Source organism: Bidens hawaiensis, unplaced genomic scaffold, assembly GCF_021521415.1.
Source record: "Bidens hawaiensis isolate Kalapana, Puna unplaced genomic scaffold, B.hawaiensis_p1.1 tig00008566_1, whole genome shotgun sequence".
Classification (NCBI taxonomy): domain Eukaryota; kingdom Viridiplantae; phylum Streptophyta; class Magnoliopsida; order Asterales; family Asteraceae; genus Bidens; species Bidens hawaiensis.
In genome coordinates this window covers 500735-557817 of record NW_027491617.1, presented here as the reverse complement: position 1 = coordinate 557817, position 57083 = coordinate 500735, and the positions used below count along the sequence as shown (strand labels likewise).

General features: G+C 35.7%; 4 protein-coding genes and 1 pseudogene across 6 annotated transcripts; 3 read left to right on the top strand and 2 right to left on the bottom strand.

The window, feature by feature from the left end:
- Positions 1-13847: 13847 nt before the first annotated feature.
- Positions 13848-17843, bottom strand: LOC143529518 (casein kinase II subunit beta-1-like). Its single transcript, XM_077025296.1, has 5 exons — positions 17577-17843; positions 16073-16309; positions 15004-15113; positions 14765-14918; positions 13848-14252 (listed from the first exon to the last, which is right to left on the bottom strand). The coding sequence occupies exons 1-5, from the start codon at positions 17770-17772 to the stop codon at positions 14122-14124; spliced, it is 828 nt and encodes a 275-aa protein (XP_076881411.1). The 5' UTR covers positions 17773-17843; the 3' UTR covers positions 13848-14121.
- Positions 17844-19819: 1976 nt separating this feature from the next.
- Positions 19820-25781, top strand: LOC143529517 (phospholipid-transporting ATPase 6-like). The gene is made up of 3 exons (XM_077025295.1): positions 19820-20506; positions 21546-22488; positions 23473-25781. The coding sequence occupies exons 1-3, from the start codon at positions 20087-20089 to the stop codon at positions 25779-25781; spliced, it is 3672 nt and encodes a 1223-aa protein (XP_076881410.1). The 5' UTR covers positions 19820-20086.
- Positions 25782-27366: 1585 nt separating this feature from the next.
- LOC143529515 (calcineurin B-like protein 9) lies at positions 27367-31685 on the bottom strand (annotated as a pseudogene). Its single transcript, XR_013134675.1, has 8 exons — positions 31545-31685; positions 29949-30105; positions 29614-29696; positions 29458-29517; positions 28839-28947; positions 28552-28760; positions 28338-28450; positions 27367-27643 (listed from the first exon to the last, which is right to left on the bottom strand). The product of XR_013134675.1 is annotated as a calcineurin B-like protein 9 (transcript).
- A 3548-nt stretch (positions 31686-35233) lies between these two features.
- Positions 35234-39631, top strand: LOC143529546 (aminodeoxychorismate synthase, chloroplastic-like). The gene is made up of 12 exons (XM_077025319.1): positions 35234-35639; positions 35714-35845; positions 35993-36125; positions 36249-36315; positions 36406-36585; positions 36678-36804; positions 36930-37189; positions 37270-37349; positions 37440-37530; positions 37604-37686; positions 37765-38376; positions 39120-39631. The coding sequence occupies exons 1-12, from the start codon at positions 35309-35311 to the stop codon at positions 39616-39618; spliced, it is 2595 nt and encodes an 864-aa protein (XP_076881434.1). The 5' UTR covers positions 35234-35308; the 3' UTR covers positions 39619-39631.
- A 6426-nt stretch (positions 39632-46057) lies between these two features.
- LOC143529514 (serine/threonine-protein kinase SAPK3-like) lies at positions 46058-49783 on the top strand. Of its 2 annotated transcripts, none has more exons than XM_077025293.1 (9): positions 46058-46365; positions 47726-47800; positions 47920-48021; positions 48109-48162; positions 48247-48339; positions 48416-48508; positions 48610-48714; positions 49172-49270; positions 49342-49779. In XM_077025293.1, exons 1-9 carry the CDS (start codon positions 46243-46245, stop codon positions 49633-49635), a joined length of 1038 nt encoding a protein of 345 aa, XP_076881408.1. In that variant the 5' UTR covers positions 46058-46242; the 3' UTR covers positions 49636-49779. The 2 variants fall into 2 exon arrangements, with proteins under 2 accessions (XP_076881408.1, XP_076881409.1); XM_077025294.1 differs by lacking the exon at positions 46058-46365 and adding an exon at positions 46789-46823 and having other exon boundaries at positions 49342-49783.
- The last annotated feature ends 7300 nt before the right edge of the window (positions 49784-57083 follow it).

The following is a 57083-nucleotide window of genomic DNA, read 5'->3' as shown; positions in this document are numbered from 1 at the left end:
CATGATAATTAATGAGGCTGTGTTTGTAATTATTAATAATATTTTGGGACCACTGATATTGTTTTGTTTAAATGTTTAATAGTTAACATTTAACAGTTAACACCCTTGTATTTTGTTATATTTACTAATCTTGATGGCTCCTTCAAGGCTTTTTGTTACTTTACTTCTAACTTTTAATCTTTTTGGTGAGAAATTAGTAATATGGATGGTAGGAAAACATGATATTTGAGAATTGAGACATGTAATGTACATGAAATGCTAGATAGTAATTAGATGATATACGTTTGGTTACTTGAAACTCGTATCATACTAGTGTATCTGAATCAAAGTAGATTATGAGAGACATGTAATGTACATGAAATGCTAGATAGTAATTAGATGATATGCGTTTGGTTATTTGAAACTCGTATCATACTTGTGTATCTGAATCAAACTAGATTATGGATATATTATATAATATTTGAAATTTATTGAATTGTTAGAAATATAAACTTGTTAAAATATGAAATTGTTAGAGTTGTATTTGAGGATTTGATATTTCAAGTTGGTTATTGAGACAAATTTGAGACCGGGTTTCAAGGAGTCGGAATTTCAATAGGTATTTTGTGGCTATCTAAGATTGTAAAAAAAGATCTACATGCCTTCTGGGAAACCGACAACATAATGTGTATTTAGTTGTTGGGTGGCCGGTAATTATGTTACAGGCAATTAGACAACTTTGTAGTTATGAGAATAAGAATAGTATAATGCAAATCATTGAAAATTTGGAATATATATATTTTTTTATAATATGTTCTTGTATCTACACCTGGTAAAATAAATAATTTTGATTTAGGTCGATAACAAAAGTACTTTTAACCTTATCACTATCGCGATGTGATCATGTATGATGCAACAGGGGTGAGTATTTGTCAGTTCAGTTATAAGTTTAAAGCGAGCCTAAAATTAATGTTTTAGTGTTCAGATTCATACTAACATCAGTTTTGGTTACAAACATTTTGGTTATTGGGATATACAATTCGGCTTTGATACGAATCAAAGTGTGGACCAATCCAAACACAATTTAATTAATAGGTCCAGTTGGGTTCACTAAAAGCAATAAACTTCTTCATAACAAAAGGGACGAATGGACAAGTAGTACATTACTTGTAACTGACTCAAATATCATGTTTGTGTTAATGAACAATTAACAAATCCAATTGGGTTCAATGAAACTAGTCGGATTATTTATACTCTTATAACCGTAAATGTATCATGAAACTCATTTTCGAATGAATTGTAATTGAATAACCGTGTCATAACTTCTCACTAGTTCGATTATTTTATGCGTAACTTCGTTATTCGGTATTTTTTTTAGAACATAAGTTTACAATCGTGTACAAAAAGGCTTGACCCTACTCAGAAGTTAGAAGATAGTATCGACTTTTACATATACTAAGAAGGTGCACCCAACATCTAAGCACAAGTCACAACTCCCTCTAGGGCCACCTTCCATGTGCCTATGCTTTCCTACCCTCACCTTTTTGCCCTGAAATTAAAATCACTTTTGTAAATTTACATTTTTTTAAAAAGAGAGTTGACAATCCCACCCTAGAGTTTTATTATCATATTAAGTTTGAAAAAAAAATGTATCATTTATAAAGTTGATTTAATAAGTTATAACTACACCCGATAGAGTCTGATTGAAATCTCATCTATGACAAAGCTATTAATTTAATAGATTACATATTATTACTACATATATAAAAGTTTACAAGTTTTATAACAAACTATTTAGTTTATTTTTAATTCTAAACGTGTTTCAAAATGTTTATAGAAGTTAACAATTTAAAAAAAAAATTATAAACTTTACAATATCTTAAACTTTAAATATCATTATAAATGTAGAAACACTGCTTAGAAATTGTTAAGAAAAAAAATACAAACTAATGAGCGGCGTTTTGCACCACACGTGACCATGACGGCGCAATGAACTCAGGTGTCCATGGAAAATTTTCGCCTCATGCATCCTTAGCGTTTATAACACCTACTTCAAAAATAGTCTAAGACGTATAATACTACTATCCAATCTATTTTCTTGGGTGATAATCATTAAGGCATTTTAAATCAACTATTTTATAATTCATTGATTCCTTTAAAGATAATATTAATTAACACAATTATTATGAATTTTCTAATATTTGAACCAAAGAAAATGAATAAGTTTTATCTAGTATAAACATATACAATATTATATATTATAATTTTTTAAACTTGTCATATAAGTTCATAAGTCATGCATCAAATTAAATATTAGATTTAATAAAAATGTTAATTCAAGATTAAGTGAAAAAGTTTAAAAGATCTTGAGAAAATATTTTGTACAGTCTGTATTATTATTTAAATACTTTGTTATAAAATAAATGAACTTAAAAAATAAGGTTATCTTGCTCTGACTAAATCTCACACGAGTTCCAAGGTTGAATGTTACAAAATTCATCGTTAATTATAAGGTTTTATTCGAATCCGACAAGGAAACATTATTTTTTTAATTGTACAAAAATATTGTAATCATCAATAAGAAATTTACATATTCTCTCGTTTTAATTTAATAATATTTTAATCCCATTGTCTTTTGTTTCTTGGCTGATACTCTTTGAAGTTTGATAGCAACAATCAAATGAAGAGATCTACATCAAGCACATTGCTACACATTCATGAACTTAAAGTTCCTAATTGCACACCTAAAAATAATTTAAGGAATATAAACATTAGATATATCATAAATAAATAGATCCTGAGAAGTTGATCCAGTGGTAAGAGATCTGTCATCTTTTAGTGGAGACGCATGTCATTTGGCAAAGTTTGAAGGATATATGGGTGAATGGATGAATCAGGGAGTTAATCTTGTGCTCAAACCGACAGGGGTGAGGGTTTACGGATTCTATCCAGTTCCGACGCATCATGGGGGTACGGTCTCATGGCAGTTGAGGAGTAGACCTTGAATATAACCACGAAAGGATACGTTTACACGCGAGATTCTTTGTTGTTCAAAAAAGAAAAGAAAAGAAAGAAGGAACAAGAAATAGAACTAGGGTAGGATGTTTTAATTAAACAATCTTTTGTAGCGTACACTAAACAAGCTGGTGAAGTGGGTGAAACCGAATTGTGAACACCCATAAGCCTGAATTGCTAGGTATGATACCAAAGTAGTGTAGTTCCTGATACCGAGGTTATGCATTGTCGAACTTCTCCCAGGGGTGTTTTGCATATCACATAGGCACCATAACGAGCACACCATGTCGGGGCTTTAAAAGGGGGCAGGGTGCGCATGCCACCATGTTAACACTACTTTGATAAATTTAGGCTGGGTCCACCCACTGACAACCAATCAAACCTCTTTTTCGTTTCTTTATTTTCTAAACTTCATAACTAACTTGTTACTCCACAACGCTCAAGTTAATAATTGGGCTAGTTAAAACCACGATGTCCTACGTGGCAGTGAGGTGTCGTTTTAACTAGCATATGTTCGTTAGCCCACAAGACATAGCATAAATGCAACTGGTATAATTTATGTTTCACCACAACCTTTGTGTCGGTACAACACTTGTGTAAAGAATTTCCATGGTCTAATTTCATATATCGAATTCATACTTCAAACTTCACATAATAGAACCTCTCGTTCTTTGAAAATTACTTTATATTTTATCTGATTATTAATTTTGTCTGGCGTTAAATACTTGTACTTGCATGTCAAGTTTCCAAAATATTGCTTTAGGCCTTTAATGTTGGAGGATTAAAATGTAATTCCAAGTTAGTTAGACAGTTAGAGGGTTAATACTGATTGTTCTAGAAGTAGAGGACTGATATTGTAAATTTTCTAATTTTCTTGTTTGTATAAACAGACTGAGTCAGTCTGTTAATTCAGTTCATACTTCTTGTTAATACAAACCCTAAAATCCTTTCTGTATCTTCATCTTGTTCATCTCAATTTCTTGTTTCAATTCCTGGTACCTACATCAAATTGGTATCAGAGCGAAGGTGTAATCGCTCAATTTCCTTCAATTAATCCAAACGTTTGGACCTGGATAATCGATTTCAATAGAAATACACACGAAGATCTTCAATGGGAACCCCTCAACCACCACCTCCGAGAGATAACTACACTTCGATCCCACTTCAATGCCCTGTTCTTACTGCCACGAATTACACAATTTGGGCAGTAAGAATGAAAGCCATATTCAATCTACACGGATTGTGGGATGTAATCGAACCCACAGATCCGGCTCTGGTGAATCCTGATGTGAAAAAGAACAACGCAGCGATTGCGTATTTGTTCCAATCATTACCCGAGGATATGGTTCTGCAAGTGGCTAATTTCACAACAGCAAGAGAAATTTGGGCGGCAATTAAAATCAGATTCATAGGTGCAGATAGGGTTAAGAAAGCCCGTTTGGCAACCTTAAAGAATGAATTTGACTCTATAAGAATGAATGATGGTGATAGTATTGATGATTTCGCTTCAAAGATGACGGTGATCGCAGCGAAGGCTAGTGATTTGGGAGAGCCATTTGAAGAGAAGAAAATGGTTCACAAATTGCTAAATGCTGTACCAGAGAAATTCATTCAGATAGTTGCAGGTATTGAACAATTCTTGGATCTTGACACAATGTTATTTCAAGAGGCAATTGGAAGGTTGAAAACCTTTGAAGAGAGAACAAATTTGAAGAATAAGCAAGCAGTTGTTAAAGATGATCAGCTACTGCTTACTTACTCCCAATGGCAGTCCAAACAGAAGGTGGGAGGTTTTAAGAACAAGAGATGGGGGAAAAATAATGAGGGTGAATCCAGTAATCGGTCAAATCAGAAGGGTAAAGATGGTGATCGAGATCAGTCCAAGAAACAAAAAGAGATACCCAAGAAAGATAAGTCCAAGGTTAAATGCTTCAAATGTGATCTTTTAGGCCATTATGCTATTGAGTGTTCTGGTGTGAAGGTTAAGAACCAAGAGGCAAATTTGTCACAAACTGAAGAAGATGAGGATCCTGCTTTAATGATGATTCAATCAAAAGTACAAAAGGAGAAGGTATTTCTGAATGAACTTAAAGTTGTGCCTTCAAATTATGAATCAGGAGTTTTGTCATGCCAAGTGTGGTATCTTGACAATGGGGCTTCAAACCATATGACAGGTAATCAATCTATGTTCTCAAAGTTAGATAAGAATGTAACTGGTAGAGTTAGGTTTGGAGATGGTTCTTGTGTCACAATTGAAGGAAGAGGTTCTATAGTCTTGGAAAGTAAGAGTAAAGACCAAAGATTACTTTCAGATGTGTATTATATACCACATTTGAAAAGTAATATTTTGAGTCTTGGGCAGGCTACTGAAGGTGGTTGTGAATTAGTAATGAGAAATGAGTTTCTTTGGTTGTATGATAGAAGTGGTAAACTTCTGTTGAAAGTGCACATAACACCAAATAGGTTGTATAAAGAAACTTTAAAAATTGGTTCACCAATGTGTATGTTGGCTAAGATTGATAGTGAACCATGGCTATGGCATGGAAGGCTTGGTCATGTGAACTTTGAGTCACTTAGAGAGATGACAAGTAAAGGAATGGTGAAGGGAGTACCATTGATAAGTCATCCAACACAAGTTTGTGAAGCTTGTCTGGCTAGTAAGCATTCAAGAAACTCTTTTCCAGTACAGTCATTCTATAGGGGCTGAGGTACCTTTGAAACTTGTATCAGTTGATTTGTGTGGACCCATACTTCCCACAACTCAAGCTGGTAATAGGTATTTCATGCTTTTGGTTGATGATTGTACCAAATACATGTGGTGTTATATGCTTAAGAGCAAAAGTCAAGCATTTGAATATTTTAAAAGGTTTAAATGTAAGGTTGAAAATGTGTATGGAGAGAAGTTAAGAACTCTAAGGTCTGATAGAGGAGGAGAGTTTACTTCTTTTGAGTTTAATAATTTTTGTGAAAAAGAAGGTATCACAAGATTGTTGACTGCACCCTATTCTCCCCAGCAAAATGGCACTGTTGAAAGAAGGAATAGGTCTATCTTGAACATGACCAGAAGTATATTGAAGGCTATGCCGATACCTCAAGACTTTTGGGCAGAAGGGGTAAGACATTCTGTCTATCTCCTCAATAGAGTTCAAACTAAGGCCTTGAAAGAAATAACTCCATATGAAGCAATTAAAGGTAAGAGACCTGATTTGAAACATGTAAGAGTTTTTGGGTGTGTTGGACATGTAAAAGTAACAAAGCCTGGTTTAAAGAAACTTGACGATAGAAGTATGCAAATGGTGTATCTTGGAGTGGAAGAAGGTACTAAGGCACATCGGATGTATGATGCTATTAATAAGAAAATTGTTGTTAGTAGGGATGTAAAGTTTGAAGAGGCTAGGAACTGGGATTGGTCAAACTATTTGAATGAGGTGAATGATGGGACTCCTAGTTGGGTTGAGTTCTTTGTCACAGATGATAGTTTTCAATATGTGGAAGAGGAACCTCATGTTCATAATGAAAATGAAGATGGGCCAGTGCCAGAGCTTGAACCAGTTCAAGCTGATCAAGCATCTACAAGCCAAAGTGTAGGTGGTTCTGGTCAAGTTGAATTAAGAAGTTCTAGTAGAACTTCTGTTTTATCTTCTAGACTAAGTGATTTTGTGCTAGATGGTAATGTTAGATATGGTACTAGTCGACAAGATGATGTTAATCTTGTTGAACTTCTTCTTGTTGAAGAAGGGGAACCCATGTCTTATCTTGAAGCAGTGAAAGAGAAGGTCTGGATACGTGCAATGGATGAAGAAATTGAGGCCATTGAGAAGAATAAGACCTGGATACTCACTGATCCTCCTTTGAAATGTAACCCAATAGGGTTAAAGTTGGTTTACAAACTGAAGAATGCTACAGGAAAGATTACAAAGCACAAAGCAAGGTTAGTTGCCAAGGGTTATGTACAACAATTAGGGATTGACTTTGAGGAAGCTTTTGCTCCTGTTGCAAGGATAGAGACTATAAGGCTGTTGTTAGCTATGGCAGCCAAAATGGGTTGGAAAGTTTACCATATGGATGTAAAAGTTGCTTTTTTGCATGGTGAGTTAAATGAAAGTGTCTTTGTTAAACAATCTGAAGGGTATGAAAAGAAAGGGGCTGAGATGAAAGTGTATAAGTTGTCAAAGGCTCTTTATGGCTTAAGACAAGCTCCTAGAGCATGGAATTTAAGGTTGGATGGAGTCTTGAAAGAGTTTGGTTTCAAAAGATGCCAACATGAACAAGCTGTTTATGTGAGGATAAGTCCGGGTCAACCTTGATTATTGGGGTATATGTAGATGATCTACTTGTGACAGGAAGTAATCAAGTGGAAATTAATGAATTTAAGCAACAAATGAGGTCAAAGTTTGAAATAACAGATTTGGGCTTGTTATGCTATTATTTGGGAATAGAGGTTTCACAAAGTGAAGATGGAATCATGATTAAGCAGTCTGCGTATGCTGAAAAGATAGTCAAGATGGTTTGGTTGGAAGGTTGCAATGAAACAAAAACTCCTATGGAACATGGGTTGAAGTTATTCAAGACTGAGGGTGGAGAGGAAGTGGATCCAACTGAGTACAGGAAACTGATAGGTTCCTTGAGGTATTTGACTCAAACTAGACTAGACTTATGTTTTGCTGTTGGTTATTTGAGTAGATTTATGCAAAATCCAATAGATGCTCATTTGAAGGCTATAAAGCATCTGGTCAGATATGTTAAAGGTACAATGCAGTTTGGCATTAAGTATGGGAGGCATGATGGTGGAGGTTTGGTGGGATATAGTGATAGTAATCATTTAACTGATAGTGATGATGGGAAGAGCACTTCAGGGAGTGTGTTCTATTACAATAGTTTTCCAGTTTCTTGGCATTCTCAGAAGCAACAAACTGTTGCATTGTCTTCTTATGAGGCAGAATTCATGGTTGCAACCTCTGCAGCATGTCAATCTCTGTGGTTACAAGGGCTGTTAGAAGAAGTGACAGGCAAGAAGCAAGAAATGGTAACAATCTTTGTGGATAATAAGTCAGCTATTGCTTTAATGAGAAATCCGGTTTTTCATGGCAGAAGTAAACATATTAATACAAAGTATCATTTTATAAGAGATTGTATAGAGAAAGAACAAATTCGGGTGGAATTTGTTAGTGGTAGTATGCAAAAGGCTGATGCTTTGACTAAAGCATTGCCAAGGGTAAAGTTCACTGAAATGAGGTTCTTGCTTGGTGTAGAAGACGTACAAGATGCTTGGAATTAGAGGGGAGTATGTTGGAGTATTAAAATGTAATTCCAAGTTAGTTAGACAGTTAGAGGGTTAATACTGATTGTTCTAGAAGTAGAGGACTGATATTGTAACTTTTCTATTTTTCTTGTTTGTATAAACAGACTGAGTCAGTCTGTTAATTCAGTTCATACTTCTTGTTAATACAAACCCTAAAATCCTTTATGTATCTTCATCTTAGTCATCTCAATTTCTTGTTTCAATTCCTGGTACCTATATCATTTCAAACATAGGTAGAATCAAGATATTCTAAGTTTTAATCTTAATTGCATCTTACTTTTGATTAATATAACTAATTAATGTAATTAACAAAAGTGACATGTTAACAAAAGCCGGCAAAAAGTAAACATAGCTTTATATAAAATGTTTACTTGTAAGAAAACAAATGTGATACTATACGTCTTGTAAGTGTATATATTTGGAAAACTGATAATAGAGAGAATATGATGTTTAAGGTAGACGACAATATGTTGTAACTTTGTAAGCTAATAATGATGAGAATATGCAAATTGCAAACCAACTTTCGGCAGCTTTAATATATGGTATGCCTGTTTTAACTAATTATACATAAATTAGTGTTATGTTTTTTTTAAGTATTTTATATTAATGTAATATCAAAATATAAAGGAGGTAAAACAGAAAATTTTACTTGCCTTTATTTAGTTATTAAGTCCGAGCTTGAGCCTTAAATAGAAAGCTCGTTTAGGATGTAGTTTTGAGTTTCTATGTAGTGTACTAGTTTTACATTGCATAACTTAGATTTAGCTCGTTTAAGGCACTAAACAACCTTGAGCCGAGCTTAGACTATGTGTAGTCATTTCAAGTTAGAGGACATGTTAATGTGTCACATTATCGCCACATAGACAGTGAGACTTTAATTAACCCTTCGTTTAATTTTGGTTTAGTGGTTTTAACTAACTTTTAAATTAAAGAAACAAAATAAAAATAAAATAAAATAAAAAGTGTGATTGATTGATTTGGGATGGATCCCACCTCTCGCTTTCCATTTTCCGTTAAACGCTTGGTGAAAATGGCTTTGGCGCCCCATGGCGCTTTCTTTGGCTATTGTGTAATGGGTTTGACGCTTGGAAGTTGCTGGCATGACTGGGTTTGGCATCCCAGCTATCAACCACTATAGTTAGCCTTAGGTTCGTTTAACCTCAAAATATATGAAAATAATTAAAAATGTATATAAATTAATTAATAATTAATAAACTAGCCAAGCTTTAAGAAACAGTTCCCGAGCCAAACCGATCTCAAGCTTTAGAAAAGCAGCAGGATACGAGCCGAGCTAGAGCTCTCGTGAGTCAAAACGAGTTGGGCATGGCTCGGCCTATTTACATGGTTACACCCCTACTAGAGATCAGCCATAGATAAAACTAGTTAAATACGAGTTGTGTACAATCGAGGTAGTTGACAATAAGATAAGTCAATTATGTAAACTCAAACGATCACCTATATGGAAAAATTTAATGAACCAATGTAACCCGTAACCCGTTTCGAACTGTATTTTTTTTAAGAATAAAGTCTAGCTATAGACAACTAAATGGCAAAATGTGACCCGTACGTCTGAGATAACAAACAACGCTGGGTAGCCTAAACTCATAATCTCCTGTCTCTCTGGGAAAACCTGTCACCCGAAGACTCACTACGCATATTTCATATTCTTTGATAATTCATAATAATTGTTTAAAGAAAATATAGGATAAGGATAAAACCATGTAGGCATGAAAAAAGATGGAGCCATATCATTTGGTCTAATCCATCCAAACATGGCCTACATGAAGCTTGCATTTGAAGTATACACGACACAATAAAATGGACTAGATTCACGTGTCTAATCATCTTTAAATTCTTTGCATCGATATATATTGTTTTGAATCTAAACAACGTTTGGTTCGTAAAATGTTTTGAAAGGAATCGTGTTTAGTTTGTAAAATTTCAAATAAAATTAATATTATTAAAACATTCATATACAAAGTGGCCACCATCGAGGCTCTCCTTGCAAAGACCTTTTGCTTAGGGGTGTTTGTCTGATTGGATAAGAGATTATTCGGTTCAGATTTGAAATTTTAGAACCTTATCCGAAATCTGATCTGAACCGAATTAGAGGTGTTCCTATCCGATCCGAATTGATTTAGGATGGATACGGATCGGATACGGTAATCCGAATAACCCGTAATAAACCGTATAACAAACATTCAACAAAAATCTAATTAAATAAAAATACAAAGGCGGAAAATTAAAATATAATGTACACAAACAAAAGTCAAAATTCAAACAAAAGTCTAATTTAATTCATTATCGATTATAATTCTAAAAATTAAATCAGTGCACGAATAAAGCCAAACTTCAAAGAATTAAAACACACGACAGTTATTCGGATTATTCGGATATCCGAATAACCACAACTTTTTGAAAACCCTATTCGAATTCGAATGAGTTATTCATATACTGGAATCGATATGACTAGAATATCCGAATAAAAATTCGGATCCGATTATTCGGGTTTCGGATCTGAACACCCCTACTTTTGCTGATGATTTTAGTGTGATCCAACCATTCTAGTATAACTAGATTTAGTTAAAACAAAATAGAAAGTTGGAATTAGGAATTACATTGATGTGAGTTAGGAGGTGCAGGGTCCACACTAGATCAACTGAGGTACTTAGAAACCTATAAGGTTGTTACGGGCGAAGCTCTTATATTCTAGCGTCTAAACAGTGATTGTCAGTTAGCGCAAAGAAATTATAATATTCATGATTATTTGGTATTCCCGATTTTTAAATTTCTAGTGCTATGATAATAGATTGAGAACTTTTCATGTTTAGGTCATCTTGAAATGTCCTATTGTGAGAAAGAGAAGAAAAAGTGTTAGATATTAGTCCTATCACCTTTAATAAAAATATATCAAAAGTTGTTAATAGTTACACTACCTTTATTGTATCAAACCTATTATTTGGATCACCTTGCTTTAGAAGGAATGTTTTCTTTGAAAACCTTTTTGAGAAAATAGGTGAAGGGTAACTATTTTTTAACTAACTTTGGTAACCAATTAAGAAAATGTGTCCAACTAAGTTTCCAAGAGTAGTATTTCATGGAAAACAAAACTTGTTATAGTTTTTTTTTTCATGGAACTTAAAAACTCATTTTTAATATCACAAACTTAAAAGACAAATGGAATAATCGAGAATCTCGAGTAACAGGCCATGGAACCATACCACACAGCTTCGGCAGCAACAAAAGCTGCAAAAAAGACAACGATACTACTTATGGTGTAGATTATTATTTTACCATTTGATGTTGAAAAATATAATCAAAATGTACTCAAAATATGTTCAAAGTACGTGTGAGTATGTATAACAAAGATTATATCAGTTATAGATAAAATAAACATATCACAACAATGTATTTTAATTATAAAATATTATGTATTAAGAAAATCATAACTACATTAAATCTATCTATTGGGGCGGGACAAAATTTAGGTTGGACCAAGTAACCCAGGTATTTGAATCTAAAACATACCAATTAGCCGAATACATACACTTGATTCGGTTCTTGGTCTTATAGGTCATGGCGTCTTTAGTATGATATAATCTCAATCTTATATTATTAAAATTATAAAAAAAAAAGTGTATAAATTTTTAACTCTCATATCACAATCAAATAGGCTGGTGACCCTCCCCACACATGGACCATGACCCCTTCATTTGCAAAAGGCCTGAGAATGGGACCCTTCATTAGACTGGTTGTATTGGTCATTTCGGGTTGATTTGATACCGAGTTGGGTCAGATAGTTTATAAAGATTTGTATAAATATTTGTAAGACCATTCCTGAGAATAGAAAAAATGCAGGGCCTGGGACATGTAAAAGAACATGCCCGAGAATACAAATAAAATCCTTATGGCTTCTAAGAGTGTCGGTCTCTAGCCCGATAGTTTTGCGAGCATACAACGTACGTAAGTAGTAAATGACCGATTTTTTTTTTTTTGGTTAAGTGTTGATGGGTATTTGGCTAAATCATTTAATGAGTATAATTTAATCAAAGACTCAAAGCCTGCTTAATTTTTTAAATGAGACTAAATAGTTGATTTTTGAAGACCTCGACCCCCATGGGAGATCGGGCATTTAACAGTCGCCCTCCCCGCCCTCTCCATGGGTCGAACATGTTGAGATGAAGCCGAGTGGTTTGGGCTGGAAACCCAACTCGGGTTCAAGGTACCCGGGATGAAGCTGAGCTCCAACCTGAATACCTTATGCTTTGATGTTTTATATTTCGGGTTTTACTTGAACCAGATAACCAGGATTCACCCAAAGAGGCGAAATGATTGGACCTCAAAAACATTTGTTTTAAATTTTTGATATAAACGAGACTCGAACCGATGACATTCCCTAGAAAAAATAACTAAGGTATTGCTATAGCATTGCTCCTTTGGTAAGTTGTGGTTAAGCTAAGTCGACTTATTTAAAACTTTGGGATGAATCACACTTTTATGTGTATAAATGTTCATCTACAAATTTAGTATAATAATTATTATTAAATAACCTTAATTAATATAACTAGTACAAGTGGTAACTAAACACAACTAGTCCGTGTTCGTTTTAGTTAATATTATAAATAAACGTAATTTGAAGAAAATAACGAAGCATATAGGAATGAACTTAAAGTAGGTAAATGAACAAAAACGAGTTGACATAAACAAACATTAAACGAACATAACTAAACATAAATGAAGAAAACATCTATTTTCTAAAACTTTATCAAGCTTATATTATATATTCATGCAAGATGGGCCAGTTAGTATTACCAATAACTTACAAATAAACTCATGTAATTAATTAACGTTCACAAAAATAAATCAACGAGCGAGATATATATTCACTTTTGTTCATTTAACTGAACAGAGTTTTTACTCGCGTTTGTTCGTTAAACAAACAACTATAAATAAACTTTCTATCAAACAGTTCACGAACAGTTTACTGGACGTTTTGGTCAATTACAAAACACATTATAGCAATACAAAAGGTTGTCACCTAGGACTTGGAATATATTTTAATATATTCAAATTTGAATTGAGTGAATTATTTTTTATTCAAGAAATACAAAGTTAATATTCTTGCAAGGCATATTCTAATCATCCAGAAAGTGACAGAATTATTCTCCAACTGAATTATATGCATTGACTTGTACTGCTAAATAAGCATTATGACATTCTTCTCCAAAAGAATCAAAATGATAAAACCAAAGGCCAGATAAACATAAACCAATTATAAACCTAAAATGGCGTTTTCGAGTTCAAGAAAACCTGTTTCCGAAATCCAAATTAGTCGGAACAGAACAGCTAAAAAATAACCGTTTTCGTTTCCTAAGACCGAATCTTTAAATACAATATAATTAATAACTTGATCAGCCGAAAACGAAAGCTGGAAAACAGTTACATAACTAATGACTACTGTTTGAACCGGTATCATAAACTGCAGATACATACATATACAAAGTCCAATGCAATCTAGAATCAAAAAAGCAATCCTGACTTATAAAATAAGTACTTAACAAAGTAGATGATAAAAACAAGTAGCAAAACACACTTAAAACAACAAATTTTTTTTAACATTTTCAGTTTTTTAATCTTCTAATTAGGTGATTTTTAACTTTTAACATAATCATATAGAATGGATCCTAAGGTTGTGATGTGATTTCTTATCAGGGCTTCTAACTTTAAGTTATATTTCCTGATTAATTTCCTTATCTTGAGAATGTTACTAGCGAAATGGGCTGAAGATGTAGCCCAAAAGCCCGTCTTGGGTCTGGGCCTTGAAGTCACGGCTTGTGGACCTTGAAGCCGAAGACCCTAGGAATGTAATCTTGTGATGGCTTTTGCGGTTTGAGGTGTCCGTAGGTCATCAAGAACAAGTGAGGAAATGTTGACCCGAAATAGGCTCCGTCTAGGTCTAGAAACTGTTAAAGAAATGTGCAGACTCCGCATACAGAAAAATATATAAAAAAGATGAGCTTTGTATTTCAAGAAAGATGCTCACTTCAGATTTTGGAAGTTATTTTCAAATTCAACAAAAAATAAATAAAAAATCTTGATTTTAAAGCATCAATTTATTATAAATTTTAATGTTTTCTCCAAAAAATGTAAAAAACTTACCACCCAAAAATACAAAAAACTATCAAGAAATGATCTTTCTGTTTTAACAAAAAAAAAATCATGATTTTAAAGCTCCAATCTTTAAATTTTGATATTTTTTTCAAAAAAAGTAAATAACTAACCACCCACAAGTCAAATAATAAAGAAATGATCTTTCTGTTTCAAGAAAAATGCCCACTTCAGTTTTTGGAAGCTATTTTCATTTCAATATAAATAATAAAAAATCTTTTAAATTTTGATAATTTCTCCAAAAAAGCCCAAAAGGATTATTTGACCAACCGGAAGACAAGGATGACCACAACAGTAAACTTGATTGAGGAGTATAGATGTCTTCGCATTTTGGACAGTAAATTTTTACATTGCTTTGTCGGGACACGTCTGATTGACCAACCGGAAGACAAGGATGACCACAACAGTAAACTCTTGGGCATCTGCCAAATTCTGCATTCTTGTATTTATCGAGCTGTTGAAAAGGATTATTTGCTCCAATTGTTAATTTTTAGAAAAGTCTTAAAAAACTAATTTGAGATTGAAGAATGGATTCTTACCATGGCATTCAATCCTTTGGTTGTTAAAATATATCCTACGTGAATAAGGCCGTAAAGCATCTCGGCTGCTGATTCAATTATTTCATTTTGTTCTTCGGAAAACATATCACCTGCGTATATTAAACCAAGTCAAGTTGCACATTGACTCTTGATTTTAGCATATTACATTGCATGAAAACACAATATAGGATCCAAACAAATAGAAGAGAATCGCATTTTGTAGGCAGCATTAAAACATCATATGCGTGTACTTCGATTCAGAAAAAATAATATCCCCTTCACACCTGCTTACTAACCACATTATAAAGATCCATTTATACCCTTCACAAATAAACCTATAAACTTCATAATCAAACGTTTTGACATGCAAGTACTCTAAATACATGATTATATCATAGCCACCTACTATGCAATATCATTTCTATGTCTCAACATATATGTTGTTTAATGAAAATCATTGCTTTTATTGTTAGTCTAATAATGCAATAGTTGACTTGATGCATACTTAATAGGACAAAAACTGAGAAAACCTAAAAAATCAACCTCATTAATATTTGTTATTAATAGTTGCAATTAGTTTGGTCTAGGATATCAATAACATAAATGATGCAATCTCTTTGGAAAATCCCATAAATCAAAAGTATCGAAAAAACACAGTCTGCGTATCGACTTAACTTTAGCTTTACGTGATTCAACCAATTAAATAGATTACTTAAATGTAGTCTAGTCACAAGTGCATGTTTGTGTATTGTTTATCTTCTCTTAAATCAATTAGATTAGTGCACTTTCCAAAGTTGTTCGGTGTTGATATCTCCTTATTGTACTATTAAAAATCTTACGCAGCTCATATAATTATTCATTTCAAAGTACTGATTCTTTATTCATACAAACGAGAAGAATCACCTAAATGAGCTTACGTATGTCGTATCATAAAGACATATGCAATAAAACACGATAGAACTAGTAGATGCAATAAATGCATACCACAGATGAAAACTAACACGGTATGCATTTGTATCATGAAATATAGAGACAAGTTTCCGCCTGAATTAAGATAGAGAAGCATTACCGTGAGAGGACTCAGCGTCCAGGATCAAATCAAGAGCATAATCATAATACGGAACTTGACTGCTCAAACCACAGAGATTAAAGTCATCTTGTATGTAATTCTCATCAACTTCACAGAAAAACTCATTCCCGCGCAGATTGCAAAACCATGATATCCAAGACGTGTCTTCGCCATCAGATCCACTAACATCCGACTCCTCACTATCAGTTTCAGATTCCTCTACTACGTTCTCCTCCCCTATAGTTAAAAAATAATAATAATAATAATAATAATAATAATAATAATAATAATAATAATAATAATAATAATGATTTAAGCAAATGGTAAGCGTGACCGATGAAGAAAATAAAACAGAATGTTTTCAACAAAGATTCTCTCCTACCAACTTTTTATCTTATACACCATTGTGTGGCCATAAAAAGCAGAAGTATAACCATATATACACAAAAAGACAATCCCACTTCATATCCCAAACAAGATTAAAACTTTTTAAAAAATTAACCGACACCGTATGTGTTAACTTCTTCCAAATGTTCTTTTCTCCTCAATTCACCTGAAGCCCATTTAACTATTTATCTGTTAACCTAAAAATGTGATACAATTTCAACTTCTGCTTCATTACTGCTACATAAGAAAACAATCCCTCCTCACATGTCAGTCAAGATTACAACTTTTTAAAAATTAACTGACATCACATGTACTAACTTCTTCCTGATGCTCCTTTCTATTCAATTTAAAAATTTTCTACGGTTCAACTTCTACTACATTATTGGTACATTATTGCCTTGTCCATCCTAAAAAATCTCATCAGTTTCAAAAAACATGAATCAAGCTACGGATGAGATCGGAACTGTACCAAAAACAAGTAAAACCATATACCATATACCGTTCCGCCTTTTTCGTTTCGGTGCCATTTAACAATGAAAATACTGAAACCAAATGGTACCAATGCCGGAAAAATGAAAACAAAAACGAATACCGGTACGAATTGTGCTCGGTACTGAATCAGTGCCGTACCTAAACAATCTACAAAAACACTTGTAACCTAAAATTCACAAATAATAATAATAATAATAATAATAATAGTAATTAATAAATAAAAATGATCAATTTAATACAAGTTTTCAACTTTTGATTGACTAATACCACAGACAAGCTAAAAAAACAAATACGGGTACGAATTGTGTTCGATTGATACCTGTTCGGTACTGAATCAGTACAGTACCTAAACAATCTACAAAAAACACCTGTAACCTAAAATTCACAAATAATAATGATAATAATAATGATAATAATAATAATAATAAAATAAAAAATGATGAATTTAATACAAGTTTTCAACTTTTGATTGACTAATGCCACACACAAGCTAAATTAACCTCTATTTATTCACACCATATCTAATCCACCCTAAAAAATATCATAAATCAGTGAAAAACAAACATGCCCACCAGGTGTTCGACAAAATGCCAACAACAAATTGATCAAATTGAATACAAATTACCTTTGGATAGCTTCTTATTAGGGTAAGAAGACCTGGATAACGAAGAAAGCTTGGAACTTGAAGGCGACAAACGATCTTTATTATTAATATTATTATTATTAGCAATATCTTTGGCGTTGAAATTGAATCCGGGTCTGGAGCTAGTGGCCGTTGAAGATCGGGTCTTGGATCCTGATCCACCTCTGTCTCTGTACATGGTTTTGATTTGTCAAATTGAAACAAACCCTAAGATTAGGGTTTTGTGTATAATAATAATAATAATAATAATAATAATAATAATAATAATAATAAAATGATTTGGTTAAATTGGTGGTTTTGGGAGAAATGTATGCTGGGAAAAAGAGATGGACGGGTGAAGTTTGGGGGAATAATAATATTATAATCACCACCAATCTCCTACAAAACAAACGTACGTAGATATTTTAGTGTAAGTGGATTGATTTGTTCGATTGATGTAATCATAATATATATTAAACAAGTCAGGATGTACAAGGTGCATTTTTGTTTGAGTTTATTATGTTGTTAATGGGAAGCCTCTAAACAATGGGGTTTCGAGTAGGGTCAGCACTTGTGCATTAAAAGATTGATTGGTTTAAGTTTATCGATAAAAATAAAAAAAGATTTTTCTAAGCCACTTAGTTTCTTTTTGTCCAAGGTGCTTCTCTTTTTCTTTTTTGCATAACTCGATTCCTTTTTTGTTTGTCAAATTCAAGAATGTCCCTATTCATAGGTCCGAGATCACCATCTATGAATTGAAAGGTCTGAACGATCCACGATTTTTAGTATCAATAGGTCTTCAAATTGTTTATTTGAAAAAATTAAAACCCTTCTTATTGGATGATCGTGAGTCTACGTGGATCAGCGGGCCATCTAACACGTGAAACACTCTGCATGGGGAGTAAGGTAGCAAGACCGATAATTGATGTGGGTGTGTGTGGGGGGGGGGGAGTTGTACAAGCAGTGGAGCATATGATTTAATTCGATACAACGCGCAAAACCTTGCCAGTCCTTGACATATGAATAAGAAAATATGTCCTTAACGGGATGGTACTTACTTTCATACATGTGCTACATGGTTGTCATCCACTCGTGTTGTGAGATGCTTAGTCAAGTCATATAACGAGCGAAACCCCTGGGTTAAACTATGGTTGACTGTTATTGTCATATAACGAGCGAACCCCCCCGAGTTGAGCTTTGGCATTTACCGAATCTTAATCAGCATATTGATCATCTTGTTTCATATGACTCTCATGTTATCCAGTTGATTAAATTCAAAATAACACAGTTGTTCTTCAGGTCAAATTACATGAAACCATGGAGGTGATTATTAAGACTTGAGATCTTTATGATCTCAAGTTTGAAACCTAACTCAAATGAGTTTTCTCTAGTAGATTTTCTTCGGGCTCTAATCAAGTTTTACATTATTTTCTTTATTAATATTATTATGAGTTTATTTCTAAATTAATTGTTTTACTCGAATATGTTTATACCAATTCACCACCATAAAATTTAACAAATATAACATTTATCATACATTGTTAAGTGTGATTCTTTTTGTAGTAACACATTAATCTAAGTTTGGAACTGATTTATAATTTTCACCATCAAAACCGGTTAACCGAACAAAAACCGGCCAAAACCAGCCAAAAACTGGTCAAAATCTGAACCTAAACCGATGATAACCTAGTCAAAAACTGGTTTCAACCCGAACCTAAACCGATCATAATCTGGTTTTGACTTTTATTGACCAAACCAAACCGGTTTCAACCCAAACCAGATTTCAGTTTAAAACCGATTATGTAGAAACAAGCTTGGAACTGCACCATTAAAACCGGTTAACCGAACCGAAACCGGCCAAAAACCGGTCAATCCCGAACCTAAACCGATGATAACCTAGTCAAAAACCGGTTTCAACACGAACCGAAACCAATCATAAACCGGTTTTGACTTTTATTGACCAAACCGAACCGGTTTCAACCCAAACCGATTTTGAGTTTTAAACCGGTTTAAAACCGATTATGTAGAAACAAGCTTGGAACCGGTTTATAATTTTCACCACCAAAACCGGTTAACCGAACCAAAACCCGAACCTAAACCGATGGTAACCTAGTAAAAAACCGGTTTTAACCCGAACCAAAACCGATCATAAACCAGTTTTGACTTATTATTGACTAAACCAAACCGGTTTCAATCCAAACCATATTTGAGTTTTAAACCGGTCTATGCACCTCTAACTCTTAGTATGATTCTTTTTATAGTAACATAATAATAACATAATCATATTCACCGATCACCAAAATTCATATGCTAAATATTTTCTCAATCAACCAACCAACCAACCAATTCATTTCACACAAAATCCTCATAACCACCAAACTCCACAATTCTTTGAACCTTCAATCTTCATCTCATCCATCATTCTTGTGAACCTTCATCCCAATCATACTAAAAAACACAAAAATGCATGCTACAAACCATAATAATAATAATATTAATCCAAACTCATATTAATGGCAAAAGGTGGTGGCACAAAAGCAGCCAAGCTCATCAGGAGCAGCCTCTACACACTAGCCAACATCCGTGTCAAACCATCATACAAAAAATCCGAAGCACGCATCGAAGAAATCTCCGGTTACCCACGTGTAATCCTCGTTAACCAACCCGCCACCCTCCCTGACCAGGACTCGTCGCCTCCGCTTTTTTGTACAAACTATGTTTCCACCACCAAATACACATTGTTTAACTTCCTACCCATTGCATTGTTTGAACAGTTTAACCGTGTTGCGAATTTTTACTTCCTTGTTGCCGCGGGCTTGACGTTTACTGATTATGCACCGTTCGACTGGCCTAGCCAAGTCGTCCCGTTGGCGTTGGTCGTTGGGTTTAGCCTTGCCAAGGAGCTTTATGAGGATCTTCAAAGACATTGGCAGGTAGGGTGTGCATGGTTTGGGTTGGGTCGGTTTTGGGCTAGACAGAACCAAAAACCAAAAACCGAAATTTTAGTTTTTATATTCAAAAACTTGTTCGGTTTTGGTTTTTTACATTTCGGTTTAGGTTCAGTTTTGCCATGAAATTTTGGGTACGAAAAAATATTAATTGGACAAAATAATGAATTTGAACGTAAATCATTTTGTTAGTTAATAATCTTTTTTGGTGTTTAGACAGTCTTGTTTGTTTCGTTGGTTTTGTCTTCGGGTTTTTTTGTTAGTTTCCTCGCTAGCCTTTTTTATAAAATTTGACGTTCAAAAAAATAAATAAATTATATACGTGGGCTACAATATATTAGTTACTTATTTATTTAATTATTTTAAATTACCTAAAATAAGAATCTATAAATTCGGTTCCGTTCTGTTTTTTCAGTTTTCATTTTATGCAAAAAACCGAAACCGAACATCAAGTTCGGTTTTTTAAAAAAGCTAAAACCAAACCGACGCTTTTGCTTCGTTTTGTATTAGATTAGATTCAATTTTAAGTTTTGACATTTGAACTTGAAATTTTTTGGTAAAAAAATAAGTTATATTGGCCGAAATAACGGATTTAGGCGTAAATCATATAGTTAATTAAAAACTAATTGATTATTAAATTCTTATAAATTACTTAAAATAAGAATCTATAAATTCGGTTCGGTTCTGTGTTTTCAGTTTTTATTTTATGCAAAACCGAAACCGAACATCAAGTTTGGTTTTTTAAAAAAGATAAAACCAAACCGACGCTTTTGCTTCGTTTTGTATTCATTTTTTAGTTTGACATTTTTTTGTCAAAAAATAAATTACATTGGCCAAATAATGAATTTGGGCGTAAATCATATAGTTAACTAAAAGCTAACTGATTATTATATATTTGAGCGAAAATGTTTTGTTTGGTTCGGTTTTTCTTGTTTTTATTTTATGTAAAACCAAAACCAAAACCAAACCATTAAATTTGTTTTTTACAAAAACATAAGACCAAACTGTCGGTTTTGCATGACAGGACATGACAGCCAACTGCCAGAAAGCCGCAGTGCACAGTCCGAGCGGCGATTTCGAACAAAAACAGTGGAGGGAAGTTTGTGTTGGTGATATTGTCAAAGTTAAAAAAGATGAATTCTTCCCAGCTGATTTACTATTACTACAGTCAAGTTATGAAGATGGTATATCATATGTTGAAACCATGAATTTAGATGGTGAGACAAATTTAAAAGTTAAAAGAGCACTTCAAGACCTCAACTTTTCAGTCCCAGTAGATGATGATAAAGCCACACATTTCCAAGATTTTCGGCCCACGATTCGTTGCGAAAACCCAAACTCGAATCTTTACACATTTACTGGTAATTTGGAGTATGATGGCAACATTTATCCGCTAGATCCGGCTCAGCTTTTGTTAAGGGATTCAAAGCTTAGAAACACTGAATATGTTTATGGTGTCGTGGTTTTCACTGGGAATGATACTAAAGTCATGCAAAACACGACACAGTCGCCTTCTAAACGAAGTAAAATCGAGCTGCAGATGGATAAGATCATTTATTTATTATTCGGGTTGTTGATATTTATATCGATTGTTAGTGCTTCGGGGTTCGCTTATTTTGTTAGGAACTTGGTTCCCTTGTGGTGGTACTTGATCCCCGAGGTGCCCGGGGAAGATTTCGATATTAATAATTTCCTCATTTCGGGTTTGAGACATCTTGTGACCGCGCTTATGTTGTATGGTTACTTGGTCCCTATATCGTTATATGTTTCGATAGAAGCAGTGAAGATACTGCAAGCAAGGTTTATTAATAATGACTTGCAGTTGTATGATGATGTGACGGGAGTACCTGCGAATGCTAGAACGTCGAATTTGAACGAGCAGTTGGGGCAGGTTGATACCATTCTTTCGGATAAAACCGGGACTTTGACATGTAACCAAATGGACTTCCTTAAGTGCTCGATCGCAGGTAGGGGTGTTCTTCTGGTTTGTTTTATGGGTTTTGGGTTTTTGGGGTCGGGTTCTTCTGGTTTCAAAGTTTTAAATCTTGACCCGAAACCCAACCCAAATCTCTCACGGGTTTTTCGGGTTCGGGTTTTTTCGGGTTGGGTTAATCGGGTTTTGGGTATCCTGGAAAAAAAAAGTTAGAAACTAAAATGATAAAATTAAAAGAGCAGAGTCTGTGGTTTGTCCAAATCTGCTGTTTTAGTCCAATAGTTTCAAATTTTCGATTTTCGTTCCTATGGTTTCATTTCACTTGCAATTAAACCCGAATTCATTAACACCGTTAAGTCTGGTCGTTAAACCCATCAGCGTGCCCCTCACATGAGGGGCAGCTTTGTCCTTTTTTCCCAAATACACCTCAGCCCCTCACGTGAGGGGGCTTGCGAATTAGGACTGGTATTTATTTAAGGAGAAAAAGGACAAAACGCACGCTGATGGGTTTAACGACCAGACTTAACGGTGTTAAAAAAATTCGGGTTTAATTGCAAGTGAAATGAAACCACAGGAACGAAAATCGCAAATTTGAAACTATTCGACTTAAATCGCAGATTTGGACAAACCACAGAGACGAAAACCACAGTTTACTCAAATAAACATATTCTTTTTTGCTCGTAAAGTAAAATAACTAAATAATAACCAACATAACCAGATAAAATAATTCAAAAGAAGAGTAAAGCAAACTCCAACCATATTCGCTTTCAATCAGGCGTGATTTGGTTGTTCGATTACAGTTACTACTAGTCATAAAAAAAACATTTTTTTAACAATAAAAAGTCGATCCATAATAAGTAGAAGGAAAACAATAAATTATACCTGAAAATATATTTGGTTTTAAAACTAAAAGTTTATTCTGGTTGACCCGAAACCCATAAATCAGACTCAATAACCAACTCGAATTACTTCGGTTCGGGTTTTGAGTTTCGAGTAAAAATGACAGTCCTAATCGCAGGGTGTCCGTATGGGAAACGGCTTAGTGAAGTTGAACTTGCAGCTGCTAAACAAATCAATGCACAACTTGAATCCGAAGCCGAGTCTGCAGATGGTAGTTTAACTGATACTGCATCTTTGGAAGCCATAACTATCACAGATGATGGTAATAGTAATAATAATAAAAAAGGCGCGATCAAAGGTTTTAGCTTTCAAGACGATCGGTTACAGAAAGGGAACTGGACGAAAGAACCGAATGCAGATGTAATATTATTATTCTTTCGGATACTCGCAGTTTGTCACACTGCAATACCTGAAGTTAGTGAGAAAACCGGAGAGTTGACTTACGAAGCCGAGAGTCCAGACGAAGGGGCGTTTCTAGTTGCAGCTAGGGAATTCGGGTTCCAGTTTATTAAACGGACGCAAAACAGTGTCGTTGTGCTCGAACGCCTTTCGAAGGATCAAGAACCGGTTGAAAAGGAATATACAATTTTAACTTTGTTAGACTTTACTAGCAAAAGAAAACGAATGTCGGTTATTTTACGCGATGAAACGGGTCAACTTCTTATGTTTTGTAAAGGTGCGGATACGATCATTTTTGATCGGTTAGCAAGTGATGGAAAAATGTATTTAGAATCCACGACGAAAAACTTAAACGATTATGGAGAAGCCGGGCTGCGTACATTGGCCCTCGCGTATAAAAAACTTAGCGAGAGCGAGTACTCGGAGTGGCATGAAAAGTTTCATAATGCCAAGATTTCTAGTGGGTCAAATAGGGAAGAACTTATGGAAGACTTATCTGATGTAATGGAAAGAGGTTTGACTTTAGTCGGTGCAACCGCGGTAGAGGATAAGTTGCAAAGCGGTGTGCCCGAATGCATAGATAGATTAGCGTTAGCCGGTTTGAAAATTTGGGTTTTAACGGGTGATAAAATGGAAACCGCGATCAATATCGGGTTTTCGTGTAGTTTGCTTAGACAAGGTATGAAGCAAATATGCATAGTGGTAAGTGCAGAAATGTTAGCTGAGGCTGCAAAAGATGTTATAAAGGAAAACATATTATCTCAAATCACGACCGGTTTAGACTCGATAAAAAACAAAAAAGAACCACACGCAGCGTTCGCTCTGATCATAGACGGTAAAACTTTAACGTACGCGTTAGAAGACGACATGAAGTTTAAGTTTTTGAATTTAGCAGTGAACTGTGCTTCGGTCATATGTTGTCGAGTGTCACCGAAACAAAAGGCGTTGGTGGTCCGGTTAGTTAAAGAAGGGACCAGGAGAACAACTTTAGGGATTGGTGACGGTGCGAACGATGTTGGTATGATTAAAGAAGCAGATATCGGGATTGGTATCAGCGGTGTGGAAGGTATGCAAGCGGTCATGGCTAGTGACTTCTCGATCGCGCAGTTTCGGTTTTTGGAAAGGTTATTAATAGTACATGGACATTGGTGTTACAAAAGAATATCCAAAATGATATGTTACTTCTTTTACAAAAACATCACTTTAGCCCTTACATTATTCTACTTCGAAGCGGAAACCGGGTTTTCGGGTCAAATGCATTACGACGACTGGTACATGTTGCTTTACAACGTGTTCCTCACTTCGTGTCCGGTTCTCGCGTTAGGCGTATTGGAAAAAGATATATGTGCAGAGTTTTGCCTGCAGTTTCCTGCGTTATATCAACAAGGCCCGAAAAACTTGTTTTTCGACTGGTATAGAATAATCGGATGGTTAGCAAATGGCGTGTACGCGTCCTTCGTGATATATCTCGTGAATCTTCGCATATTCAGCCCCGAGTCATTTCGTAAAGAAGGTCAAACAGCGGATATGTATGTCATAGGAACCGCTATGTTCACGAGCATAATATGGGTTGTTAACGTTCAAATATTTCTCGTGTCACATTACTTGACACGAGTGCAACTACACACGATATGGGGTAGTATCGTCGTGTGGTATTTAATCGTTTACATATACGGAATGATGCCGGTTCAATGGTCAGCTGGGAACATATATCACCAGCTGCCTGAAGTGTTGGGACCGGCTTATAAATTCTATTTATCGACGGTTTTCGTGACGATATTATGCAACATGCCGTACTTGATCCACATATCGTATCAACGGTGTTATAATCCGGAGGATCATCATATTCTGCAGGAGATGAAAAATATGAAGAAGGATGTGACAGATAGGAAAATGTGGAAGAGAGAACAGGTTAAGGCGACTCAAGAAACCGAGATAGGTTTATCTGCACGAGTGGATGCGAAGATGAGACTAATGAAAGGGAGAACGACGAGAAAGTATTCATCGCTTGCGCCTAATTCTTCGTGAAACGTATTCGGATCAGTTTGAGATCTTCTATCTGCTAAATGCTAATATTAACAAGTTGCAGGCAATGTATATCTAATATGATATTCACAATTCTAGAATGTATGAAATCGAGTTTTACGTTTAGAATGTATAAACCTTAATGAAGCCATATTTGTACAGATCAAATTGATGTACTTAGAACAATGTATATGAGATTGTGGCTCGAATTACCTGAATATGTTTCGATTTTTGGTAGCATCAAATGAACACCGTCAAGGGACCGAATCCATATACATTTTATTATTTCAAGAGATTACTGACTCACAAACTCGTTACAATAATTCTTTTTCATTTAACAAACTAAACCAACTTGACCGATTTGTCAAATATGGGAATATGTTCCATATTTTCACCAACTTGTGAATACAGTCTGGAATTACCAACATATCGTACATGTATAATCCGTTACAACCTTACAAATTCATAAGTGTGGTCCACGATCACTAGGCCGAACATTAACATTTCATTATTCTTGAAGTAACATACATTTATGGAATTAACGATGAACGGATATTTCGTCAAACAAAATGTAAGATTACAAAAAAAAAACCAAACAAAAAAAAAACTGCATGACATCTTAGGCTTTTAACTCTAAATAGGCGCCACATCACCCATTTCACGGTTTTCACCGCTGGAAATACGTTCACCACACCCCTCTTTTTAAAATTAATATTAATAATTGTGTGTAGAGGGACCCACACCATCAGCCTTTCTCCCCCTTTAACCCGTTAACGCATGGCCATTTTAACGCCCTTTAACCACCCGTGGGGTTAGGGTATACTGCATGGCCTTATAGTAATGAAACATCGGCATGTATGATGTGATTATATACCTTTAAAAGGGTGGTGTATCTATAGCATCACCTGCTAAATAATATTATAAGTAAGCAAGTTTTTCGAAACGAATCTAACTAAAATTGTATGTAACAATATATGCAGTATTTTAAGCGAACCGAGTTAGATAATAGAAACCAAATATATTATAAGGTTAAGACTTTTAAGTTGGCTTTTGGAACCGAGTTTTGGGTGATTCGATTGTTAGATAACCAAGTACCCGATAACCAGTGTTGTAGAAATCACTAGTCGTAGTTGGGCGGTGGGGTGGGGATTAGCGATTAATCAGGATTAATCGGATCAGACTTTAATGAATAATTTTCAGTTTATATATACACACACTTTTATATGTAATTTCTAGTATCATATGTACACAAACACATTTGTGCCGAAAATTGGCTGGAATCTCGCTAGAAACCGCTGATTTTGGGTCGGAATCTCACTAGAAACCGCCAGCTTTGGTCATAAGTCCATAACCTTGTTTGAAAAAAGCCAACTAAGTTCAATTAATCCTGATTTTGGTCGGATTTGATCATTGGCCGACTAGACCAAAATTAATCAGTGGGGTGGGACTAGCAATTAATCAGGGTTCAGTCGACGCCTAGTCGTGATTTTTGCAACACTATCGATAACTAATAAGCAATCATTTACCCAATACTATAGTTATCTAGCAATATTGCATTTATTAACATAACCATAATGTAACTAGGAAGTAAAACATTGAGGAGGCAAATGTCAATCAACAACTTTATAAATCAAGGTAGCCATTGACTGTTTATCACAAAATGATGTAGGTTTTTTTTTTTTTTTTTTTGCATTTTTTTTTTTATTTTGTTGGGGTTTAAACATGCCATAAACCTCCTCTATCAACACATTTACTAGTTATAATGACAATAACAGAACTAGCTAGAACTTTTGTATTCATGATGCAATCTCTCTTCCTCAAGTTGACTATTGAAAACAAAGCTCGGAAACGTGGTTGTGATATCCCTGCATTTTACAAAACAATATGTTACCCGAACATCCTAGGGATGGCTTCGGTTAAAGGATAAGCTTAATCATAAGATTTATAACTGATTGTCGGTTATGGTTATTCGGTTATTGTTTAAGTTAATGGTCAGTTTCGGCTAACATTCGGTTATATGGGCGTATAAGTATATGTGTATGCTTTTCTACCTTCTTTGATTAGTTAATAATGATGTTTTTATGTTTTTTTTCCTAGTGAATTGCAGTTTTCGTCCCTGCGGTTTGTTCAAATTTGTCATTTTAGTCCAAAAGGTGAAAATTTGATATTTTCGTCCATAAAGTTTCATTTTCATTGCAATTTTCGTCCTTTTCGTTAACATATTTTGGACTAAAATAACAGATTTAAATAAACCACAGGGATGAAAATCGCATTGAAAACGAAAACTTATGGACGAAAATTGCAACGTAAATGAAACCTTAAGGACGAAAATATCAAATTTTAAACTTTGGACTGAAATAGCAAATCTAAACAAATCACAGGGACGATATCCGCAGTTCACTCAAGAAATCCAACAAAGGTATTTTCGTCATTTTTTAAATATATTTATGTTGATGTATATCCTAAATATTCTTCGTTAATCGCGGTTACTGATTAATTACAATTAACCCCTTATAGTTTCAACATTTACATTTTAACCCGAATAGTTTCGTGACATACCTTAAATAAGGAAGTGTCATAATCTTCAACAAGGAAGGGTTTTTGGTAACAAAAGCCTGCCATTCTGCTTTGTCTATCTTTCCATCCCGGTCTCCATCCGCCTCTAAAAATGTCTGCGCAACGTATACCATAACACATTTCCATCAACATACTTACATAAGGTACTCCTAATATCATATTATCATGTCATATTATTATGTCACAACACACTCACATTGTCCAATATAATCTCAATGGCGTCGTCAGCTAGTTTCAGTTCAGACTCGTGTAAAAGTGCTATTAGCATTTCTTTAACCTGCAAATATTGTAAATGATACAAGTAAGATACTACATTAAAAAAAATATTAAGAGACATAAATTAAAGGCATACCCCTCGGCGCTCAATGAATCCAGTTCCGTCCAAATCATAAAGCTTGAACGAAACTAAAACAAGTCATAAAGTAATAAGATCATTATGCTGCTTTGAAACTCTAGTCTAGAATAAAAATTAGTTTAACTTACAATTAATTTTATCTTGCAGAGGAGCTTTGGGATGGAACACGTTGAGTGATCTAACAAAGTCGCCAAAATCGATTACTCCTTTTTGTTTAACGTCAAAAAGAGCAAAGATCTGCACATAACAATTTGAAAAAAAAATACGTTGAGCATCATGAAAATTTAATATGGGACGGTTCATGTACATTTTAATCTGAAGATGAGAATGTAGGAAATAATACTAATTTATAAAAAAAATGAGAACGTAAGAAACAATACCAACTACAATACCAATTAACATAAACAATGATTTATAATAACAAAGAAAAAAACCTAAAAATTACAACAAAAGAATAAAAATCAAGAACAAAATAATAACATCAAATACTTATAACAACAAAAGAAAAAAATCTAATAATAAAACAAAATATGAATCAGCAAATACTTATAACGTCTCATAATTGAAAATTAGCAAATACAAACAAAAAATAACAGCAAACACCTATAAAAATAAACCTAATGATAACAGCAAATTGGTTCTCAATGTTTTCATGCTAAGAATAAAATGTATTTGATCCTGTTTCTTAATAATATATCTTTTATCTTGACTATATAATATGGAAAGTAATTATAAGGAACATCATACCCTGTTTGCAAACATATTATGTTTCTTTTTTTTCTTGAACATAGCTAGTTGGAATTCATCCTGCATATGTAAAGAACATGCAAAATTTAGACAACGATACGTCGTGATGAACTACTTAAACAATGTAAAAGCGACGGTGATAAACTGATAAAATACCTTGCTAATTAGTCCATCATCAACTACAGAACTACTTATGCTCTTGAATAACTCAAAAAGTGCTTCAACTTCACTGACACTGACTGCATGATGAAAGTTAACCATGAATGAAAATAAACAGTCTAAGAGCACGTTCGGGACTGAGTTTGAAAACAACTTATTGGCTTATTGGATTTTTCAAAAAGCAATAAGTTTTTTAAAAATATTTTTTCTATACGCCACAAATCCTGGCTTTTCAAAATGGCTGTTTGAAAAAGTCAATAAGTCAGTAAGTTGTTTTGTAACTCGATCCCATTCATAGCTTGAGTTAATGATTATGTAAAAGAACAACTGACAAGCTGTTTGAGAAGCAAGTTTCCTCGGGTCTTCACACACGGGCAACGGATATCCCATGGAAGAATAACCCATGGAGGAATGGAAACATCCCATTGAGACAAGCAAGGTTGTGCAGAATTACAAGCCACTGCTATTTGCTATCAAAATCATCTCAACCTTTACAAAATCAAAATATAAATCAGTCAGACAATTATTTGAATATATGTCCGTTTATGTTTGTTTGTTTAATAAATGAAGGAACATGAACAACGAATTTCGTTTGATTAACTATATGAACAAACACAAACAGAGGCCATGTTTGTTCAGTTGTGCCCGTGAACGTTCGTGTGATATGTTTATGGCTTTTTAATGGTTGTTTATTAAAGATTTTTAATACTTTTCCATGACTTCTATAATCTTATCATATTGATTTAAGCAAAATTATTAACTATAAAATACAAATATATGTTTGTTTTATGTGATTAGTTTATATGTAAAATAACATATGAATATGAACGTTAAAAAAAACACCAACATAAGCTTGATAGCTAAACTGAACCGTTGACACTGACCATTTTCGGTTAGCCAAATCTTATAAAACATTGTTTGTGTTCGTAAACTGATGGAGGCCCAAGCATTGAAGAACGTGACATGTTATATTTGGAGGCCCAAGATCGTGCTTCCAAAGGTGGCCCACGAAAATGGGCATAACTTGGCCCACGAAGCTCCGTTTCAGGCTCATTACCAGTCAAATCGAAGCTTGAGACGAGGAGCACATTGTGGCAAACGCTTACGGCGGTTTGGCCCCTATCCGAAGCCCAAAAACTCCTTCTAAATAAAGAAGTTATGGGCCTTTTTATGCTTTTTTGTCGGTTTTTACATTTTTCTTTTTGGGTTTGTGTTTGGCCCATGGCCTTTTTGGGCCCATTTCGTATTAGAAGGTCTATTTATATGTTTCTTATGTAATTGGAAAAAGGCATACTTCAATTTTAATCATAATTACTTTTTTCTTCATTTTCCTTGACCTTTGGGTGGGATTTGGGGTTTTTTTGCAAGATCATCACGGGAATTCACTGAATCAACGTGATCCGATCTCCGTTATCGTTTTACTGTTGCATCAGCATTCACGAACAAAAATTCCGTTCGGTTAAATGTTCGTGAACCGTTCGTTTGTCCAATAAAAGCTTTACGGACGAACATGAACAAGACCTTGTTAAATTCGATTCAGTTCGTTTACAGCTCTAGATCGAACAAACAAACATACAAGCGCATGCTTCAAAACAAACATTCAAGCTCATAATTCATCATATAGAACAATTCAAATAAACAAGATCACAAAACAACATAAAATTATTTCAAATAATCACTATCCTAAATCTACCACCTCTTGATGATTAACGGCTTTAACACGTATTCAATTCAACATATCACTAAATATTTTCCTAAACAAATTGGATTCAAATGATCATATTATCCGAAATCCACGTAACGCATGTTCAATTCAACGTGTTAAACGTATAACTAAATGAAACCATAGGTAAGGATAACAGAAACATCAATGTGATACATAGTTTGTATCATAATTCATAACAATGCATTTAGGGATTAAATGGTACCGGCGGGGAGGAAACGAGCCGCCCGAACGGAGAGATGAGGATGATTTTGTGAGACGAATGGAAACCGTGAAAGAGAGATTATTACGGACACTCGTATAATGTGTTGTATTAATGCATGCAGGTGGACGCCCTTGAATATTTGCATCAACACACTTGTTTATATATATATATATATATATATATATATATAGGTTGTTGGGACACGTGTTTGTCACGTGATGTTTCCATTTGCTTGCTACTTAAGTCTCTAGTTTCATTTTTATTTTACCAATCTATAAATTCTAAATATTAAAAACGTGTCTAAACGGATTCAACTCGTCTAACATGTGACATGAATGTACTAGAGTGACACGAATTTATAATTTAGGGGTGTAAACGAGCCGAGTCGAGTCTAAGCTCGCTAAGGTTTGATCAGTTCTCCTTGTTTTAAGTTAAGATGGCTCGAGCTTGGATAGTTTTAACTTAAGGGAACTCGTTTATCATTGATTAATTATTTATATATTTTATTTAGGTTTATTGAATTTTAATAATCCATATTGAATTATATTGGCCGATAATAATCCCTATTCATTTTATCGCCACCAATGGTCCCAAATTTAAAAAAGTTGGCCCCCAGTGGTCCCCCGTTAAAAAGGACTTAACGTCGTTATACTTTTTTCCGAATTTCAAACGAATTTTTAGGGCTTTTGATCGGAAGGAAAATACGAGTCAATTGGTGTAAAACTTAGTTCGAAACGACGCTCCAAAACGACGAAACGATGTTTCAATTCGGGTCTTAGAACTTACAATTAACAAAAATCAAGCCGTTTGGATCACCGTTACGAGCTAACTTTACACCAATTGACTCGTATTCTAGTTACGATCAAAAGCCATAAAACATTAATTCGGAAAAAAGTATAACGACGTTAAGTCCTTTTTAACGGGGGACTATGGAGGCCAACTTTTGTAAATTTGGGACCACCAATAGCTATAAAACTAATAGAGATTATTATCGGCCAATACCATTCAATAAGAATTATTAAAATCCAATAAACCTTTTATTTATATATTTCTGTAGATATTTATAGAAAAATTACGTCAATCGAGATATGGTATGACACAAGTATTTATAGTTATAATCTACACACACATAAATATTACTTAATTATTTTTTATCATAAATTTATAAATAATAATAGTTATTATACAAATATGATAAATGGAAACTAAACAAATAGAAAAGCTCGTTTATGCTCTCAAGTCGGCTCTATAAATGACGCTCGGGCTTGACCTCGTTTTAAACCTGGCTTGAATGGATCTTTTAACAAGTAGATCTTAAGTAGTTCACGAGTGACTCGGCTCGTTTACACTTGTAGATTCTGATTCTAGAAAACTCAATCTTATCATGTCAACCATAGCTTCATTTTGGTAAGCGAGTTGGGTCAATAGTCATGTTAAAGCGTTCATTCACGTTGTTGAAGCGCTTATACTCCATGAGCATTAAAATGGTTATATTTAACGTGTTAAACACGTCATAAAGTGTAAGCTTAAACATTGTTGAATTACTGTCTAATGGCGGAACGAGCACTTATGGATACCACACATACACCAATCAATCCTGCACTGTCACCTCATTTATACTCTCAGTTACCCACAAACCAAAAAAATCACTTGCACCCTAAAACCATGGTTTTAAACATTTAGATTAAATCAAACACCAAATTTAAATAATGGTTGGTTAAGTGGCAAAGGTTTATCACATTGGTTTGGAGCCATACATACCCACACATAGGTGGTGACGATGTTACCACATGGGTTTGAAGCTTGCCATATGTGTCCAGTCCCTTTAAACAAATGTCACTTTGGTTAGAAACTTAGAATGCGTCTGAGTCTAATCTTTCTTTTTAACCAGCTACAATGTTAGGGCCTAAGCCTTGGAAAGGCATAATAGTGAGATTTGAGGATGTGCATTTCGTTAGTTATGTGAGTTGTTTCATGCCAGCTTACTCCGCTTCTTTCTTCTTAGTCGCCCGTCTTGTAAGCTAAAAATTGTATTAACCTACTTGTTCATGTGTTAACTGTCAGAACATGAGGACCCACATTATATTATTTTTTTTTCTCTAGGACACAATCAAGCAAGTCTAGAGTGTAACACCATAGGCAAATCTCACATCAGCCGTGAAAATGAGAGATTCTTGGTTAATAAGTAAATGCTAATGGACGAGATGAGAGCTCTACAGTTAAACGTGCTCAGGTGGAAATAATATCAGGATTAGTGAACTCCTGTGACATCTCTACTGGGCAACCAAAAATAAATTAGCAAACTATTTATGGGTAAAACAGACACTATCAGTAGTACAAGGGGTTGTATGTTACATGGAGATAGAGGTGGGAAAATAAACCAGGTTGAAACCGAATCCGGTCAAAACCGAGCAAAAACCGTTCAAAACCTGAACCGAAACCAATCGTAACCTCATAAAAAAACCAGCTTCAACCTAAACGCCGAAACCATTCATGTTATAAATCTGTTTTAACTTTTTTTGATCAAACCGAGCCGGTGTCATTTTTGGGATAGACATGATCTCGATCCCACTAAAAATGTTAATATATTTAATTTAGACTTTAGAGAACCGCAACCACACACCAATAGAGAGTCAGCTGCCATTTTACCAACTCTTTCAACTCATGTTGGCCGTTGATTTTAAGTTTCACATATTAATATTAATATTATTAACAATAACAAGTTAACAACTTCATCTCTGCAGAGTTGTTGAAACTGAAACCCTACCGGTAACCTGCAACTGCTTCTATTGTTCCAGTTTACGAATACTACAGGTATTGTATTTAAACCTAGATTTATGATATATAATATTATATATATATATGATATTATGATTGCTAGTGTAATTAACATTACAGCCTGTAATTCATCTTCACGTAGTTAGTGTTTTTGAATAATACTAATTTAAGAAGTTGCAGATCTGTTACATATATATATGAATTAGGAGACAGCATTTAATTATCTTTTTAGTTATGTAATGAATAGTTGAATACTAATGCTATTGGTGTTCACTATTCGAATTCGGTTGTTGAATGTTCGAATTCTTATTATGCATTTTAAGTTTATGTTGTATATATACACACTAGGTTATAGACCTGAGACTTTTCAGGCGAGACTCAATAAATGTGCTTCTAGTTCCTAGGCGAGCATGAGAACATAAAAGCCGAGCAAAAGAAACGCAAGGGATGCTATTGAAACTTAGATCTATGAGAAGTCAAAGGCATTATATTGATATATTTTGTTATTCAAGTTTAGGAATTACATTTGAATCTTGACTAGTTTAGAACTTTTGGTACTAGTTAGATTATAATTTAATGCTATATAATAGCTTTTGTTTATTATATTTGAAGAGTAGTATTATTTTTTTTATATACATAATATATTTTTAATATTTTATTTAAGTGCGCTTACTCCTTAGGCCCTCACTTTTTATGCGCCCTGCGCCTATGCACCTAACGCTTTTGATAACTATGGTTACATAATGAAATAAATGTTGAATTTATAAATGTGCTACCATATCTAGTTTAGTAATCGAACTCGAATCCTAGCTTTAAAGTTTCACAATTTGGATAATTTGATTCGATAAATTTCGAGTATTCCAAGTTCAATTCGTTGAACACAATTTTAAGTTATCAAATATGTTTGCCTTTTTTTCCAGATTTTTTAAGATACTCTGGAGGCAGAAGCTTTGTGTAACCACCATCATTCATTTATTAGGGTCAAAATGAACTTCGCTTTATGCTCAAATCTTTCAGAAATCGCATCCCCTTGTTTGGAAAGACAGAAAAACATAACCATAAATAAATCAATTGCCACATCATCAATAAGGGCTAGTGACCTCGCCAACAAAGACGGTTTCCGAGTGTCTAGTCATGATTCTAGAAAGGCGGTGCTTTCAACTCAATACGTACCCGGTCAGCTCGATGGATCATGTTTAATGGGAGAACCATTGTCAAAACCAAGGCAGAAGTTGGAATTTGTCAGGACATTGTTGATTGACAACTATGACAGTTACACATACAATATATACCAAGAATTATCTGTTATTAATGGAAGTAAGCTCTCTTGTTTTAATAATAAGAAATTATAAAAAGACAGGAAAATGTCTAATAAATCTTTATGTTTTTAGTACCTCCGGTTGTGGTGCGGAATGATGAATGGACATGGGAGGAAGCATGTTATTACATTTATGAAGAGAGAGCCTTTGATAACATTGTTATATCGCCTGGTCCCGGATCACCAGCTTGCCCGACTGATATAGGTATGACATCATGTTCACTTTCTAAAGTTGATTATGTTGGTAATACATTTGATTTGTCACACTTTTTGGTATGAGTTCAGCATAGTGTAAATTCAGTTATGACTGCCATATTGGAGAAACTGAGCCGACTTTTTTGTGACGTAACAGGAATATGTCTTAGGTTGTTGCTAGAGTGTGCAGACATTCCAATCTTGGGTGTCTGTCTTGGACACCAGGCCTTAGGATATGTGCATGGTGCAGAGGTTGTTCACGCCTTTGAACCCGTTCATGGGCGTTTAAGGTATATAAACTTAACTAGTACATAATTATAAATTTATAGTTAATATTGTATAAACTCCACTTGTTTTCTTCAGTGTTATAAATTTATAGTTAATACTGTATTAACTCCACTTGTTTTCTTTAGTGAGATTCAGCATAATGGATGCAGGCTCTTTGATGGTATTCCTTCTGGAAGAAATTCTGGTTTTAAGGTCAGCATTATTTGATTAAAATTCAAAACAGTGGTTTACTGATATAGTTTATTAAGCATTTTGATGAATATGGTTTCTAAACTGATGCAGGTGGTTCGGTATCATTCGCTTATAGTAGATGCAAAATCACTTCCGAAGGAACTCATACCTTTAGCATGGACATGTTCTCCGGTTGACCAAAAGTTTGACCTTACTTCTTATGAAAGTCAACCCAACATGAAGGTTCTCATGGGTATCATGCACTCCACAAGACCTCATTATGGTTTGCAGGTGGGTCCCTTGGTCATCGTTAGCAATACTATTAAAGTATTCATTATTCATCACACTTGTGAACTGAATCAGATTTGCTCCCTGAACTGCAGTTTCATCCCGAGAGCATTGCCACTTGTCACGGGAGTCAAATATTCAAAAACTTCAGGGATATAACTGAAGACTTTTGGGGCTCGAAAGACTCTTCTTCTATTAGTGAGAGGAAGTTACAATATAATGGTAAACTACTAAGTTAAATACGCTACGGTAACAGGTTCGGGTCGGTTTGGGTCAAAAGTCAAAACAAATAATCTGAATTGTGATGCACTTTTTTTTATTAGCACTGAGCAGTAAACTTTACCTAGCATGCACGCAGGTGGGAAATGGAAGCTGGCAGTTTAAAGAAGACTTTACACGTGCATACCTGTCGCCTTTTAATACAAACCATGTCAGCATGTACAAGATGGCACAGTCGTCAAACGGGGTCAAGTTTTTGAGATTACAATGGAGAAAACTTGAGAATTTATCTTGTCAAGTTGGCGGTGCAAAAAACATTTTTCTTAAATTGTTTGGTGATGATAAGGCTGAAAAAACCTTTTGGCTTGATAGCGCTTCTACTGAAAAGGTATTCAAGATTTTTTAAACATTGTTGTTCATTTTAAAAAAATTATTTATATATTTACTACATGTTTGCTTATTATGTAGAGAAGAGCACGATTTTCATTTATGGGTGGAAAAGGCGGGTCACTTTGGAAGCAGATAACATTCAGACTGTCAGATCAAAGGTTTGAGTAAAGACAACTTTCGGTTTGGTTATTCGGTTACGAGTTGGTTCTAGTTTGAATTATTCAAATTTCAAAATTTCTTTCTTTCAGTACAACTGGAGGTTATATATCAATTGAAGATGCTCAAGGGTTATCTACAACCACATTATTGGAAGATGGTTTCTTCCATTATATGAATAAGGTAAGAGAAGAAAAAATTACATATAAACTAATTTTATAACTTTCATTGACACTTCATGCCTTTTTATTGTCAGGAACTTCAATCTATTCGTTATGATGAAAAAGATTATGAAGGGTTACCCTTTGAGTTTCATGGTGGATACATTGGTTATCTCGGGTATGCAAAATTTCTTGTTTATTATGAAAATTAGAAATTTATAAACAAATTTCATTAACTTCAAATTTCCACACGCAGATACGGCCTCAAAGTCGAATGTGGCGTACCGAATAACCGTTACAAGGCAAAAACACCAGACGCTTGTTTCTTCTTTGCAGACAATCTTACAGTCATAGATCATTCCAACAATGACGTCTACATTCTATCTATACATGATCAAACCGAAAAAACCACTACTTGGTTAGATGACATGGAGCAAAAGCTAACAACCATGAAGACTTCTGCTTCCAAATCTTTATCATCTCAGACGTCTGCGCGTGTTATGTTAACAAACACGGGCTTCGGTTTAGATAAAACCCGAGAGGAGTACATGGAAGATGTGGAGAAATGTCAGAAGGTTATCAAAGATGGTGAAAGTTATGAGTTGTGTCTGACAACTCAGATGAGGAAGACAATAGGAGATATTGATCCTTTGGGGCTTTATCTCCACCTTAGAGATAAGAATCCCGCACCGTATGCCGCGTGGCTTAATTTTGAAAAAGAAAATTTGACTATTTGTTGTTCATCCCCCGAGAGATTCTTAAGGTTAGATAGAGATGGTGTTCTTGAAGCAAAACCGATTAAGGGTACTATCGCTCGCGGGTCGACACCTGAAGAAGACGAGATGCTTAGGTCACAACTACAACACAGGTATTATTATTGCAGTGTCAGCATTTGGAACTTTCGTTGACCCGCAAGTAGAGATGTAAACGAGCCGAGCCATGCCCAAGCTCGACTAGGGCTTGAGCTCGGCCTTGTTTTGAGCTCTTTTTTAAAGCTCAAGCTCAGATCATTAGTTATATATTAATTTATATACATAATTGGTCCCTTTGTTTGTGAAAGGGTATTTTGGTCATTTGATTTAAACTTAAACTGAAATGTTAACAGAAGTTAGGTTTAGACCCCGTACTTATGTTTAAACGTTAGTACCCAAAGGTGTTTACCTTGCCCAAACCGCAGTAACCATCTATGTAATTAACTCTAAATTATATATATATAAGGGAATTTGTATGTATATATATTTAATATATTATATATAAGTTTTACATACATTATAGACTTGTTTAGGCTTGCGAGCCAGCTTGAGATTGATAAGTTAAGCTCGGGCTCGAACTCAGTTATTAGACAAGCATATATTTAGGCTGGAGCTCATTTAAGAGAGAGCTTATCTTAGGCTTGAGCTCATTTAAGCTAGGCTCGATATGAACTTTTAGCAAGCCGATCTTGGGTAACCTCACGAGTGGCTTGGTTTGTTTACGCCCTTACAAGCAAACACTTATTGTCTGTCTTTTAGAAGAACATGATTTTTAGTTTAACGCGCTAAAATTTCAAACTACGATCCATTGGCTGATTATTCTGATAATAATTTCATATTAGTAACTTTCTGTCAACAGTGAAAAGGATCAAGCAGAAAATTTGATGATTGTTGACCTATTAAGGAACGACCTAGGTCGCGTGTGTGAACCCGGGTCAGTCCACGTTCCCCGTCTCATGGATGTCGAATCATACGCAACCGTCCACACCATGGTAAGCACGGTCCGTGGAAAGAAACGGTCAGATCTAAGTGCAATTGATTGCGTTAGAGCAGCATTCCCGGGTGGATCAATGACAGGTGCACCCAAATTAAGATCAATGGAACTTCTTGATTCTCTTGAAAGTTGTTCTAGAGGGATTTACTCGGGCTGCATCGGCTTCTTCTCTTATAACCAGACATTTGATCTCAATATTGTTATACGGACCGTGGTGGTTCACAAGGGTGAGGCGTCTGTCGGTGCGGGTGGTGCCATTGTGGCGCTTTCTAGTCCCGAACAAGAGTATAAAGAAATGGTTTTGAAAGCAACGGCTCCGGTTAATGCTGTGGTGGAGTTTGAACATATGTCATTGGAAGAATAGGTGAACTTTTACATACTGTAAATATCGATCGGTAACACAATATTTGGAATCGTTTGAAACCCGGCACGCGAAGGGTGAACTGGGATTGTGCTGATCACAAAAGTTATAGTTATAGTGAATTGATTCAAGATTGGACTTGTATGTTTGTGACTTATTCTTTTAAAGAATTTTCATTTCATTTGATCATATGCTGATGTGGGTAGTAATATTATGATTGCAAAAAATAATTAGACTGATATTATGATTGAATATCCCAAATTATGGATTGGGTTCTTTACGAAAATGACGTTCACTTACTGTCCTTTATTTGAATTTCGACTCGATTTTAGTCATTTTCACTAACCTTCATTCAAAAACTCAATTAAAACCTGAGACACGTGACAAGCATGTGAGGGCATAAAGGTAAATCCTAACATGGTTTGCACAAAGTAAACTCTTGTGGAGCCGTTTAGCCGAGTCCAACGTGTCATGACTCATGCATAGTAATGTTATGACTTCAAAATCTATTAATGTAGTTTTTGGAAGACTTTGTTTGGCAATTCAATATGAGCTAGCAGTGTTGTTTTAACTCTTGTGATAGTAGAGTTAGATTATATGTACTGTTTTGAATCCGTCGACAAATATAAGTATAGATTATTATTGGTCAATAAGTTTTTCTGAAAGACCTGTATTATTAAACCGAAAAGGAAAAGAGATCTCACTTACAAGAGATAGATAACCCAAACAATACAAATAACATCAACAAAACATATAATCATTTATAGTAAAAAATTAACAAAATTGAACCTGCTTCACTTTTATTAGTAACTAATAATTTAAACTACTAAAATTATTTTTAGAATTGAAATGGCCCTATGTATAAGTGATATTTTTTTTAATATGAAAGCTAATCTTAAAAGATTATTAAATTTCTCCAACCAATCTTAACTCCTTTTAAATTTACTAAAAGAATATAATAAATTGCACCAAATGAAGAAAAAGTATTGGCAATGCACATCCAAAATGGTCGGTAGTTATTTTAATGAAAAATATAGTCACCATATCATTGGATCATTACAAATATTCTATTCTTTCTAGTAATCATGAAAATAAACAAATGCTTAGAGATCACTTTCACACAAGGCCCCAAACCTATTATTAATATTATTTTTTTAACGACTAATAAATATCTATTTATTTATAAATATTTATTTAATTATAAGCAGACTAGTAAGAAGCTAGACATATCAAATACAACCGTCAATCACGATACAAAACAAAAATTCCACACCCAATGGTTATCCCATTAGTCACCACTCTCCCTCCCGCGGGCCACTTCTCCCAGCTGATTAGACAATTACACTCGAAACCTACACCAATCATACCAAGATACTTTAACTAGCCGTGCACGACTTTTTATCAAAAGGAAGCTAATAACTTTAGCTTTGTCCATCAAACTAGTTAGATGTATAGGGGTGTCCCGATGTACCAAAGCATTCCTCTAATCCTCTTCTTTCACAAACTGTAATTAAACATAGCACATGAAATATCTTAGCCTTTTTTAATCGAATGTAATGTAATTCCATACTATTTATAGCTTTCCATCTCTTCGTGAGGTTAAAACTAATGATTATTATTTTAAAAATAACAATAAAAACTATTGAGATGAGTAGCAAGGTAAGATATACAAGGTTTAAAAACAAGTTACTTTTGTTTAGTAACTTTCAATATACTAAGTTTTATATAAGAATTTATGTGCTCTATGATAGCGTTCGTAATGGGGCATTTACCACATGTGACACCTAAAAACGTTGCAACACTACTACGCCTTTTGCTCACATGGGGTGTTTTTGGCCTTTTCGCCTTCCCAACGTTTCCACTATGACGGTGTTTTTACCTTTTTCTTATCAATCACATTTTTACAAGTTTTACATCATCAATCACATCTTTTCATTTAAAATAATTAATTTGAATATTATTTTATTATTATAAGGTGTTTAAACACTACACATAACACTGTAAAATGCCATTATGTCTACGTGACAATGGTGTTGCGGGATGTTTTCTTGTTCCACTACGATGCCCTAATCCTACTTTTAAATATATATACATCAAAGAGAGAGACACTATTTAACACACTCTTATATAACTAAGCCAGAAAGGCTTTGCTATTAAGTTATCTTTTTTAAACTCTTTACTACAAGATTTAGATTGATTTTTACATTTCTTCATATATATATATTATTAACTACCTTTTTCTTTTCATTAAATAAGTTGGTTAGTTAATAATCTTATACGGCTAATAACCTAGTGATAGAGTGGTAAACGTGTTTTACGTGACCCATGTTTGATTTCAGCCTTTACCATTTAGTTTCAAATACACTAGGGTGACGATGAGCGAGTATTTGACTTTCACTAGTTGTATCATTAAACAAAACGGGTTTTATCTCACTGTAATGTCGTGCCTTCAAACAAGTATTCACGGGCGTTATCATTAAATGAGGTTTTCCCTGAATTGAAATACAAGAAGTAACCTATGTAGAAGATTCACTGTCTATTAAAAAAGTACGGTCAAAATAAATTCAAACGATAAAGGTAAAATACTTTTCATGCCATTTTTTTAATTTAATTATATAATTCATAAATTATAAAGCACATATTAATTTCATATAAACTCTTTTGTCATGAGGTGTTTATAAAAATAATAAATAAAGTAACAACGAGTGTTATAAAGTCATAGTGGGCCTTTAGCGACGAATTGAAATGACGGGCCAACAATGATGATGAGGATGTTGAATGACCACGTTATGCTAAACATTTGATATTATTATTATTATTATTATTATTTTTTCCAATTATTTAAAAATGGAAAATAATAGTCAATTTTGCATTTTTTTTTTGTAAAAACAATATAAACCAAGTAATACATACAAACTATAAAATAGTAACATTAAAGATATCATATCAAATGAAATATTATATTGAAGATTACATAATATCAACCGACTAAGAATAAAAATAATGTTTGTTTAGACGTTATTATGAGATACTATTTATTATATAAGGTAAAGTTAAAATACAAAGGACAACAAAAATGAGAAAGGTGATAAGAAATCCAGTTTATTGATCTTAGATTTGAATGACTGAGATTAATTTAATAAATAAAAATTGATGAAAAGGGCATGAAGGTAATAACCCACATTTGTTGACTTTCTCTATCCACATGCAAGGCACATGTCAATTACCCCTATCATTTTAAAATGTCCACAACTTTTTCATACGACATTATTTTTAAAAAAAAATTCACCATAACGTTTTTTTATTTTTAATATGAGTATCATATTGTTATGTAAATATAAAAAAAAATTAATGGGTTTTTAATTGTGTTTTGTTGTTGTTCATTGTGTCATTGTGTAATATGTTGTTTCCATTGTGTTTTACGTTTCAAGTCATTGTGTTATATATATTCACCCTTGTGTCTTACGTTTTAGGTCATTGTGTTATACGTATTCACCATTGTGTTTTACGTTTCAAGTTATTGTGTAACATGTATTAATTATTATGTTTTATGTATTAGATAATTTGTTGTTATTTTATCATTATTTTTACATATTATTATTGCACAACGGTGTTATTAGTATTTAAAAAAAATGATGAGTTGAAAGACACAATGATGAAAAAACATAATGACGAAAAAAGACACAATGATAAGCGAAAAGACACAATGGTGTGCGAAAAGACACAATGGTGTGCGGAAATACACAATGACGAAAAAAGACACAATGATAAGCGAAAAGACACAATGGTGTGCGAAAAGACACAATGAGGAAAAAAAGACACAATGGTATGCGAAAAGACACAATGACGAAAAAAGACACAATGATAAGCGAAAATACACAATGGTGTGCGAAAAGACACAATGAGGAAAAAAAGACACAATGGTATGCGAAAAGACACAATGACGAAAAAAGACACAATGATAAGCTAAAAGACACAATGGTGTGCGAAAAGACACAATGACGAAAAAAAGACACAATGGTGTGCGAAAAGACACAATGACAAAAAAAGACACAATGATAAGCGAAAAGACACAATGGTGTGCGAAAAGACACAATGACGAAAAAAGACACGCGAAAAGACACAATGACGAAAAAAGACACAATGATAAGCGAAAAGACACAATGGTGTGCGAAAAGACACAATGACGAAAAAAGACACAATGGTGTGCGAAAAGACACAATGACGAAAAAAGACACAATGATAAACGAAAAGACACAATGGTGTGCGAAATGACATAACGACAAAAAAGACACAATGATAAACAAAAAGACACAATGGTGTGCAAAAAGACACAATAACGTGATTTTTGTTTTAAATTTTATATAACAAAAATGTTACTCGTATTAAAGATAAAAAAACGCTTGTTATTATGATGAATTTTTTTTTAAATATCATACAAAAAAGTTATAAACGTTCTAAAATGATGGGGGTATTAGCATGTGCCTTGCATGTGGAGAGAGAAAATGTGTACAATTACTTCTATACCTTTTTTCTTTTGGTTCCCACTTGACACATGTCAATTATTTATGGCTTCTCACACTTCTCATTTTTGTTACCCTTTGTAGAATAACTTGACCATATATACATAATACGTTTTAATTGTTGTTACCAAAACTTGATCTTGTTTTTTGTGATCAAATGAATATAGTACTTTATTTTATAATTAAATTATGCATTTTTTCTCAACTTTTCTTATAAATTAACACAAACAATTGATTACTCGTTTCTAGCTGTTAAATCTATACATTAGGCCAAGTGTAATGGGGTGTTGGATTAGACGAAAAGGGGCGACTTGGGGCTAGAACAACCCCCCCCCCCCCGGCGATTTTTGGGTGATTTGGGGCGGGGGCGGATTCTTTTTATCGCCTAAACTCTTAAGAAAATAATAATATTTTATTATTTTGACCGTTTGACAACGGTACAAAATAAAAAAAAATAATTAAAACAATATATTATATATCTATATAAACATATACCTTCTTCTCCATTTCATATCCTTCTTCTTCATTTTACATCTATATAAACATAAACCTTCTTCAAAAAATATAACAAAATGAATCCTACAAACAACCCGAACCAACCGACACTCGTGGAACTCGCCGCTACCATGAAAGAAATCATCAAAAAACACAAAAAGTGTGTCGAGGAACTCAACGATGCCATGAGAGAAACCGACAAACAACACGAAAAGATTGCCCAAATGTTGGAATTGCGGGAAATGAGTGAAGAATACAAATCCCTCAAAGATGCCGGGTTACACGAAGAGGCCGCATTATTGCAACGACAACGAATGGAAAAAAATGCGCGAATATTATGGATATTAGTATTTTATTTAGTTATGTTTTTTAATATTTTTAGTTATGTAATTTTTTTTAATTTTAATGCATTATTAGTTATGTTTTTTAAGTTTTTTGTATTTCTTATTAATTTTAATGCATTTTTATCTAATTATTTAAATAAATTGGTTTTTATTTGTTTAGTTTAATTATAAAAAGAAAATAATAAAAAAAGTAACCCTGGGCCCAACTTGTAGCCTCTACACCATTACACCTCAAAAACAAATTTCCACTCCTTGCTGATTGGGCGCCACATGTCATAATTCACCCCTAATTGTAGCCCTTTCACTATATATAACCTTATAAATCATTTCGAAGAGAGAGAAGAAAAAGAAACAGACCTATGACCAATTCAAATCGATGGGTTGACCGACTTAGAATTTGTATTTGCATATATTATAAGTAGCTCTTTTGGCTACGAAAATTTGTAATATAAGATAATGATTCTCTGTGTTAAAACTAAATAGTAAATACACACCAATATCATTTAATCTCTTTTATTTTTTTAAAGTTTCTTTACTTTTTCTTTATAAGAAAATAATATATTTCTTCTATTTTTTTAAAAATATAACTAGCATAATAACCGACTTTATTAAACTTTGAATTAATATAACAACTCTATTTTATGTAATATTAAAATATCTTTAACCATTAATATAACGTTATCTGGTATTAAATGTAGTTTGATTTAATTAGTGAACCAACACGGTATTCGTATAATTATACGCGTTTATTATTAGAATGCTAAGAGTCTAAAAAGAGAATTGTTAATATCGGGACGTGACAACGACGTAAATCAGTTAAACTTTATAAAAAGAAAACCTGAAATTCATCCGGATTAAATTAATGGTAAAAATTAAATTACAAATGTCACAATCAACACTACTTCAACTTGAAATAGATTGTTATAAATAATATCCAAATGCTTAACTAAATCTTATAAAATTTCTTGAAGACAAAACCCTCATTAGATCCTTTGAACTAGAACTCATTTTCAACTTCTAAGCTAAGTATTTTAAATATTTCTCCACCAATAGCTAACCCTTTTCCTATCTATAAACAACCCACTCACTGTATGTATCTTGATTTAGCAATCACCTTATATTTTCTCTGAAAAGTGAAAACTTTATTCATTTTTTCATCTGGGGTTTGATTAATTTGACTTAATTTTTGCGGGTTTTGAAGATAAAGATTTATAAAAAAAATAAAATTTTTTTTGGGGGTTTCTTGAAATCTTGATTGTGTTACAATGGAGGAGAAATATGAGCCATTGAAGGAGCTTGGTGCTGGGAATTTTGGAGTTGCAAGATTGGTTAGAGATAAGAAGACTAAAGAATTGTTTGCTGTCAAATACATTGAAAGAGGAAAAAAGGTATAAACTTTATTATTTTCTTTAGCTAATTTGATGGTTTTTTTTTTTGGTGTTTTTGTTGGAATTGTTTGGTGGGTTTTGTTTGAATTTGTGATTCAAAGTTATGAATTAAGAATTGTTTGCTTGTCATATACATTGAAAGAGTAAAAAAGGTTAAAACTTTATTGTTTTCTTGAGATAATTTGATCTAAAGATTGAATTTTTATGGGTTTTTGTTGGATTTGGTTGGTGGATTTTGTTTAAATTTGTGTTTCAAAGTTATGAATTAAGAACTGCCTGCTATCAAATACATTGAAAAAAAAGGTATAAACTTTATTATTATTTTTAGCTAATTTGATGTAAAGATTGAATTTTTTCTGGGTTTTTGGTGTTTGGTTTTGTTTTAGTTTGTGTTTCAAAGTTATGAATTTTAAGGTTAAGAATTGTTTGCTGTCAAATACATTGAAAGAGGAAAAAAGGTTAAAACTTTATTACTTTTTTTAGCTAATTTGATTGAAAGATTGATTATTTTCTGGTTTTAATTGGATTTGGTTGGTGGGTTTTGTTTAAATTTGTGTTTCAAAGTTATGAATTAAAAGCTGTTTGCTGTGAAATGCATTGAAAGAGGAATAAAGGTATAAACATTATTATTTTCTTGAGCTAATTTGATGTAAGATTGATTTTTTATGTGTTTTTGGTGTTTTTGTTGGATTTGGTTGGTGGGTTTTGTTTGAATTTGTGTTTCAAAGTTATGAATTAAGAATTTTTTGCTGCCAAATACATTGAAATTTGAAAGAGTAAAAAAGGTATAAACTTTATTACTTTATTGAGCTAATTTGATGTAAAGATTGAATTTTTTTTCTGGTTTTTATTGGATTTGGTCGGTGAGTTTTGTTTGAATTTGTGTTTCAAGATTATGATTATGTTGCAGGTCAAACAATTAACAAACCAACTTTTTGATTAATAAGATGACCAAGAACAATTTTTTTTTCTTGATTTTGATTTGTTGGTTTTACAAGATTTGCATTGTTGAGTTGACCCTTTTTGTTATTTGGTTTTTATAAGCTCTGATTCTGGTATTACTTGTTAGAAGTTTCTATGAAGTTTGATAAAAATAGAAACTTTTAGGGTTTGACTATCATTAAGTCAACCAAAGTTCAATATGAGCTTTCTTCTTTGAACTAACTTAATGCTTATATTTGAATAATTTAACGCATATAGCCATGTTATACACAAATCTAGGTCGCGTATCTACTTTTACTCGCCCTAACTCTATTATTTTCATTTCGTAAGCGAATAAGAATACATATGTAACATATCCGAGCCGATATCAATGCATACTTGAATCTTGCATTTGCCTGCTAATTTTTTTTTCTTTTAGATTGATGAAAATGTTCAAAGGGAAATCATTAATCACAGATCTTTAAGGCACCCTAACATCGTCCGGTTCAAGGAGGTAAGTTTGAGCTTTTAACATTTTATATAAAAAGACTTCTTGTTGTATTTCAGGATAAAACTTATATAATTTTGAGACATGATATCAGTTATTTGACATTAAAAGTTCCGATTTTGCAGGTGTTCTTAACTCGGACGCAATTGGCTATAGTCATGGAATATGCAGCTGGTGGCGAACTCTTTAGTAAAATCACTAGTGCTGGCAGATTCAGTGAAGATGAAGTGCGAAAAATATTTTTAACTCATTATCTTCGGTTTATTTTTTGTTTATATAAGTTAACTAAAGGAAACCTTGCTTTTTTACTACAGGCTCGGTTTTTCTTCCAACAACTTTTATCTGGAGTCAGCTACTGCCATTCCATGGTAAAAAATATATAAATAAATAAATAAAATCTTTATGACAATATGAATTATAAAATCTTTACATTATTGTTTTCTTGATTTCAGGAAATTTGTCATAGAGATCTGAAACTAGAGAACACTCTTCTAGACGAGAGTCCAACCCCACGTCTCAAGATTTGTGATTTTGGTTATTCAAAGGTTTATAATACTAAAAATGTCGTCTTTTCAAGAAAAGTTTGAATCTTTTTATTTTTCATTGATGTTTTTTGTGCAGTCTGGTTTATTGCACTCACAACCAAAATCTACTGTCGGTACACCTGCTTACATTGCCCCCGAGGTCCTATCCCGAAAGGAATATGACGGAAAGGTATTTTTGTTTAAGTAGTTACATATGAATATTTGATTATAGACTTATAGTTTAATAAAACATTTTTTTGTTAATAAAATATTAAATCTTGTTTGTGTTAGATTGCAGATGTTTGGTCATGTGGGGTGACTCTGTATGTTATGTTGGTTGGAGCCTACCCTTTTGAAGACCCCGAAGATCCTCGGAACTTCCGTAAAACCATCGGGGTGAGATCTCTTTGACTTTCGGGTCAACTTTAGTACTTTATTGTTCATTAAACTATCCTGAAAAATTCACGTGTTTTAACTTTTAACTAGAAATTAAAGTTTGAATATTCTTACGTTTGACCTGCAAATTCGAACAAGAAATAATGATCTTTAAGGCTATGTGTAGTGGAGGGGCTACAAAATGGGGCGTTTTGTGCCATGTGGCGCCCAGTCAGCAAAGGGTGGGTTTTTGTTATAGGGGTGTAATGGTCTTGTAGCCCTATATATACACATATATATGTATATCTCACAAACACAATATAATAATGATAACAAAACAACACAAGCCGGCAACAAATATTCCCCACCCCCCTATCGCCCCACAAATCGCCGGGGGGGGGGGGGGTGTTTGCGCCCCAAGTCGCCCAAAAACATCGCCCACTACGTTCGGTCTAATATGATAACTTGTTGTTCACAGAGAATCGTGAGCGTTCAATACTCGATACCAGACTATGTGCGTGTTTCTGCTGATTGCCGACACCTTCTCTCACATATCTTTGTTGCAAACCCCTCCAAGGTGATTATTATTAAAGCTATTTATCTGGTTTTAATAATCCAAATAATAATGTTTTTGAATTGTTGTTAAAGAGGATCACCATAGCGGAAATCAAGAAACATCCGTGGTTTTTGAAGAACATGCCGAAAGATTTGATTGAAGGCGAGAAAACAAACTACGAGAATGCAAACCGTGACCAAACGCTGCAAAGCGTTGATGAAATAAACCGAATCATACAAGAGGCAAAGGTGCCCGGTGAGGGCGGGTCCACCACCGCCACTGACGGGCAGCTGACGGGTAATGGTGAGTCACTAGATCCTGATGACGAGGAGTTCGATTTGGAGAATGAAATTGACGAGAGCGGGGACTATGCGGGTCAAATCTAATGATCTTGTCGTTGACCAAAATGTTTTTTAAAGTGTACCAAGTTTGTGTAGTTTTGTAGTTGTGTAAGTGTTGGACATTATATGATCATCATAATGTTGTAATATGGGCAAATAAGTTGACTTTAAAGTATTGGTTTATGAGGTTTTGTGTTTTGAAAATAATAATGTGATTATTACATTAAGTCATAGGTAGATGCAATATATTAATATAAGACATTTTACATATATAATGTTTTGAGTGTTCAAATTTTGTCACTTGATTGTAAATGATCACAACTTCTAAGACCATCAGCAGCGCAAGCACACGTAGCTGATGTCTAGCAAGCGTCGTTTACATCTTCATATTTGGCATCCTAGTCCTTGACTATTAGTTAACACCAAAGCTCCATTTTAATCGTAGATCCTAAAATTGAACTTTCAATCAATTATAAAATCATCATTGTTCGTTTTCTCTTCGAATCTTCAATTGCCCTCCATGCGGGTCGCCAATCGCCATCAAGTTCAGTAATGACGTGTGGTTTTAAGACAAGACAAAGATTAACCGATACGTCATGATTAGACAGGTGAATAGATCATGATAAGATAAGGTGGATGATTAGCTATGGATGTGAAATGTTTTGCTTAAACACGGTTTTTGGATACCTTGTATGATTTGTTATGCCTTCTTGAATTATTTAAACAAACATTAATATTTTAAATCTAAAAAAAATATGTTTGAAACAATCAATCTTAAACTATTGAGTAAATTACTATTTTAGCCCACATTGTTTAATCCACTTAACCCTTTTAACCCAAAAACAGTATTTTGACAATTTAACTTCTGAACATTCGAATTTCGTAGCCATTTCAGCCTCTTTAATACTAACCGTGTGAAGAAACACTAACCAGGCCCCGGGCAGATTACTGGTAACCTGGGGGTTGGAGAGATGTTTCCCACGAGGGGTTAGACCCTTGAAAGATGGTTCTTCTGATAACCTGCAAAACAGACACCGTGAGCTCGTCACTGAGAAGGGGGGGGTTCCTCCTTGTGACCACCCTCCGGCGTGAGAATCAGACTAGATTGCTCTTTAAATATAAAAGTATATTAAGAGATTGCTAGAGCAGATATCAGGTATAATATGATGATAATGTGTTAAGATATCATAAGATAAGATGATCATACCATTTGTGGTATTTATAGCCGAAGGTAGGTTTCCAAGGGGTTTAGCCGGCCCAACACGCTACCAACTGTAACCTATGCACGTGCCCTGCCTGTGAGTGGTGGATAGGTAGCGGCTGACACAGAGCAGGCGTGTCGTGCACTCTTCCTTTTCTGCCAACTACAGGCTAGGCACGTGGTATGACAGGAGTTGGTGGGTAGGTGGCGGCTATTGGTCACAGTGCTGTGGCGTGCTGTCTGCCATGCTGCTGTCAGTGAGCTGTCGCATCTCTGATCAGATCTTTTGCCCATACCTCGTCAGGTACAGTAAAAGATCCTTCAGTATACGGACTGGCTTATTTGGGCGGGAGTATTCCCCCTCCCGCCTCTGTGCGGGATTGCTCCCGGCTTGGCTCATTCCTTCAGGTGACACTGAACGACTGAGAGCTAAGTGCCTTGTGCGTGTAGCCATGCTGCGCGGGTGGCCTTCCCTAATGGCTTGTATCCGAGGCTGCGGGGACAGGCGGAGTCCTTCACCATTGGGAGGCATTTCCTGCGGGACCAGCTTGCGTACTGCGCGTAAGGACGTCACGTCTCTGAGCATGGTTGGTCCTGCGGATCCAGTTGGTCTCTGCGCAGACGTCCCTGTTTAAGGTGAGTCTTGCGGGTCCAACTGGGCTCTGCTGGGACCTACCTCTTCAAGTCCCCCCAGTCCAATGTTCTTCTCATGAGTGTTTAATAAAGTGAGGTGAACTTTTGGACTTGAGCAAAGGGTTTTGAAAAGGGTTTTGTAAGGTTTTCCATGGGGATTCTTTCCGCGGAAGTCCTTGTCACTTGCAGAAATGCCCGAGTTTCCTGCTTGGTCTTTGGGTATGATGCGGGTAGGTCTGTAACCTCCTCGCAAGTCAGGAGCATTGAGTCCCAGTTGTATGTATTTTCCATGAGGTTTTGGTAGTTTTGAACATAGTGATCAATTATGTTAAGACCACCAATTCCATCCTGGAGCTTCAAACAACGTAGTTCTCGATGTTCCCGCTATGCGGGGATGTTATTTCCGTTTCCGCAAGCATTGCCCAGAAGATCCTTCTTGGTTTCAATTCCCAGCGGAGCGCTAGGTATGTGAAGGGTTTTGCCTTAACACTGTACCTGCGCTCGTCTTACGGTTACTTTACTTTCAAGGTATTCCTGGCGTCAATTCCCTGCGGGTGCTAGGTATGTGAAGGGTTTTGCCTTTACACTGTACCCGCAGCCGGCTTACGGTTGCTTGTTTGCCAAGGTTTATTTTGGCTTCAATTCCCTGCGGGTGCTAGGTATGTGAAGGGTTTGCCTTAACACTGTACCCGCAGCCGGCTTACGGTTACTTGTTTGCCAAGGTTTATTTGGCTTCAATTCCCTGCGGGTGCTAGGTATGTGAAGGGTTTGCCTTAACACTGTACCCGCAGCCGGCTTACGGTTACTTGTTTGCCAAGGTTTATTTGGCTTCAATTCCCTGCGGGTGCTAGGTATGTGAAGGGTTTTGCCTTTACAGTGTACCCGCATCCGTCTTACGGTTACTTGCTTGCCAAGGGGTAAGGGGTATTTTCCCGCTTACTTTTTAATACTTTCGAATTTTGAATTTTGAAATTCGAAGAGTTGGTGAAAAGATAAACCTCTGAAACGTCGTGCGACGGTTTCTTCTGACTGTGTCAGGACATGCAGGAAGTTATGGTGACGTGACAGAACATGGTCATTCCAGTCGCTTTTTCAGGCGCGTAGGAGCGATTTTTCGGGCGCGTGGCCGCGAAATTACTGGCACACGTCCTTTCAACAGCTGTTGCCAGCTTGCTTTTTGCCACGTGTCATAGTTTCATTGCACATTTGATTTCTCTCTCCTCCGCATTAAATTCACCGCATTAATTGCGATTACTATATAAAGGGGGAGAGGGTTATTTGCAATTCACACTTTCCACTTTCATCTCTTCTTCTCAAGTAATTTCCGGCGAATTTTCTTGTTCAGTAAAGCATTACCCTGAAATCTCTTTTCGTCTTTCTTCGACCATGTCTTCTCATGATGCTGATGACCAGAAGACTGCTGGCGAATGCCAGTGCTCTCTTCCTGTCGATCTGTACCAGTATATCGTCAGGAAGTTCATGCTCGAGTCTCTCGAGCCTGAGTTTCCTGAACCCCACCATACTGTGTACGATGCCCCTAGTGGCAAGATCGGGGTTTATGCTGCATTCTTTGTCTACGGGAACCTTAGGTTTCCGTTGACAAAGTTTGTGTACCGTGTCCTAGAGAGGCACGGTGTGCACCTGACAGAGGTGCACCCCATGGCCATTGCCAAGGTCCGGCACTTTGAGTGGGTGTGCCGGATACTGGGCCTTGAGCCCCTCGTTGACCGCCTGATGACCTTCTATACATGGAGGTGCATCCAAGGGTGGTACACTCTTACAACCCGTATCAAGGGTTTAAAGATTTGTACCACCGAGCGGAGTCTTCGCTCATGGAGAAGAGAGTTCTTCTTCATATCCGCTCGCGCCATCCCCATCGCCATGAAGTTCAAGAATGGCCAGGCGCTTCCGAACCTTCCCGCCCTCAACTACGAGGAGGCGGAATGGTTCTCGAAGATTTCCCGGGTCCAGTCCCCGGTTTTCCGTTTTCCGGAGTCGGCGATGGTGATGTTGGGGATGAGCCGGGTGTGGAAGGCGGCGAATGCGGATAAGGTTCCGATCGTCCTTGAATATGGTTCGAACTCTGTCCCTTATGGTACGTCTTGTTTCATTTTGCTGACTTCGATTTTTACTAACTTTCTTGTTGATTTCAGAGGGGAACGATCTTCAGTCGCTCCTGAACCCGCGGGAGGAAGATGGTCCCGCTCGGATGGGTACTCGTGCTCTGGACGAGAACGAGTTGCCCATCTTAGAGCAGACCGCGGGTCGGTTCGTGGAGGTTTACCCGCCAGGCCAAGAGATCCTGAGCCACCGACGGCCAGGTAAGCCTATCTTCTACCCTGAACCTCTCAATGCTGTGCCTGCTGCTGGAGTTCATGACATTTCTTCTTCTGAGGAATCCGCAGAAGGTCCTCCACTGGTGCGGAAGAAAAAGGCTGCCGTCGGGAAGGGCAAGGAGAAGGTGGCCTCTACGGCCGACCCGGTAGTCCTATCTGTCTCGGAGTCAGATAATGCAGAGGTGGCGGGGAAGCTCGGTGGTGAGGAGACCACCGCTCCGGAGGCTGCAGGTGTTACCTCCGGGGAGGCAGCGACGACGACGGTTACCGGTGTCAAGAGGCCGGCTCCATCGGGTTCGCCCCCGCTCGTCCGTGCGTTCAAGCTCAAGAAACCCCGTGAGTACCCCCATAATTCTTGTCTAGATTTATTTCAAATAAAATTTTCTAACACTTTTGCTTGTGCAGGTGTGGATGTTGACGCATTCCAGGGTGGAGTTGGAGCAAGTATTCCCCCGCCAATGACGGTAGGCTCGGTCAGCCTTCCCGAGGCGTCGACCCAGGCGTCTACGCCTGCTTCCGCTGGTTCCAGCCTTCCTGAGGCTGTTCCAGCTGAGAAGGTGTCTCCGCCGGCCGTGAGTGCAATTTTTACAGCATCTTTCACGGAGCCGGCGGTTACTGTTGCTGAGGAGGTGGCGCCAAACATGGCTACCACAGCGGCTGCCACTATACCTGCGCCACCGGCACCGACGGCCGGACCATCAGGTATGCGCCAGGCTTCCCGCCGATCTATGCCACCTTCCCGTCTGCCTGACCTGTTGGATGGATTTCCTTTAGGTTCAGGTGATGGGTTTGGCGGCTATCGGCCTGTTATTGACCCTACTGGTACGTAGGGTTCTTTTTCCCTTACATATTTTTATCATCTTTTCCTAACTGCCTTTGTTTCTTTTGCAGTGTCGGATTCCAATGAAGTGTATGTTCCAAGATGGAACATACGCCGAGGAACAACCCTTCGCACCCCTGTGGAGTGCGTGGACTGGGCTCGCCACGCTGCTCCTCATGGTGCGTTGGGGGAAGCCATGGCTAGCTACCAAGAGGGTAGGCTAACCAATGAGCTTCGGGTTCTCCAGGCCCGAACGCAGCCCCGCGTCGAGCTGCTTTGTCGTGAAAACGACAAGTTAAAAGCAGCTCGCGCCAAAGATATATCTGAAGCGCGGGCTCTTCGGGAGGAGAACCGGCAGTTGGCCGCTGCCGCAGCCGAGAAGGAGAAGGCATTCAAGGCCCTCGAGGTTGAAGTCCAGGCGCGACTCGATGCCCGCTCCAAGGCTGCCCAAGCTGTGAATGAACAGCTTCGGCTGGCCAAGGAGACTGCGCGAAACTCAACTGAGAGGGCTGCCAAGGCTGAAGCTGTTGCTGAGCCACTTCGCGAAGAGAATGAGCAGCTTAAATGCAAATTAAAGGCTCTTCAGCATGCTCATGACGCCTTGGCAATGGAAGATGCCAAGAAGCTGCAGGAGATCCTTGACCAGAGGGGGGTGCTTGACCGTACTGAAAGGAAACTCAAAAGCGTCGAAGAAGCTGCCGCCAAGGAAGTTCAACTTGCCAACCTTGATAAAAGCGGAGCCGAACGTGCTTACAAAGAAAGTCAAGCTACCCTCCAATGGCTGCTTCGAGAAGCGTTGCCTCAGGTATCTTTATCTTTTTCTTTACGCTTTCCGCTCGTAATTAGAAAATGTTCTAACTTGTATTCTTTTGTAGGTTGCGCGTCGGGTCCTTTCAGAGACCTCTTATGACGATGCGATGAGCGCAGCCCTCAACGCTTCTCATGAGGATGGGGAGAAGACTGGCTTCCTGCTTGGTCTAGGGTTTGCTGAGAGAGGCTTTCCGCCCTCCAACTTCCCTTTATTCAATGTTAATACTGAAGCTGCTTATGACCAAGCTGTGAACCAGTACGCTGCCTTCCCGCATCCAGTGGTGGAGAAGGTGAATGAGGCTGCTGCTGCTGATGATGGGCTAAACATCCTTAAGGCTTTCCTTGGGCAGCCACGCTCAGACGGTGCTGGTCCAAGCGGAGGTGACCCTGAAGCCTGATCCTGAAGATCTCTTCCCACCGCTAGGATAGACAGCTTTGTATAGATTTCTTTTAAGCGGGTAGTTACCCGGCCACTGTTGTAATACATCATTGAAATATTAATCTTTTTGCGTATAAGACTGTTATTTCCTTCTTTGGGTTCCTTGCTTTATAAACTTATGACTTGCATACTTAGTTTAAATTAGCAATTTTCCAAGTGTTCAGAATAAGAACCTTTGAACGTGGTTGATAGTGGGTGTGAAGTTTTGCTTCCTCTTTCGTGATTGTGCGGGTAGAACCGTCACTTGCACTTAGTAGGATGGCAGAACTTTACCCTTATCTGACCTGCGTGTAGGTTTCTCATCTTTTGAGGTTAAGTTAACCTTTGAACGTGGTTGATAATAGGTGTGAAGTTTTGCTTCCTCTTTCGTGATTGTGCGGGTAGAACCGTCACTTGCACTTAGTAGGATGGCAGAACTTTACCCTTATCTGACCTGCGTGTAGGTTTTTCTCATCTTTTGAGGATAAGTTAACCTTTGAACGTGGTTGATAATAGGTGTGAAGTTTTGCTTCCTCTTTCGTGATTGTGCGGGTAGAACCGTCACTTGCACTTAGTAGGATGGCAGAACTTTACCCTTATCTGACCTGCGTGTAGGTTTTTCTCATCTTTTTAAGAATTTTGTTTTGAACCGTTCGACGCGCGGTTGTTGGTGCAGTTCCCTCGAATGATTCATGCGGGATAGACCGGCACTTTCATTTAATGGGATGAACTTCTTCAACTGACCTGCGTGAAGGTTTGTCGCGTTATTGGGTTCGTGCGGGTAAGACCGCCTTCCCACGCAACGACTTCACGTAATGTGAATGTCGTCCAGTGTTGGATAGTTTTAACCGTTCGACGCGCGGTTGTTGACAGGTTACTATTCAGTTTCCTTAATGATTCATGCGGATAGACCGGCACTTTCATTTTTGGGTGCTGAACTTTTTCCCCTTCAACTGACCTGCGTGAAGGTTTGTCACGTTATTGGGTTCGTGCGGGTAGGACCGCCTTCCCATGCAATGACTTCACGTAATTATGCAGTGAAAACCGGCATATTAGTGTTCAGAGAAGTATAAATGTAAAATCATCAGCTTCGATATTCTTAAAGAGAATCATTTCCATTAGAAGTGGCTCTTGGCCTTCTCTTTACAAATTGGAATTGATTACATGCAAACTGTGTAATTGAACTCCCTTCCATGTTGGGATGGGAGTGCCATCGAGCCGATACGCACCTGGTTCGGGATCTCGTTCTTTACGCAGCATGTAGTCTCGATTTTG

Coding starts and splice junctions, on each gene's coding strand:
- LOC143529546 (XM_077025319.1), top strand. CDS start 35,309: ATGAACTTCGCTTTATGCTCAAATCTTTCAGAAATCGCATCCCCTTGT. Junction 36,805..36,929: donor GAGGAAGTTACAATATAATG/GTAAACTACTAA, acceptor AACTTTACCTAG/CATGCACGCAGGTGGGAAAT. Junction 37,531..37,603: donor TCTTCCATTATATGAATAAG/GTAAGAGAAGAA, acceptor TTTTATTGTCAG/GAACTTCAATCTATTCGTTA.
- LOC143529514 (XM_077025293.1), top strand. CDS start 46,243: ATGGAGGAGAAATATGAGCCATTGAAGGAGCTTGGTGCTGGGAATTTT. Junction 47,801..47,919: donor ACATCGTCCGGTTCAAGGAG/GTAAGTTTGAGC, acceptor CCGATTTTGCAG/GTGTTCTTAACTCGGACGCA. Junction 48,509..48,609: donor GAAAGGAATATGACGGAAAG/GTATTTTTGTTT, acceptor TGTTTGTGTTAG/ATTGCAGATGTTTGGTCATG.
- LOC143529517 (XM_077025295.1), top strand. CDS start 20,087: ATGGCAAAAGGTGGTGGCACAAAAGCAGCCAAGCTCATCAGGAGCAGC. Junction 20,507..21,545: donor ATCTTCAAAGACATTGGCAG/GTAGGGTGTGCA, acceptor TTTGCATGACAG/GACATGACAGCCAACTGCCA. Junction 22,489..23,472: donor CCTTAAGTGCTCGATCGCAG/GTAGGGGTGTTC, acceptor TCCTAATCGCAG/GGTGTCCGTATGGGAAACGG.
- LOC143529518 (XM_077025296.1), bottom strand. CDS start 17,772: ATGTACAGAGACAGAGGTGGATCAGGATCCAAGACCCGATCTTCAACG. Junction 16,310..17,576: donor TAATAAGAAGCTATCCAAAG/GTAATTTGTATT, acceptor TTTTAACTATAG/GGGAGGAGAACGTAGTAGAG. Junction 14,253..14,764: donor CATCTATACTCCTCAATCAA/GTTTACTGTTGT, acceptor AACAGTTTCTAG/ACCTAGACGGAGCCTATTTC.